At 36.9% G+C, this 64438-nt stretch overlaps 1 protein-coding gene across 2 annotated transcripts; it reads right to left on the bottom strand.

Annotated features, from left to right (window-relative positions):
* Nucleotides 1-4766: 4766 nt before the first annotated feature.
* On the bottom strand, nt 4767-36673 carry LOC107867868 (trihelix transcription factor GT-1). 2 transcript variants are annotated; one of them, XM_016714327.2, is made up of 5 exons: nt 35933-36673; nt 34853-34891; nt 11833-11964; nt 11172-11396; nt 4767-5245 (listed from the first exon to the last, which is right to left on the bottom strand). In XM_016714327.2, exons 1-5 carry the CDS (start codon nt 36477-36479, stop codon nt 5043-5045), a joined length of 1146 nt encoding a protein of 381 aa, XP_016569813.1. In that variant the 5' UTR covers nt 36480-36673; the 3' UTR covers nt 4767-5042. The 2 variants fall into 2 exon arrangements, with proteins under 2 accessions (XP_016569813.1, XP_016569815.1); XM_016714329.2 differs by lacking the exon at nt 11172-11396 and having other exon boundaries at nt 35933-36636.
* Between the last annotated feature and the right edge of the window lie 27765 nt (nt 36674-64438).

Genomic DNA, 64438 nt, shown 5'->3' with positions numbered 1-64438 from the left:
CAACAGATGGGTCATTTATTGGAAGATTTTTTATTTAAAAGCAATTTTCTGTCTAACATAAAAAAAATCATAGGGAACTCAAACGTTTTTAGGAGAACTCAAACGTTTGTCCCCTTATCTTGTCTTGTCTTGTCTTGTCTCCTTTTTCTTCTCAAAGGTCACCACTACCAATATTTAAAAGCAACTTGTTTGCTCAATTTTTCTTCAATTTTCTCCTCTCTCTTCTTTTGCCCTCTCTCTCTCTCTTTCCTTCAATTTTCGCTTTCGATTGAGTTAAGACACGTTCCCACAGTGGCTGAACCTTGAGACTATCCATACATCTTTTAGGTCATCTGACAATAATCTTCACTCAAGGGACTCTATGAAGATTTATGCTATCATCACACATCTTGATCTTTATAACTCCAATGACTCACAACGCCCTACCCCTCTTTTTTGGTAGCTAGAGCAAATAGGTATAGCTTTTATTTGCACAGATATAATGGCTCTATGCCTTTTTAAAAATTATTTTTATGTATATGAATGAATTATGAATGAATAAATAAAAACTTCTTGTTGCTATTTACATCTTATTTTCATTTTCTATGATTTCATTGAATGGTGGATGGTTTTCAAGAGGTTAATTTCTTTCAACAAGGAGTTATATAGTAATTAAGTTCATAGCTAAACCAACAAGAAGAAGATTTACTAATAATGATTTAAAATGAGTCATTTCACATCAAATTAGTCAAATAGATATATACAGATGTTGCAAGAAAATTATCGAATAGATTTAGACATTTGTTGCAACAGATGACTAATCATTTGGAAGAATCAAAAAAGTTCTTGCTACTGGATTGAGTTCTTCCAATGAATAGGTCATATGTTACAAAAGATGGGTCATCTGTTGGAATAGATTACCCATTTGTTGCAATAGAAATTATCCATCTGTTGGAAGAAACAAAATAGAGCATCAAGAGTTTAGATCTTTTCCAACAGATAACCCATTTGTGGAGGACACAATTCTGTGCAAAAAGTATTTTGATTTCTTCCAACAGATTATTCATTTAGTGCAATAGATGGATCATCTATTTCAAGAACCCAATCCAATAGCAAGAACTATTTTGATTTCTTCCAACAGATAGCATATCTGTTGCAACAGATGAGCCATCTGTTGGAAAAACACAAACCAATAGTAAGAAATGTTTTAATTTCTTCCAACAAATGATCTATTTCTTGCTACGGATGGGCCATTTGTTTGAAGAAATCAATCCAGTAGGAAGAAATATTTTAATTTCTTCCAGCAGGTGATCCATTTGTTGCAACAAATGGGTAATCTGTGAAAAATATTTTGTACTCTGTTGTATCTATTTAATTTTTTGTTATCTTTTTTTAATTGATGCACAAATTAATTGTTGGACCATAAATATAAATATATTTTATATAATAAATAACAAGCATTACCAAAAATGAGTTAAAATTATCAAGTTCATAACTAAACCAACAACAAGACAAGACTATTTACTATTACAACAACTAAACTATTTACTATTACAACGATCATGGTGCATTTCGATTCGGGCATATAGTTCTTTTGTGGCTAATGTTCTTACATATGAAGCACTTATTTTTCTTGTTGGAAATGATTCTCCAACTCCACGCCTCCTCTTATATCGCTTTTTTCCCTATTTTCTTGGGTCAACATATGAAGGAGATATTTCTCTCTCCAAAATCTCTACAGGAACCCAAGAATCTTCAGGAGACACCGAATTAATATCCTCGCCATTATGTATTTTTCCACCAAATAATGTGAAGGTGAGTACTCATAAAGTTGATTTTCAAATTGTGCACTATATTCGGCTCGAAGCGCTGTCATAGCATGTGGACAACGTATTTTGTCCTAGTCAAAAACTTTACATGTACAAGTTCTTCTTTGAAGATCAACCGTGGTAACATCACTATAACCGTTGACACTGACCTTGTAATTGGCTATTTTATGGGCCAATAACTTATTGCCCTAATTGACGTACTTTGATATTTGTTTTTCCATCGAAGGAACAAGTTTGTTTGGTAAGTTCACCAACTCCATACGCCTCTCGTGAAATAATTTGGCAAACCTCATATTTATTTCATCAAATAGCATGACAATGAAAAATGCTCTTTCAAAGTCAAACATTGCATTCACCGATTCAACTATGTTTAACGTCATAATATTATACCCATACAAAAAAATCACTTAGTACGACATAGTATTACAATAAACTCAAACAAGACATTAAATGTATAATAATATACCTATTTCCCAGATAAAATATTCAGATTTCTCTCTCTAAACCGACATGTTCGAGATGTTGTGCTATCTTGGGTACCATATCTATTGAAATGGTCAAAAAATTCAGCTCTATCATACATTTTAGCTACTTTATAAAAATGAACACGACCTTTGAGTTGTGATAGCTATTTCGAATATTTTTCCCAAGGTGCCTCATTCAACAATCAAAGTGAGTTGAAGGATAGAAAATTGAACTCATCTTTTGGATACTTGAATGCCTATCCAAAAATACACGTGTCGATATCATCTACACAGCTTTGCATTTGTTCAAAAAAAATATTGATACAAGACATCACATTCCTTGTTCACTATACAAAATGCCACAGAACATGTGATTCTTTGTATCCTGTGCCATCGTCTATAATAAAATTCCTTCATACTTGTTCCTCGAGAATGTCCTATCGACGGCAATGACTTTTCTCAATTGTTGAAAACCACGAATCCAAGCACCATAGGCTACAAAAAAGTACTTGAACCATTCATTTTCATCAACCTGCAATTTTGTCTTTCGAAATTTGTGGACTCAAGCATGTAACGTAGGCATCAAGCACTGCATAATTGTGCTCATGTGTTCTCCTAACCAAAGACTTTGCAATCTCCATGCCCTTAAAAATCTTCCAATAACTCACCTTACAACCTAATACTGTACAGAGTTGATTGGTCATATCTCTTGCAGAAGGGTCTTTGCAATTGGGAAACCTATATTCGAAGTATTTACTGATAACTTTTGTTGTGGCGTGCGGATTATGGCTCGTAATGTACTTCAATCCACATGTGTGATACTTTTCATAAGTTCTAATCACGAATCTGTCAGAACTTATGAATTTCACAACCCTCATAAGTTCTATAACTTTTGTATTGCTCGCAACGAACGTAGGTGTTTGATCCTCCTTCACCTTGACTTCATCATCTCCGCTCTCATCAACATCATCATGGGAATATTCATGTTCACATCATCCAATTTATCATCAAACATATCTTGTTGCTTTTATTGTTTTTGTTCTACATTTTGATTTTCATTCTCTATTGGTTTTTAAACCACATTCACCCTTAAAACCGTCCTAGCTGCATCACTCAGAAAAGCACGCAAACGAACTTGATCGCTTATTTAAAAGGTAGGACCCTCTAATTTTCAAAGGAGATGTGCATGTAACTAATGACAAGATCTTTCAATTGACAATTTAGTCCACAATAGTTGATGATTAAGTTCACAAAATCGTCATACGAAATGTCTCTTTGGACTGTCATCGCTAGCGTCTCTAACATTTCGTCATCCTTCCAATACCAAATATATCGATTATTTTTCTCAATCCATTCACCATGACAATCAGCCGCTATTGTTATTGATCCCTCCACTAATGGTACCTAAAGACATTTGTTAAAATAATTAATAATAATATTATAGTAAAATTAATAATGATAGTGTAGTATATACAATAAAAAAAAATAATATACAATGCATTATCATTATCAGTGTTGCAATAGATGAGTGATCTATTGGATTAAGCTTCAGGTTTTGTCCCAGTACTGTAACATGATTTCCAACAAATAACTCATCTATTGCAACAGATAAGTCATCTGTTCGAATTCATGTTACAATGGAAAAACCCTGAATTTGATTCCAACAGATGAGTCATATATTGCAACAGATTAGCTATTTATTGCAATAGATGACTCATCTGTTGGAATCAAATTCAGGTTTTGTCCATTGTAACATGAATCTCAACAGGTAAGTCATCTATTGCAGCAAATGACGCATCTATTAGATTCAACTTCAGATTCTATAGTGTTGTAACATGAATCCAACAGATAAATCATTTGTTGCAACAGATGACTCATCTATTGGATTCAGCTTCAGGTTCTGTTGCAACAAGTGAATCATCTATTGCAACAAATGACACCTTTGCAACCGATGACTCATCTGTTGGATTCAGCTTCAGGTTCTATCTGTTGTTGAAAAACAGCAATAACAAATATACCCAAATGAGAAGCTCAACTAAAAAATCATAATTTTACTTATAAAATCACCTATGAAGTAATGGTCAGTGGTATACAAATAAAATTTGACCTAAAAAATTTAATTCAATAGCAGTAGTAGCAATAACAACTATGGTACGACAAATGAAGAAGAAGAAAGATAAACAAGAAGAGATGAAGATAATGAAAAAGGAAAAATGTGACAGCAACAATGAACAATAAAAGCGAAGAGAGAAAAAAAACAATAAAAGCAAAAAGAGAGGAAACAAGAGCAACAACGAATCACGCATTTTTTTCTCCATTTTTAGTTATATAAGGATTTATATTGGGTCAAAGTGTAAAACAAAAATCTTGTGTGCAATTCTCAAACTTTCTTAACCCATCATTAATAATTGTCACCTCAATTCTTAAGACTTGTGTCACCTACACTTCGTTTTAAAACTTTTTTGTCACCTATAATCAATCACCCAACCCAAGATAGTATGTACTGATATATGAATTAAAGGGAACTACTAGGAAAGCTATAACCACGGGAGAGGTTTGGTTTCAGGATCTGGAAGTACATCAAATATGAAAAGATTTACACGCAATCAAAAGCTAAGATGCAACTAATTTGTACAACGATGTCCTTCCCTACTTTGGCGCACATTTGCTACTGTCACGTATAGCTGGAACCATCTATACAGTTTAGACTACTCAAATGAGCTTTCTGAGCAGAAGGTCACAATGATGGAGAAGGCCCTACTGGTCCTCCTTAGTTGGCACCACGATAGACGGCACCCGGGCAAAGCTCATCCATACTATCAACATTCCGATAGCCATTATACTCTCTTAAACATGTCCAGCCTCTGCGTGATAAGAAGTTCTGAAAATCATCCTCAGAGTAAAAGGTTTTATCCTCTGTATGAACAGGCAAGTGATCTGCTTCATCATACATGCATATCTTTATTGTCAGGCCTGCAAGATGGAATCAGGTTAGTTTCTCCATTTCTTCTTCTGAAGGGAATTGAGGGGGGAACAATAACAGAACCGAATCCATAATAGCAAGCTAGACAAATCTTTCTTCTGCGAAAGATTCGAAAGATTCAACTTCAGTGAAATCACTATCAATAGTGCCCATATATGGCCAATGCTTTATGATCAATTTGCCTTAATTTTCTATTCACAAGGGTGATGTGAACCGTCCTGCAAATTAATATGGAGTTGCAAAGCTGCAACAAAGGTGGTGTCTTTGACATGGTGCGCATTGCAGGATGCAATTTGACATCAGACAATTTAAGGGGAAGATGCAATATTGGCAGAAAACATGGAGCGGACACTTAACCACCTTTTGCTACATTTTAGCTTTCATTTAAGAACTATGGGCAGACAGCTGGTCTGAAGAAGTGACAGTTCTCGACTGTACTAACGTCTATAGCGTCGCCGTTGACGTGACGTTGGTACTCCGGCGCCGGCACAGGAACGTCGGCAGCAGGTAAGTGCGCACATCCCCTTTCTTCCCCGGTTGGTTCTCTCTCTCTCCACTCTTCTTGCATTTTCTACTACTATCGCCGGCGGGACGGGATAAGGTCGCCGCCGGCTTGACTGGTTTAGGATTCCGGCGTGCACAGATTACCGGATCTGATTCCGGCGCCACTCCGGCAAAGATCCGGCAAAATTTTCTGCATCAGTGAGCTAATCCGGTGACTTCTAACCTTTTCCATCTACTTTTTCTTGATTATTCCATCTCTTGACTTGTTTTTAATTTGTGGGATTGACTTTTTTTTAGATTATTCCATCTACTTTACACGTACCTTGTATTTTCTGTTGTTGCTTTGTTACTTTCGTTGTTGTTTTTTTCTTTCTTTCTTTCGTTGTTTTTTCTTGGAGTAGTGGTTGTGGGAGTTGATGGTAGGATAGGGTCATGTCTGAGGGGGTTGGGGCGGGGGGCTGTTTTGGGGGGGGGGGAGGAGGGAAAGGCTAGTGTGGGAGTAGGGGCAAGGTCTGGCGTTAGGGGCGGTAGAGGAAGACGTGTTGCTAGAGTTGACAGTTAGGGGCGGTAGAGGAAGACGTGTTGCTAGAGTTGACAGGCTGAGGGTTGGGTCTTGGAATATAGGGACTCTCCAGGGTAAGTCCATAGAGCTTGTGAAGATTCTTAGAAAGAGGAGGATTAATATTGCGTGTATCCAGGAGATTAAGTGGGTAGGGTCTAAGGCTAGAGATGTGGGTGGTTACAAGCTTTGGTACTCTGGAAGCGATAGGCGTAGAAATAGAGTTGGTATCTTAGTCAATGAAGAGCTTAGAGGGCAAGTAGTGGAGGTTAAGAGGATCAGCGATAGGTTGATGACTATTAAGTTAGTCATTGGGAGGTGTACCTTGAACCTGTGTAGTGTTTATGCTCCGCAGGTGGGCTTGGATGGGGAAGAGAAGATGCGGTTTTGGGAGGCTTTGGATGAGGTTGTGAGAGGCGTGCCTAGCTCGGAGAAGATTGTGGTAGCAAGGGATTTCAATGGGCACATCGGGGCGTTACCGGGAGGCTTTAACGATGTGCATGGTGGTTTTGGTTTTGGGGATAGAAATGAAGAGGGAGTCGCTCTGTTGGATTTTGCGAGGTCGTTTTGGCTGGTGGTGGTGAATTCAAGCTTTCCGAAGAAAGACGATCACCTGATCACCTTCTGAAGCGCGATAGCCAAGATCCAAATTGACTTTTTGCTACTTAGGAAAGGGGATAGGGTGTTGTGTAAGGACTGTAAGGTCATTCCGAGTGATAATCTTTCGACCCAGCATAGGCTCTTGGTGATGGACTTGGGTATGAAGAAGGATAAAAAGAGAAGAGGTCAGGAGGGTCGACCTAGAATTAAGTGGGGCGGCTTGACGCCGGTGAATGCGCAAGAGATAGGGGAGAAGGTGGCGGGTATGGGGGGTGGGAGTGTAGGGGAGACGTAGATGGTATGTGGGATAAGGTGGCCAGGTGCATCAAGGAGACTGCTAGGGAGGTGTTGGGGGTTTCTAGAGGCCGGGCCGGTCATCGTCGGGGGGATTGGTGGTGGAATGAAGAAGTCAAGAAGAAAGTGGAGACAAAGAAAAGGGCGTATACTAAGTTGGTTAAGAGTAAGGATGAAGAGGAAAAGCGGGTTAATAGGGAGGAGTACAAGTTAGCTAGGAAGGAGGCTAAGTTAGCTGTTACAGCGGCTAAGACGGCAGCGTTTGAGAGCTTGTATGCAAGGCTAGAGGAGAAAGGAGGAGAAAAGAGGTTGTTTAGGCTTGCTAAGGCTACGGAGAGAAAGGGTCGTGACCTCGATCAAGTGAAGTGCATTATGGGGGAGGATGGTAGAGTGTTGGTGGAGGATGGTCACATTATGAAAATATGGCAGTCGTATTTTCATAGGCTCTTGAACGATGAAGGGGATAGAGTTATGGAGTTAGGGGAGCTGGAGCACTCAGAGGAGTGTCGTGATTTTAGTTATTGTAGACGTTTTAAGGTGGAGGCCAGAGAGGTTGTTCCCAGGCAAGGGCGGAGCGAACAAAATGAAACCGAAAGAAAGAAAAAAAACCAGTGCCTTTCGTATAGATCGAGACTTGTAGCTTGATTCTTTACTCATTCCATACTGGGAAGAATTGCAGGAAATCGTTCGATAACACTTCTTCCTATTTCTTTCTCAATGATATCCGACGATCAAGACAATTCCCGTGAAACTCTTTCATAGAAGTTCATTCAACCTTCTGTTCGGGGGTTCGACCGAAACCCCTTCGATGGAAAAATATACTATTTATACATAGTAAAATTATTTTTTATGTGGTTATAATAGGTGTTGAACCCCCTTCGACTAAGTTTTCTTTGAATATGGAACCCCCTTATACCCTTAATTGAAATCCTAAGTTTTCTTTGAATATGAAACCTCCTTCGTTGAAATCCTGGCTCCGCCTCTGTTCTCAGGATGCGAAGGGGTAAGGCAATTGATGAGATTCCTGTGGATTTTTGGAAGCTTTCAGGCAAGGCTGGTCTACGGTGGTTGACTGAATTGTTTAACCACATTTTCAAGACGGCGAAAATGCCCGAGGCTTGGAGATAGAGTACTATGATCCCTCTTTATAAGAACAAAGGTGACATTCAGAGTTGCAACAACTATAGGGGTATTAAGTCATAAAATCACACTATGAAGACTTGGGGGAGAGTGGCTGAGTTGAGGTTGAGGAGGATAGTGTCTATTTCGAAGAACCAGCTTGGATTTATGCTCGAGCGCTCGACGATGGAGGCTATTCACCTGGTGCGGAGACTGGTGGAACAGTATAGGAAAAGGAAGAAGGATCTGCACATGGTGTTTATCGACTTGAAGAAGGCGTACGACAAAGTCCCTATGGAGGTTCTTTGGAGATGCTTGGAGGTGAGTGGGGTGCCAGTGGCGTATACTAGAGCAATCAAGGACATGTATGATGGAGCTAAGACCCAGGTGAGGACGGCGGGAGGAGATTCAGAGCATTTCCTTGTCTTGACAGGGTTGCATCAATGATCTACTCTTAGTCCGTTTTTGTTTGCTGTGGTGATGGACATGTTGACGCGACGTATTCAAGCAGAGGTGCCTTGGTGTATACTTTTCGCAGATGATATAGTTTTGATTGATGAGACACAAGGGGTGTGAATGATAAATTAGAGGTGTGGAGACAGACCCTTGAGTCTAAAGGGTTCAGGTTGAGTAAGAGTAAGACAGAATATTTGGAGTGCAAGTTTAATGACTCGAGCCAGGAGAACGAGGTGGTAGTAAGGTTGGACTCCAGGTGGTGTGTAAGAGGGATAGTTTCAAGTATCTCGGATCCATGATTCAGGGGAATGGTGAGATTGACGAGGATGTCTCCCACCATATTGGGGCGGGATGGATGAAGTAGAAGCTCACCTCGGGGGTATTGTGTGATAAGAAGGTGCCGCTTAAACTTAAAGTTAAATTCTACGGGGAGGGTGGCATTCCGTCCGGCCATGTTGTATGGAGCAGAGTGTTGACCAGTCAAGAACACCCACGTTCAAAAATTAAAGGTGGCAGAAATAGGGATGTTACATTGGATGTGTGGGCTTACTAGAGTGATAGAGTTCGGAATAAGTTAATTCGAAAGAAGGTTGGAGTGGCTTCGGTGGAGGACAAGATACAGGAAGTCCGACTGATATGGTTCGGACACGTGATGAGGAGGGGCATGGATGCCCTGGTTCGTAGGTGTGAGAGGCTGGCTTTGGATGGTTTTAGGCGGAGTAGGGGTAGGCCGAAGAAATACTGGAGAGAGGTAATTAGGCGGAACATGGAACAGTTACTGCTTACGAAGGACATGACCTAGATAGGAAGATCTGGAGGACGCGAATTAGGATAGAAGGCTAGTGCCAGTTTGGGTCGTCAAGGTAGGGTATTACTTGGTGGGTATACTTTTCTTTTTATGCTACCTTGCTTCATGCTTTATTACGGACTTGTTTACTAGTCTTTGTGTACTATTCCTTGTGGACGTCGTATTTATGTCATGTCAGCCTAGTACATGCTTTATTACAGATCTGATTATTATTCCTTGTCTTGAGTCGGGGGTCTATTGGAAACAGCCTTTCTACTTCTCCGAAGGTAGTGGTATGGACTGCGTACATCTTACCCTCTCCAGACCCCACTATGTGGGAATACACTGGGTTTGTTGTTGTTGTAGAATACTCTTTTTTCCTGTGTGTACATTTTGTATTAACAGGAAATACAGACTCGTATTAATTATTGATTTTGGGGCTTAAGGTATTGCTAGTATTGGAAGGCTGTAAGCCTGTAATACCTAACAATACGCCAACCTGGTTTAATATCAATAAATGTTTTGATTACAAGCCCCTTATCCCTTTTGTTTCTTTTCCATTTTGGCATAATTTTAGGAGACATTATAAGACGTACGACGGGAGCCCTCTGATCACATCTACCTCCCGCCTTGCAATATGGATCTGGTACAAGTCAATGTCAAGTCCATGGAGTGCTTCAAGAGGTCAAGTATCAAGTAGGATTTCAGTCACAAGTTCAGATTTCTGGGCATTCCAGATTAGAACCATGATCGCGAGCCTAGATGTGATCTCGAAGCCCGGAGGAGCAGCTAGAGGCGAAGGTCTGCAACAGCAGAGACATGAGCACAATTGCGGCAGACAGCAAGAAACGCTATTGCGGTACAAAGGATGCATTTCCAGTAGTCTCATCCAGCCAAAGACCGTGATGTGGACCATGGAGCGCCTTTGCCGAGAGGGATATTCAGCTCAGGAGAGCGATCGCGAGCCCCTAGACCACCAGATTTGCATTACAGACCTAAGGCCCATTTGGCAATTTTACGTAATTAGTTTAGTGTTGCTATAAATAGCAAAACTTAGGATATATTGGTGTTTAGGAATTTTCCTATGTGTATCTTTAGAAATCTTCCTTGAAATAATCTACGTAAAGATGCCTTGTATGAGTTCTTTCTCCTCTCCCTCGAATTAACACTATGATTGAAAGCTATTCTAATTGTTAGAATTATCCTCTTTTTTTGAAAAAACTTAAATTGTTAGAACTATCCATGTCTTCCTTTTAGGTTCTTGTTATCTCTTTCTCCGTATCTTGATCTTAATTTCTTATCACAATTTCTTTCTTCAGTGTATACCGATTGTCATCATGCAATTCGGCTGATTGCAGATGGGTTTGTCTTTTCCGGACAGGAGAAAGGGATGGGACAAATAGTGGATCGATATAAGAATCTGATAATGTCAAATTGCTGAACCAACTGGGAATAGAGATGGGAAAGGGCAGGCTTAGGGAAAGGTTCCTTGCCACTTTACCATCCCCGAGTACTTTCTAGTTTGTTGCGGATATCAATACATCCACCGAAACTTCGTCACAATACTAGTTATAATTTTATTATTGCATGACATTACCTTCATCGACATGCAAGGTGTAGTTTCCCAGTGGCATATCCCTGTCGAGTGTTCTGACAATATTATCTTCATCCTCCAACCAAAATGCACGCTTTGTCCTTAACCGAAAAGCAGATTTAATAGCTTCTGTGATGGCATCTGCAGTGCCGTCAATACCAATTCTTTTCGTGTAATCTCCCCATTTGACTGAGATAACTCGACCCTCATATGACTGACTCGGCTCACCTACAAATGCAGAGAACAGTTGGAAGAAACCAGAAATCTAAGCGAGTTGATACTGCAATTCTAGAAGCAATTTTTGTCAGAAACCTCAAAAGGTACTCTTTGTAACAATAAAAATTAATAGACAAAAGCCACAATGCATCTAAGCAGAAAGCAAAGATCACCATCCGAACGAAATCCAGATAATAATGGAATATAGACAGCATAAGGGTATTTAGGAGGATGTTCTTAGAATAGTCCTCACTTCTGAAATTGAAGAGGCAAGGCAGGAAGCACTAGTCTGAATGACCCGACAAAGAAAAATATGCAAAATTAGTTTATTTCAGCTCTAATCAATTGTGAAAATTCTTCAAATTCCATTTGTTTTCCTTCTTGCGGATATTTTTTCTAAAGCAAAACCACAGGGATGTTTCCACACTGAAATGTAACACAGACTAACCGGTTCCAGGTGTCTCTCTCCAATTCCAAGGGGAAACTCCACTCCCAGTGACTGCATCTGCCGCCGTTATGGCAAGAGGATGGCCATCATGATCCAGACGTCGTTCTAAATTAAGAGTTGGTCTCCCGTTCTCTGTACACCAAAAATTTAGAAAGTATATTCCGCCGCACATTGTAACTTTCAATTCAACAATAAAAATTAGCATGAAAATAGTAAGAGCAATAAATACTGCACATCGTTTAGAAACACTAGAGTACAAATTTCAGGAAAAATAAAGTTGCAATCATCTTAGCATAACTTAGAGGGTGTTTGAATTGGCTTAGGGTGTGTTTGGTATGAAGGAAAATATTTTCTAGAAAATGTTTTCCAATTTTCTCATGTTTGGTTGGCTTATAGATTTTGGAAAATATTTTCCAAATCAACTTATTTTCCTCAAAACTAAGGAAAATGACTTCCCTTCCAAAAGTAAGGAAAACATTTTTCAAAACTCTCTTTCAACCTTACTCTTAAGTTGAAATATTCACACAACTCTTAAAATCCCCCATCCCTACTCCAACCCTCAACCCCCCCCCCCCCTTTACCACCCCTATTAAAAAAAATATTTTAAATTTTTTTCTAACCTCACCCCTACCCAAAACCCTACTTCCTTCTCCTTTCCAAATTTTTTTTTTTATCTCTTTTAAAAAATTCAAACTTTTCTTACCTCCCCTACCCGACTACCCTACCAACTCCCCCCCCCCCCCCCAAAAAAAAAAATTTAATTTATTTTTTTAAAATTTTTAATTTTTTTCTTACCCCACCCTCACTCCCTTACCCCGACCACCAACCCCATTCAAAAAAAATATTTTAAATTTTTTTTTTTTTCCCCCCCCCTACCCCCCCCCCCCCCCCCCCTACTAGCCCCCGCCCCTAAAAAAAATTGTTTTCTAAAAAATCAAATTATTTTCTTAACTGCCCTTACTACCTATTTTGACAACCTCACCCCCACCTACCAACCCCCTCTTCAAAAAAAAAAGTAATGTTTTTAATTTGTTTCTTAAAAGAAATTCAAAACTTTTTTCTTATCCCACCCTTTTTATCATAATCGTTCTCATTGTTTCTGTAAAATATATAAAAATATTTTTAAAAAACATATACTTATCCAATTTGCATAACGAACACACGAATATAAGTAACAAACAACTTATTTTCTAGAAAATATTTTTCCTCCTTCATATCGAACACCCACTAAAAAAATATTTTTTTGAGATCAAAAATTATTTTTTTAAAATATATTTTACACTTTAGCTAAATACTAAAATGTATTTTTTGAAAAATATTTTTTCATTCACCAACCAAACACTAAAAAAAAATTTTCGAAACATATTTTCCATTCACCAACCAAACATAGGAAAACAAGAAATCAACTTATTTTCCAAGAAAACATTTTCTAGGAAAACATTTTCCTTCATACCAAACACACCCTTAAGTTGGCAAAAATAAATTTTACGCTCGTTTTAACTTTTTTTAGTGTTTGGCAATATTAAAGTTCTTAAAATAAGTTAAAAATTGTTTAAAATAAGCTAAAAGCTATAAGTGGGCAACCCCAACTTATTGATTTTTAGCTATTTTGAGTTGACCAATAATTTTATGTTTGTGTCCCTTAAAACTTTTCTACTTCCTACATTACCCTCTAATACAATAACTCTAGACCTTGCATTCTTTTTCTTTCCTTTCTTCTTTCTCCTACAGCCGTTTCTTCACCTCTCATCTCTTCATTCTTTTTCTCCATCTCTATCCACCATTTTTTTAGTGTCGTCTTTTTATCTACGGAAAAGGGACAAATATACCTCGAACTATGATAAATGATACGTATGTGCCCTCCATCATACTTTGGGTACACATATGCCCCTACCGTTAATAAAATAATATGTATATGCCGTTCTCACTAATGGAGGGACGCGTGTTGCAATCGTACGCATTTACCCATTTTTAAATTTTTTTAATCCCAAATAATTAATCCAAACCAACTATCTGACTCAATAAACCTAGTACCCGACCCGGTCCCAAACGTCTCTAACACAACACAAACACGTCTCTATCACTCTCAAAAAAAACTAACGAAATTAGCTTGAAACAATTTTGTGATTTCAGTTTCTCTGCTTTCGATTCATTCTCCTTATCAGAACCCCATGACAAAGAAGACGAAGAACCCAACCCTTCTCTCCCTGAATTAGACAACCTTCTCGCCGAATCCGCCAAAAAACACAACAAACCAAGAAAACAACAAAGTAAATCATGAAATCTTGAAACATTTCAAGAAACAGGAGTGAAGGAAGGGAAAAATTTAAAATTACCAGCAGAGCTATTAGCAGGAGTAACGGGGTTGATTCCACTGTGGATTGCAAGAACGGAAGGCCGCGGAAAAGGGTTGTCGTTGAAGCGCCTTCTAGGTGTAGAAGTGGCATTTCCATAGGTTCTTAGATGAGGAAGAATGGGTCTTGCAGAAAGTGGAGAAGCAAATTTGTTAGTAGAAGAAACCACCATTAATGATGATGCGACTGTGTTTTGAGTAATAAAGACGATCTCTTGGGTTTTAATTGAGACTGGGTCCGGTACTGGGTTTAATGGGACGGGTAGTGGATTTGGGTTAATTATTTAGAATAAAATAAATTAAAAATTGATAAATGCGTATGATTGCGACATGTATCCCTCCGTTAGTAAGAAGGGCATATACACACCATTTCATTAATGGTAGGAGCATATGTGTACGCAAAGCATGACGTAGGATACATACGTATCATTTATCATAGTTTGGGGTATATTTGTCCCTCTTTCGTTTTATCAATCTTCAATACATAACACAATTGAATAAAGTTTATTTTTAGGTCTAAAAGTGAAGTCCTATTGATAAATTGAATTACCAACAGATGACGAACTTTTTTTTGCTGGCCATTGACATGAGTTTAAATGTCAGGCAAAATTTTAATTTAGTAAAAGATGTAGTGCATTTTATTTCCATTAATTCTTTTAACAAGTGGAAATTTACGTTGTATATAAATATTTTTTCTTTGTCTTACATTTAAAAGTTAAAAGTGATATAGATTTATAAAAGTTATCTTTGGTAATCAATCAAAATTGAAAGTAGATTAAATATAAATTATTTTTAATGAATCAATTTACCATTAAAAGTCTTGTAATAATCAAATTTTTAGTGTTAAGGATATTTTAATCATTTTAACAAAAAATTGCTTAACGGTATTTTTTTACCAAACAAGTCAATAACTTATTTTCAGTTTCAGTACTGTACTTTTATCTGGTACCTCTTGTTGGTGGGAGGTGGCAGGTATCTCATAAAAGTAGTCGAGGTACACGCAAGCTGGCCCGGACACCACGGTTATCGAAAAAACTCAGAGTACTCCTATTCAAATATGCAACTGCTTATTTATAAGATAAGTTTCAGCCTTAAAACAATGCATTTAATCACTTATGCTTAGAAGCCACTTTTTCAGCTAATCCAAACAGTCTCTTGCTTAGCATTTCTTTAGAAACCAAACTGGAAACTTGCAGTTAAGGATTCTGAGCTCATGATTAAGTTGAAAAAAATCATTGTTCTACCCCTTCTTACATTAGATGGGTGATCGTTTTGAAGTTGGAATGGTTTTCTTTTAATTAGATTGCATTCTAATCGACATCGAAAGGTTTAATTAGGCTCTTTGCACATGGCTAAGAATCCGAAGGCAGTCTTCTTTGACTAGCTACTTTGTTCTAACTTGCATCTAAATCCACAGACTACAAATTGACCTAATGTAAGCTAAACCTTTGCGAGGGGAGTAATGGAGGATATATTAGATCATAATGGAAGAAAAAAATTCAATAATAGACGATGACAAGTGTTGTTGACTTTGATATATGGTTGCTCACACGATTTCATATGATACGTGTTTCAAGGAAACAAGGGATTATTCAAGGTGAAGTATGATTCAGTTTTTCAAGCATTATAGGAACAGGGATTATTCAAGGTGAAGTACGATGCAGTTTTTTAAGCATTATAGGAACAACTCCACGGAAACTTCTTGTATCTAAGATGATCATACGTGTCAAAAGGGAAACGAGTGATGCACATATGCAAAAGATTGGCACGTCACCTGGTGATCCACTTCAAAACATTCATGAAGTATGTTATTCTTTGCATGGTCGACCACCTAAAAATGCTCATGTTGCACAGACAAACACACTATAAGTAATCAACGAGTGTATTTATCTGAAGAAGAATATAATGAGTACCTTCAATATCAAGCAAGCAAACATCTCAACTAGTAATCTCGGTCGAGCAGTCTAACACCCTTAGATAGAGGCCCTACTCACTACAAACGAATACACCACAAGATTGAACTGCACTCATGCCTCTCCCGCATCAAGTTAACCGCCCCCCCACGTAGCGTTTCTATCAATCATGTACGTAGGTAGGACCCTCCATTCTGATTGGTATATCATGAAAAAAGAAAGTAATTTGCACCAGGCGCACTGCGCTTTCCCTCGCCCAAATGTTCGCCTTTCTAAGTCAAGTAATGGTGACCCACCGAAGACTGGAGCTTCATCACATGTTGACGAAGGCCCCTAAACTGAGGGTTCGATCAGTAGAAGGGACAACTTTGTCTCCCTGTAAGAAGAATAGCCTCGCTCTCTAGCCGACTGATCCCGTTGATCATATAACTGGGAGGGAACATGTCACATTAGAGGTGAATGATTAGAGGTGTCCTCTAATCACCACGACGAGGTTATTCCCTCTTTTAGTAGACTCAGCTATGAATATTCATTCAAAAATGAATGTCGGGCTTTTTCTTTCACGCTAACCCCATTTTCAACATGCTGAAACTTTCTGTTTTGTCGAGCCCCGAGCTTGTGGTCCTCCTTTGAGTATGGGTTCAATTGAATGAATCTGTCAAGTCAAGGAAAACATACGTAGCAGCAAGGATGGTGCATCACCTATTTATCGTTATCGCTCGGGATCCAAAACGAACACACCTGCTACCTACTGTACTGGACCTTCGACCAGGTATTCGACCTTTGTCGAATCAGAACCAACACCACTGCATTGCACTCTGAATTTTGGCACTTCAGATCATATCTGGAGATAAAATCACTTTTATCAAATATTCTTTATTCGCACTCTTTCCGTTGTTACTTAATCCAATAGGATCCAAACAAAAGCACAAGGAGTCGGACAAGCTAATCCCATATTCTTAGTCACTCTAAATTCTATTTTTTATGTCCCTAAATGTTGTTCTTTATGTCCTAGGTTGTCCTTTTAATCTTGCATCCGCCGGTCGTTTGTTCAAGCCCTAAATTGTGCCATATGATTTCTTGATGATTCTTTTATGATGCAGGACCAGCGTACGGGATAGACAATTGGTGTAGGATACGAAATATAAGGCTTCTACTACCTTACCTCTCTTAACTCCTTTATAGCATGTCTAGCTACAAATCATCCAATCTAAATTCACAAACGACTAAACATCCCAATTTGTTCAAGCTATAAAGGATAGTGCCTAATTTATCCAATTTGTCCACACTAGATTGTGAGTCTGGTCAACCTGGAAAACACACTCACACTACCTTTTGGCCACGTAGTGATGAGAGTGACGCAGAGTCTATTTTTCCCCAGTTCATTCAGATATTTAATGTTCTAGTAGAGTCAACTCACCTTAGGATTTTGTTATTTTGTTAGTTTCACTCATGATTATTCAAGATGTACTTAGATTTTCTTAATGGGAGATTGTTTTGAGTTGTTTTCTGTGTTTTAAGAGTTTCTATGCTAAAACACAAAACCAATTTGGTGTTTGTATTTCATAGTGATAATGTCTTAAAATATATGTCCTCCACACTTCAGCAATTTATGACTCACCATGGAATTATTCATCAAAAATCTCGTCTTTACATCCCTTATTAGAATGGCGCAGCAAAGAGGTAGAGTAGATATCTCATCAAGACTGCTCACACTCTTCTCATTTAATCCCATGTTTCGTGTGCTTTTGGGGCAATGTAATTCTCACATCTTTCTATTTAATTAATCGAATGCTCTCATCTTCTATTAGAATCAAATTCCTTATTTAATAATGCTTCCTTAGTCATCTCTATCTCTCCTCCCCTTGTGTCTTTAGGAGCACATATTTTGTTCATAACTTAACCAAGAGAAGCTAAGAAAGATAAATTAGCACCTCGTGCTCTCAAATGTGTGTTTCTTGGTTATTCTCGACTTAAAAAGGGGTACCATTGCTACTCACCTACTTTTTTATTGGTACCTTATGTCAGCTAATGTCACATTCTTTGAGTCTCGACCTTCTCATCTTTTGACCATGATCATCCAAAAACATATGAGGTCTTACCTATATTGACTTTTGAGGAATCTACAACAACAAAAAAAAAAAACCCAGTGTATTCCCACAAAGTGAGGTCTGGAGAGGGTAAAATGTACGCAGTCCATACCGCTACCTCCGAAGAAGTAGAGAGATTGTTTCTGATAGACCCCGACTTTTGAGGAATCTACGGTCACTTATTCATCTCCATCCACAATGCCACCACTCCTGACTTATCATTGTCGTCCACGTCCAGCATCAGGCTCAAGTGACTCATGTCATGCACCAGACCATGCACCTACTGCAAACTTGTCTCCTCCTAATCAACCAATTGCACTTCGAAAACGTATATGATCCACTCGTAATACTAACCCCCACGATACCATTTTAAGTTATCATCGTTTGTCATCATCCAATAACGTCTTTGTATCATCTTTGTCTTGTATTGCGGTTTGTTTAAAACCCAAACCAAATCGATTATAAGAACCAACATTTAGTTTGTTTTGGTTTACAACAACAACAACAAACCCAGTGTATTCCCACAAAGTGGGGTCTTGGGAGGGTAAGATGTACGTGGTTCATACTGCTACCTCCGAAGAATTAGAAAGGTTGTTTCCCATAGACAATATTTGATTTGGTTTTTGGTTTTATTAAAAAAATAGTAAAAATAATCAAATTGAACCGACTTTACATAAATTTAATAATTATTTGAATATATGATATTAATTTTTTCACAAATAATTATAAATATTTTATTCCTTTTTATCATTAAATTAATTTTAGTCTCCTTATTTTACATGTACTTCAACAATTTTAAATTTCATTTCTCAAAAAGTATGACCAAACCCAACACTCTAAGTCAAATTGTCAATATGAGATCGGTGTATTTCCAGTTTTAAATTGTTTTTGCTAGGAAATTTTTCTACTCTTCAGTGACTTGCTTCTTTGATTGTTGAAAAGGGCTAGACCATTCTATTTAAAGTTGTATATTGTTTTTGTGAATTTTAGACATGTTCGGTGAAGGAACCTCTACAATTATGCAACTTAAACATGCTAAAGCTTCGAAATAGTGTTGAAAACTACCCCCTCAGTTTCAAAAACAATGACCTGTTTTGACTTAGCACGGAGTTTAAGAAAATAAAACATTTTCTAATCTTATAGTCGTAAATTAAAGTTATGTCAAATGTATTAAAATGTCATTTAATCTTGTGGTCTTAAACATGCCACGTGGAAAGTTGGATTTGAAGTATTGCCAAAAAAAGGAAAGGGTCATTCTTTTTGAAATAGACTAAAAAAAATAGGTCATTCTTTTTTAAACGAAGGGAGTAACAGAAGATTCAGATGCATAGTCTGATTATAGAGAGAAATTTATTAATTCTTAATGTTCATTTAAAATATTTGTCTCATGTCTATCTTCGTCAAAAAAAATTGTTTCATGTCTATACTTTTTTACTATTATCAATTTATCATTAGCCAACTATAAATCGAATCGAACCAAATCAACAAGAACCTAACTAATGGTTTTTACTTTATTAGATTTGGCTTTAGAAATTTAAGAACTAACTGAATTGGTTTGGCCATAGTTTGATTCAAAAACCAATCCAAACCGAACTATGAACACCCCTACTAAGTCCACATGTGAAGTACTATCTCATCCAAGATGGTGACATGCTATGATTGACGAGATATCTGCTTTACATAAGCATGCAAGTTACACCTAGGAGCTTGTTTCTCTTCCTCCAGGTAAATCTATTGTTGGTTGCTGTTGGGTTTATGTAGTCAAAGTTTGCTCGAAGACCAAACTGATCAGCTTAAGGTTGCCTTAAAGGTTATACTCAGATGTGAGCTTGATACGTGACATTTTCTCCCATAGTTAAAATAGCATTTTGTCAGTCTTTATCTATCCATGGATATCAGTCATTGGCCTCTTTATGAGTTGGCCTATTAAGAATACTTTTCTCCTTTTAAGAATACTTTTCTCCTTGGTGATATTGAGGAGGAAGTTTATATGATGGAACAACAACCTGATTTGTTGCTCAAGGGAAGTCTAGCCTAGTGTGTCGATTGCCTGATCACTTTATGGTCTAAAACCGTCTCCTCGATCCTAGTTTGAAAGTTTAGCACAGTAATCAGGAGTTTGGCATGGCTCTTCTGCTCTAAATTGTGTACTTATTTGATGGTTTATGTTGACAATACCATTATTAACGGCAATGATCAAAATGGTATCAAAAACATCTCTTTCAGCATTTCCAAACTAGAGATATAGACAGACTAAAGTATTTTCTAGGTATTAAGGTTGCCTAATCCAGTTTGGGTATTGTGTGGTAGGAGGAGGTAATTTGGTGTCCGAATAAGCAACAGAGTATGGTTGATCGATTTAGTACAAAAGTAAAATATCAAGCGATGGTAGTAGCAACAGCTTGTGACCTACTTTGGATTAGACAGTTGCTTTAAAAACTAAAATTTGGAGAAATTCATCAAATGGAATTGTGTATGATAACCAAGTGACCCTCAATATCGCATCAAATCCAATATTTCATCTGAGGACTAAGAACATTGAGATTGACTGTCAGTTTGTTAGAGAAAAGATACTCTCCAAAGATATTATTACAAAATTTGTGAAGCTGAGTGATCAGTAGGCGGTTACAACGGCTAAAATGGCAACTTTCGAACGCTTATGAGGAGTTGGGGAATAAAGGCAGAGACAAGAAGTTCTACAGGCTAGCCAAGGTGAGAGAGAGAAAGGCCCGAGACCCAAACTGAGTGAAGTACATCAAAGACGGGGAAGGCAGAGCATTTGTCAAGGAGGCACTTATTAGACAGAGGTGACAAACATACTTTCATAAACTTATAAACTTTTAAATGAAGGGAGGAATAGGGACATTGTGCTAAGAAAGTTGAAGCATTCAGAGACAGTGTGATTCGAGTATTGCGGGTCCATAAAGGTTGACAAGCTTGCCTAGTGTCCGCTTGAGCGGCATCCGCATATTTGGGAAGGGCATAAAAACCCCACTTAGCCCGATTTTCACTATTCTTCTCCTATTCTCATGAGAGTAGCCAAGGAAGATCGAATTGTCCAATCGAGATTCCAATGGAGTTTTGGAAAAGCACAAACAACGTAGGCTTGGAGTGGCTAACTGGTTTGTCTAATGTCATTTTTAGGACAACAAAGTTGCTCGAAGAATGAAGGTGGAGTACAATGTTGAACAAGAACCATTAAAAATCTGCAGATACTATAGGGGTATCAAGATGTTGAGCCACACTATGAAAGAGTGGGAGAGGGAGTGGAGATGGGGTGAGAAGAGTGTGTCTATTTTCGAGAACTAGTTCGGATTCATGCCTGAGTGATATACCATAAAAGTTATCCACCTTGTACGGAAACTAGTAGAGTCGTATAAGGAGAGAAGAAAGATTTAAAGATGGTGTTGACTTAAAGAAGAATATGACAGTCCCAAAGAGGTCCTTTAAAGATGTCGGGAGGCTAAAGGCGAACTTGTGGCTTACACTAAGGTGAGTAAGGACATGGAAGATAAAGCCAAGACTAGGGTGAGGATGGTACGACAAACCACAATGGCTATTTTGCCTTGATAAACAATGTAGACGAGTTTTTCGTGCTAGGCATGTCAGGTAACTTTCAAGACTTCATTCATTATCAACCACCTTTCCATGTGTCAAGCATTACTCCCTAGTTATCCTCTCCTATTTTGGTAATAGTCTATATTTCTCTCCCCTAAACTCATCTTAACTTATGCCTTATCACTCCCATAATCACAGTCAGATTGTGGTTCCTTACTAGCCTACATCTCATACTATGATACATAACCCAATTCAAGTTCCAACTGATCCAAATCACTCTCTCTTATACACATCCCACACAATTCGATAAAATGCCTTATTCTACTTATCTTGCTTCACAATCCATTTCTGCAGAAGCTACTCCTACTTTTAACCCACATGTTTCTCCAAGACAAATATATACTTATTGTTACAACCCAACCTCTTTTTCAGCATACTTATGTGTAAATGAGTGATTCGAAGCTTCACATAGGTGTACATTATTTTTTGGACTTGTTGGCTACTCAAGATAGGCCCAAAGGGCTCAGGATGTTTCAACACCATTGAGCTGTATTTGAAATAGTAAATTTTCTAATATTGGTGCCTTTTTCAAGACTATGATGGCATTGATCGTGAATGCGAAGCACTAGGGAAGTGTATCCCTAACACGAGCTAGGGGGTCACAACTGCCAAGAGCAACTTGGTCGAACCCCAGTCAACTCTATTTTGGGACTGCGAGGCTAGGGGTCACGATCGTGTAGGCATATTGACAGAGCTTCGTGAACGCAAAAATAGGACCCATGACCGCAGACATATTGGCAGAGCTTCGTGAATGCAAAAACTGGACCCGCGACCGCATAGAAGGAATTGAAGCTTATAAAAGCTCAGTTTGATTAGGCTATGTCTAATCTAGTGAAAGCGATAAATGATTCCTATGACTAACCTTTGACATTTTTACTTATCAAATATCAACTAATCCTCCAACCCTTGTTTGTAACTTGTTATTGCTTCTAACAAGCGATTATGAACTGTTGATAAGGTCTTTTATTTACTCTTTTTGGTTATCTCGTAAAACAAATAGAAGTGTACACTCCTTTCCTCCAAAAGAATTTGTTAGTTAACTATTCGAAATCATAGATTTTAGAGAGAGAAACTCCTACTTTTATCTAGAATCTAGAAGGAAAGAGTTTATGTCCTTCACAGAGGCCTTAGATTGACCGGCGTTGGAGCTAGGTGGAAGATGTAAAAAGGTCCTCTTTGAGGAACGCTAGGAGTTTGTTGTTGTTAGATATTAGATAGACTATCATAATACTGTAACCTGTTCCACATCGGGCAAGTGTAAATATCCTCTTTGTAGAGTCTGTATGTAAATAGACAGAAGCATGAAACATTGATGTCACGCATTCCCATAAAACTTTTTCTCCCATGCTCTATTTTTCACGGTGGCTATGGTAGATCTTTCATTCTACCACTCCAAATTCACTATAAGACATGATATGATGCTAGAAATTTTAGTGGAATATGAAAAAGATTGGCCATGGATAATGATATGGAAGACTAAAGTCGGCCTGCCCCCAGGGCGTGTGACGTGTTATCTCTGGATAGGCTGCAGAAGAAAGGATTTATTATTTGTACCAAGTACTTTTTATGTGAGAATGCTAGGGAAGTAAGTGGATTACTAGCTACTTTACTGTAGCTTTTCCTGCTTTTCCTGGCAGATTTGATCTATATTTTTTTATGCATTTTTGGAGTTCACAAGGCAATGCTATCAAAATTCAGATAGCTACTCTATATTTAGCAAAGACAGAGAATCGACAGGAGACAAAAGAAGCTTTGGAGGACAGTCACCTTATGCATAGCATGGATTATATGGATAGAAAAGATCAAAAGATGCTTTGATGGGACGAAGGAATATGCAGTTGTTATAAAATTTAAATGTATGCAGAATTTGTTGTTTTGGAATAGTGAGTCTTTTACGGATGTCCCAGTGCGTAGGTGTGAGAGGTTGGCTAGGGATGGTTTCAAGCGAGGTAGAGGTAGACCAAAGAAATATTGGAGGGAGGAGATTAGACATGACATGGAGCAGCTCCAGACCCTAGATAGGAAGTTGTGGAGGAGGCGGATTAGGGTAGAAGGTTAATATGAGTTTAGGATTTGATATCTTGTGTTGTGTACTTGGTGTATCTTGTATATGGTATTAACGGATATGTTGATTTCTATTCTATCTTGTCCTTTTATTATTCCTTGTCTAGATTGTTTTATTTTGAGTCGAGGGGTCTATCGGAAACAGCCTCTCTATCTCACATCTGAGGTAGTGGTATGGACTGCATACACTTACCCTCCCTAGATCCCCACTTGGTGGGAATATACCGGGTATGTCGTTGTTGTTGTTGGAATAGTGAGTCTTTTGCTACTGATTTTTGGATTTTCTGGAATAGCTAGAGTTTTTTGTCCGTGTAATTTGGACAAGTCCAGTTTGTGTAACTCAGGGTGTGTTTACCACAGGGTGTGTTTATCTCAGGATAGGTTGCGGACGGAAGGATTTATTCATTGTAGCAAGTGCTTTTTATGTGAGAATCCTAGGGAAATAGTGGATCACTAGCTACTTCTCTGTAGCTTTCATGGCAGATTTGATCTATATTTTATGCATTTTTGGAGTTCACTGGGTAATGCCATTGAACTTCAGATAGCTACTCCATATTTGGCAAACACGGAGAATTGACAGGAGACAAAAGAAGCTATGGAGGATAGTCACCTTATGCATAGCATAATAGACTGTGGCTAGAAACGATCAAAAGATGGATTGGAAGAAGGAATATGCAGCTGTTACAAAATTTAAACATATCCAGACTTTGTTGTTTTGGAATAGTGAATCTTTTGCTACTGACTTTTGGATTTTCTGGACTTGCTAGTCTTTTGTCGTGTAATATGGACAAGTCCAGTTTATTTAACCTTTACAGACTTTATACCATTATCCAGGAAACAATTTATATTTCCTCTATCTCCATTTTTTCTAAAATTTGTGTTAAGAGTGAGTGAATGTCCCACATTGATTGGGGGAATGGAGTGGCATTCTGCTTGTATGGACTTGGGCAATTCTCCCCTTATGAGCTAACTTTTGGGATTGAGTTACGTCGAAGATACTTTTTTTTTTTAAATGAAGTTAGTTGTTGTATTGAAAAGCGTCAAGAAGATGCATAAAGCTTTACAAAGAAAGGTTAAAACTCCTTACACAACAAAAGAAACTAATAGAAGCTGGGAGTTTAAAACCATGAGCAGAAACTCAAGGTTACTAAGCCATTGAAAGGGAGCTAATAAAATCTAAAAGGGAGACAGCATCATTAACAGGGGATAATTTGCTCTAAATAAAAAGGTTAACTAAGCACTTAGATATTAGAGCACGTTAAGGTCCCATCAAAGCATCTGTTGCTCCTCCCTGTCCATAGACACCAAAAAATACATCTGGGATCATTTGCAAGATCTTCTTGATGGCGCTATTTACCTTCCATAAGGTCCAACTTTGACCTGCTCCTTTTAAGCTGTTCGTGGTTGTCCAACTAATTCCAAATATTGCTGTAAACATGTACCATAAGTCTCTGGCAACAGGGCAATGCAAAAAAAGGTAATTAACTGACTCTAAGTTTTTTTGGCACATATAACATCTGTTCACCAACCGCATCTTCTTCTTATTTAGATTATCCTGAGTTAGTAAGGCATCTTTGAGGGCTGTCCAAGTAAAACACTTAAGACTTTGATGGGTAGTTTTGTCTTCAATATCAATTTCCAAGGCCAAGGATCTGTCAAAATATTGACAGCATTCATACTATTATAACCTGCCTTCACTGAAAACACGCCTTCGCTTGAATCTCCCCATTTCAGGCTGTCTGATGTTAAAGAATTCACTAGAAAACCTTCTAAAGATTTATACAGATCAATCAGTTCTTCCAGTTCCCAATCCCAGAAGTTTCTTCTAAAGCAAATATCCAGATGTTTTCATCCCTGTTGCTTGCAATTGTGGAGTCTGGTTCCACTGCTATTAGGAAGAGTCTGGGATGGGAGTCTTTTAGAGGAGTATTAGACAACCATTTATCTTTCCAAAACTTAACTGAGGTGCCATTCCCAATCCTAAAGGACACTTCTTGAAAGAAATCATCCTTCAGATAATTGATGGGCTTCACAGGACCAACACCATGAGGGGCTCTATTCTTCTTGGTGCACCAGTTGTCAAGATTCCCATTTTGCATTAACCACTTCTTTCCATACCAGTTGTCAAGATTCCCATTTTGCATTAACCACTTTCTTTCCATAGACTTGGTTGTCACCTAGCCATACCTCCACCACCATTTCATCAGTAGACTCTTGTTGTGTTTGCTTAGATCTCTTATTCCCAGCCCACCTTGATCCATTGGCAAGATAACCTTATCCTATTGACAAGGTGAAACTTGTGACCTTCATTGTTGCCAAAGAAAGTTCCTTCTTAGTTTATCCAGCTTACTTTGCACCTCACAAGGCACTGGAATTAGGGACATCATATACGTTGGGATAATATCCAGGACACTATTGATTAGTGGTAGCCTTCCTTCCATGGAAAGATATTGTATGTTCCAATTTGCCAAATTTTTTTCCACCTTCTCTGTCACCCCATTCCATACTTCAGTAGCTTTGAGTTTTTTCCTCCAATGGAAGGCCAAGATACATGGACGGAAAAGAACCTGTGTCACATGCCATGACCTCTGCCAGTTCTGCCAAATTTTGCACTTCATTCACAGGTAGATCTTGCTTTTTCTCATCTTGGTGTGAAGCCCAGAGATGATTTCAAAGAGCATTAGGGTCAAATTTAGGAACTGCACGTGTAATTTCTCAGCTCCGCATAATTTTAGGGTGACAACTGCATAGAGCAAACGTGAGATTGTAATGGAATGAGATGACTACATTCCACTTTGAACCCTTCAATCTAGTGGCTTGATTTAGCTATGTCCAACATGTTGCTCAAACATTCCATAGCTAAGATGAATCAGAAAGGAGAAAGAGGATCTCCTTGTCTTATTCCTTTTTGAGGTGAGAAGAAGCCCACAGGAGCCCTATTCACCAGGACAGAATATTTGACAGTAGTTAGACTGAACTTTATCCATCTCATCGACCTATATCCAAACCCCATTTGTTTAGAAGGACAAATTAACTTTGTCAGAGGCTTCCTCCACATCCAATTGGCACGTAATCCCTGGTATTCCACTTTAAAGTCTACCGTCAAGCATCTCCTTGGCAATCAAAGAAGCATCTGTTATCTGTCTGTTCTTCAAGAAAGCATTTTGTTCACCTGACTTCAACCTCTCAGCTAACGTATTGGCCAAAATTTTGTAGCCACTCCCAATGAGACTTATAGATCTGAAGTCTCTAAGGTTTTGAGCCGTTTTCTTCTTAGGGATCAGTCTTATGAATGTTGTGTTGTTGGATTTGACCATGTGACACATCTAACGGAAGTAATTGAAAGCAGCCATAATGTCTTCTTTGATAAAGACCCAAGCACTTCACTAGAAAGCAATTGTGAAACCATCCGGGCCTGGGCTTTTGTCCGGTGCACATGAAAAGATGTTGTCCTGACCTCTTCCTCTTCAAAATTTCTTTCAAGCCAAATTCTTTCAGATTGTGAAATACTGGATGCCAAGATCCATTCTTTACATGATATTAGAGCCAGATTCATCCCCATTTGAGCTCCTGGTCCATGCTTCAGTTGGGCCCTGGGCGTGAATGTGGGGGTGGGGGTGTTAGAGCAATGCTCAAGGAAGCGTAATGCGGAAAACAGCGACAAGGCTCTGCATCATGCATTACGTGATGCGTGAAACAATGCGACCGAATCATTGAAGTGAAACGCAATTTAAAAAAAAAAGATCTAGTAGAGCATCTAAACTAATCACAACTGAAAGACCACATCAACTATATAATCAACAATAAAGACTATATTTATAATCAAAAGTTTAAATGAAACACCAAAATCACAGGTTTGATCACTGAAACACCTGTTGCGACACAAATAACGTAGTTCAACAAAATAGCAAAACAAACCAGAAAAAAAGAAGAAAAACAAATCTAAATTAATAATGTTTCAATCTAAAGCTCTTCTAGTTCATCAAGATTGTCCAACTCTTATATTCTTCATTATCATCATAATGCTCATCATCTTCAACTTCCTCATCTTGCTCATCTCCTCTTGAAGCAGCAACTTCCTTTCCCGTGTTATGTGAGCTTTGAAGTACTCCCCTTTAAACCATAACGGCGCTTATCAATTCCACTTGCCTCGGCAACAACACCCCAAGAGAAATCAGTATCTCCATCAAAAATTGATTCATCTTCAGCATTCTAAATTCCAATTAGTCATTCATTGGCATCATCAATATTGTCTAAGCAAACTAGATCAAATCCATTGTGAGAGTTGTAACGAAGCCTCAATGTTCTGTTGCATTTTATGAACATCAAGTCACTGAGGTGTTTTAGAGTTAGTTTATTCCTTTTTCTTGGTATGGATCTGCAAATAAATATTGACAAGTATCAAGTCAAGACAAAGTCACGACATTTGAGATATAATAAACTTATCTCAATATACTAAAGCTTTTCTTTAACTCTTACGTGTTCGAACACGCTCCAGTTTCTTTCACACCCAGATGAGCTACAAGTTAGACCCAAAATTCTAATGGCAAACTTTTGTAACTCTGGAGTTTCTAAACCATAAAGCCTCCCTTATTCAACTATTAAAGTAAGTAATTAATCAAAATTAGCAACTATAAAGAAATAACGGAAAGTGATAATTTAACGGAAACATAGAAAGAATCATTCACCTGGTGACTTCTTGTTTCTTTGTCTTATGGAGTTGGTATTCTAAAAAGTCCCTCCGCACTTTGGTAAGTACTAATATGATCGGTTATTTTATCTGGTATTTATTCATCAACTACCATCTTTGCAATGAACTTATAGAATCAAGCCATCAAACTCTTTATAATAGAGTGATGGGTTCAAGATACTACCAATTGCATGCAACGGTTTATGGAGTTAATCAATCCACGTTTTATCGATGATCTCAAAGACCTTTGCATAATTATGCTCCTCCGTAAGAAAATTTTTAATAGCCTCCTTAGTCTTACTCATCGCTTCATAAATGTAACCCATTGATGGTTTTGCCTCACCATCTACCAAACAAAGAACTGTAACCAAAGGACCACATACTTTAAGAGCATAAACAACATTGTTCCAAAAGTGGAAAGAAAGCATTATCCATGCAGCTTCTTTAGCAAATTTATAGTTATTCCATTCTTTTGAAATAAACATGGTTCTCAAATTTTTATTTTGTTTCAACATCCACTGCAAGGTCAAGAAAGCAGTAGCAAATCTAGTCTTGCCAGGTTTTCACCAAGTTTCTTTGATTAGTGAATCTTCTCATTCATATTCAACAACAAAAGGCCTTTGAACAATGTCAAAATGCACCTTAACTGTCTTAGTGAAAACACCTTGAAAGGGTCTTTCCTTCAAAATATCCTCAAATATGAAATTTACACAATGGGCTGCACATGGAGTCCAATCTATGTGCAGGAACACTCCCATCATCATAGCACCTACCTTAACATTTTCAACTGCATTATCACTAACCACTTGAACAATATTTGTGGTCCAATCTTCTCTATGGTGCTCTTAAACAAAGAGAATATTTTGATGGATTCAGTAGACGAGTCACTCGCATCAATGGACTCAAGAAATAAGCTTCCTTTTGAAGAATTCACCAACACTAATCATTTATTTTTTGTTCTTATTGTCCACTTATCCATCATAGTGAAATATCTGAACTTGTTCTATTCTACCCGATGATCCTCACAATTTTTCGTCTCTTTCACTTCTTTATTTAGATAAGTGACACTAACCTCATGAAAAGTGGGTGGCTTCATCCCCAGGCCACATTGGCCTACAGCCTCAATGAAGTCTCTAAAAGTGTCGTAATTAACACAATTGAAGGGCAACCCTACATCATACAACCACCACGAAAAGGCCGCAACTGCACGATCCCTCAATATTCCCTTGGACACGGTCTGCAAATTCTTACCACTTTTCCCTGCATCATTATATCATTCCTTTCGTATCGATTGATCCATAAATTGAAGAGACTAATGCATTTTGTGATTGTTTTTGTGATTTTGAAGCAAGTGACAAATCAGCAGCTTCTCTTTCTTCCATTTCATCATCATCAAGATAGTAACTCGTGTTGAGATAACATTTGACGTTTTAGGTCCTTTTTCCCCTCAACATACTTTTATTTCTTTTATCAAAGCATTTAGACACTATTTTATTGCTGCACATCACTAAAATTACCAACAAGATGTTCTTTATGGCGAAAAATTCCGCCATTAAACGTCAAACCACAAAATATACATGTAACTTTGTTCCTATCGGTCTCACTAGCCTTTTTATCATATTTTCAAGCTGGATCAGACATTTAAAATCCTTGTAAAGAAAGCATAAGAAACAAATCAAACAAAATTGCAACAAAAAGAGAAAAATAGAGCGGCAGAAAACAAAGGAAAACAAAGAAAAAGAAAAAGAAAACTGAGGGGGGGAAAACACAATAGCAGTAAGGGAAAAAATAGAGCAGAAGTTAAGAAGAAGGAAGACGCGCAAAAGTGGAAAAAAAGGTAAGAAACAGTGAAGTCGCAACAAAACATAGAAGGAAGAAGGAAGAAAAATTCCCTTAAAATAGCAGTGAAGTAGCAACAACAGTGGAGAAGAAGAGAAGAAATCACAACAACAGTGGAAAAAAAGATAAGAAGTCGCAGCAACAGTGGAGAAGAAGAGAAGAAGTCAAAGCAATCGTGGAGAAGAAAAGAAGAAAATGCAGCAATAGTGGAGAAGAAGTCGTGATAGCTAACCCTAAAGAATTGCACAAGTGAAGTCATTAGTGAAGTCGCGACTCGTTTTTACCCTTTAAAATTGGCCCCTCTTTTCTTAATTTAAAAATGGCCCTAGAAATAAAATCAACACGATGCGAGCACATCGGCACGCATCACATCACATCACACATTAAAGGGTTATGCGCTCACTTTCTGCAGATGGCCTCGCCTCCATTATTCACAGCGAGTCCCCTTCGCATCACATCAGTGCATAATGCAATGATGTGCTCACATCTGAGAAAATTGTGTTAGAGTGGGTGAATGCCTCGTATTGGTTAGGAAATGGAGTGGCAATCTACGAATATGGTCTTGGGCACTCCTTCCCTCATAAGCTAGCTTTTGGGTTGAGTTGGGCCCAGGTGTTATATCTTGACCTATGTTGCGCGGACTCATTGGTTTTGCCGCCAAACCCATCCCGACACGACTCTAGCAGGCGCGGGGTGCGTTTCCAATTAGGTCAAACGAATCCGAAAATGTTGAACCAACATCAAGAACAAAGTTGGTTGTCATCAACGGAAGGGAGAAAGACTGGCGACTGTAATTGTTATCATCGACGAAAGGGAGAAAATCGGCGACTGTTATCATCGTCGGAAGGGAGAAAACTAGGAGACTGTTGTCATTATCGGAAGTGAGAAATCCGACGACTGTTGTCATCGTCGGAACAGAGAAATCCAGCGATTGTAATTGTTGTCGTCGGAATTTGAATCATTGGGAAGAAAGAGAAAGACATGGTTGGGAACTGGGAAGAATGACTCGACATATCTGCTCAGCGGTTTTTAATAATTATATTTTTAAAAAATATAGAAAGAATTTTTAAATTAATATAGTAAAAACATATGTGCCTGCTGGTTTCCCAAAAGTACAAGTATATACTAAATACTACTCTAATTGGATGAGGGAGCTGTGTTTTTGGATTTTGCGAGGGCGTTTGGGTTGGTGGTAGTGAATTCTAGCTTTCCGAAGAAGGAAGAGCACTTAGTTACTTTCGGTAGTAGGATAGCCAAGACTCAGATTGACTTTTTGTTGCTTAGAAAGGGGGATAGAGCTTTGTGTAAGGATTGTAAGGTAATTCCGAGTGAGAATCTTGAGACTCAGCATAAACTCCTGGTGATGAATTAGTTATCAAGAAAGGTAAGCTACGTCGGGGTAGGAAGGATAGACCTAGTGTTAGGTGGGGTAGTCTGACTCCGGTTAGTGCTTTGGAGATAGGGGCTAAGTTGGAGGGGATGGGGGTGTGGGAGAGCAAAGAGGACGTGGATAGTATGTAGGATAGGGCCGCTGGTTGCATCAGGGAGTCGGCTAGAGAGGTGTTGGGTGTTTTGAGGGGCTGGTTTGGCCGGTATCGGGGGGATTGGTGGTGGAATGAAGATGTTACAAAAAAGGTGGAGACGAAGAAGGCGGTTTACGCTAAGTTGGTGGAGAGTAAGGATGAAGAAAAGAAGCGGGTGAGCAGGGAGGAGTACAAGGTAGCTAAAAAAGGAGGCTAAGTTTTTTGTTACGGCTGCTAAGACAGCAGCTTTTGAGAGTTTGTATAAAGGGTTAAAGGAGAAAGGCGGGGAGAAGAGGTTGTTTAGGCTTGCCAAGGTTAGGGAGCGGAAGGGTCATGATCTGTATCAGGTGAAGTGCATTAAGGGGAAGGATGGCAGAGTTTTGGTTGAAGACGCCCTCATTAAGAAAAGATGACACTCGTATTTTCATAGGCTCTTGAATGATGAGGGGGGCAGAGGAGTTGTGTTAGGAGAGTTCGAGTATTTCGGGGAGTGTCGCAATTTTGGCTTTTGTCAACGATTTAGGGTAGAGGAGGTCAGTGAGGCTATTCGCAAGATGCGAAGGGGCAAGGCGACGGGGCTCGACAAGATTCTGGTGGATTTTTGGAAGTTCTCTGGCGGGTCAGGGTTGAGGTGGCTGACCAACTTGTTTAACAATATTTTCAAGTCAGCAAAGATGCCCGAGGCGTGGAGATGGACCACGATGATTCCTCGATATAAGAACAAGGGTGACATTCAGAGTTGCAACAACTACCGGGGTATTAAGTTGTTGAGTCACACGATGAAGATTTTGGAGAAGGTGGTGGAGCGAAGGTTGAGGAAGATTGTGTCGATTTCGGAGAACCAATTTGGTTTTATGCCTGGTCGCTCCACGACTGAGGCAATTCACCTTTTGCAGAGACTGGTAGAGCAATATAGAGAGGGGAAGAGGGATCTTCACATGGTGTTTATAGACCTGGAAAAGGCGTATGACAAGGTCCCTAGGGAGGTTCTTTGGAGATGCCTGGAGGCAAGGAGGGTTCCGGTGGCGTACATCAGAGCGATTAAGGACATGTATGAGGGGGCGAAGACTAAGGTAAGGACAGTGGGAGGAGATTCTGAGCATTTCCCAGTCTTGCCAGGGTTGCACCAGGGATCAACTCTTAGTCCGTTTTTATTCGCTTTGGTGATGGATGTGCTGACACGGAATATACAAGGCGAGGTGCCTTGGTGTATGCTTTTCGCGAATGATATAGTTTTGATTGATGAATCGCGACAAGGGGTTAATGATAAGCTAGAGATTTGGAGAGAAACCCTGGAGTCTAAAGGTTTCCGGTTGAGTAGGACCAAGACGGAGTACTTGGAGTGCAAGTTTAATGACTCGAGACATCAGGAGGAGGTGGTAGTAAAGTTGGATTCTCAGGCGGTTTGCAAGAAGGATAGTTTTAAGTATTTTAGGTCTATGATTCAAGGGAATGGAGAGACAGATGAAGATGTCTCTCACCGTATTGGGGCAGGTTAGATGAAATGGAGGCTCGCTTCGGGAATTTTATGCGATAAGAAGGTGCCCCCCAAGCTTAAAGGCAAATTCTATAGATTAGCAGTCCGACCTGCTATGTTGTATGGAGCGGAGTGTTGGCCGATTAAGAATTCTCATATCGAAAAGTTGAAGGTGGCGGAAATGAGAATGTTGCGTTGGATGCGCGGATTCACAAGGGCGGACAAGGTTAGGAATGAAATTATTCGGGAGAAGGTAGGAGTGGTTTCAGCAGAGGATAAAATGCGGGAAGTGATGTTCAGATGGTTTGGTCATGTGATGAGGAGGGGCACGGATGCCCCAGTTCGTAGGTGTGAGAGGTTAGTCTTGGAAGGTTTCAAGCGGGGTAGGGGTAGACCGAAGAAATACTGAAGAGAAGTGATTAGACGTGACATGGAGCAGTTACAGTTGACTGAGGACATGACCCTGGATAGGAAGATATGGAGGAAAAATATTAGGATAGAAGGCTAAGGGTGTGGTTGAGTTGTAGTCAGTAGGTAGGGGAATTGTGGCGTCCTTTGTTTGGCAATGTACTTTTTTGTGGATGTCGTATCTATGTTATTTTATCATGTTCTATGCTTTTGATGTTTTTGTATACTGCCTTTTATCTTGAGCCGGGGGTCTATCGGAAACAGCCTCTCTACCTCGTTAGAGGTAGTGGTATGGACTGCGAATACTCTACCCTCCCCAGACCCCACTATGTGGGAATATACTGGGTTTGTTGTTGTTGTACTCCTAATTGAAAAAGTACCTACAAGTTATCTTAAAAGTTAAACGTGAATTTTTAGAATATCTTTATAACTCTATATTTATAATATTGATTTTTTAAGACAAATCCCCGCACCAGTATCCATACTCAGATTCCCACCCCTAATTTTAAAATTTAAATTTTGAAGAATCCGACTCTAGGAACCGCACCCGTCTCGGATACCCGCACTCGAATCCATGCAACTTAGATCTTGACAATTTACAGTACCCTTTACCTTGAACAACTAATCCCTCCTATTCTCACATCTTGCTAAGCCACTATGGAAAGTGCATCCAGGTTGTGGTTTTGGATATAGAAATCCTCCCCCCACCCCCACCCCCCACCACACACACACAAAAAAAAAAGCATTTAATATTGTATCCAACCAAAGAGAGCTTATCCATTTTTGTTTGGGTAGCCTGTTGCATGTAGCTCCCGCACTAGGGGTTCGGGAAAGGGCCGAACCACAAGGGTCCAACCACATTAAATATAATTAACTGATAGCTCTATCAAATTGAGTTATAATGAAGAAAACAGTAGCACAAGATGAACACAATCCAAAACACAATGCAGATATATGTCAAAAAATGTAATGATAAGTGAGCAGGCATGTCCGTTAAAACTAAAAACTCTAGGATATGCTGCAGTTATGATGTCATGAAACATACCTTCGACAGGTCCAAATGTGATACTTGTATCATCAAGACCTGCATAGTAGTATAACATCCAAGACATTACTTTACCATGTACCACTAAAGGTAATATAGGGATAAACCACTGTTAACAATGCACGGCACAAAAGTCCAGCCAGGAGAAAAAAATAAGGAAGTTGAGGGGAACAATAAGATCGTCAGTAGGAAATCAAAAATCCAAGATCCTGAATACGGATGAATCAAGAACAATAGCAGCACCTATGATATTGCAGTATGCGCAAATTAAAAAATTAGAGCATGATGCACACTGAACTGGAGAAAATTTTCAGATGTCAAACTACTAACTTCAAAATGGTTCTAAGTAACAAACCATTATCCTTTCGCCAAAAGAGAAGAAAAGCATGTCCCCAATTTCCAAAGCAGTAGCGACTAACGACCACAGAGAACTCCAACTACTCATCTTTTTGGTCCGCACAGTTTTCTGACTACAAGCTTTTTTACAATTGATATCAAAATAACTCGACCCTCAAAATGACGCAAAGGCTGAAAGATCCAAAATTTGTCATCTTCGACATATAACCAAAACGAAATGTGGACCATACCAACAAATCGTCAAACCAAATTAAATACACTTTCTAAATAAATCATAGTAGTAGTTTCTAAGCAGCTACGGCGGCACTGAAGTGACTTCTTGCAAGAAGTCCAACCCAGTTGTGTTTTCCTTCAATAAAGGAAAGGAAAGATTTTGACTTGCAATGCTCCTTTTTGACCTCCAATGTAATTTGGGTTTAAGAACAGCTGGTGCAGTGGCATTTTGGTCTTCAGCGGTCATTTTTGGACCTCTAACACTATTTCCAGATGAAAAAACAGTTCAAGTTGAAGAACAGCTTTGGGACTTATAACCATTTTATATCTTGAAAATACTTTTTGAAACAAACACAGTAGTGAAAAAATAAAAAGTATCCCTTTTTGGTAAAAGTAGTATCAAACAAAGGCACCTACAGCATATGAATCACATTCCAATACATTTAAAGGGAAAAATAGGATGCAAAAATCGTACTGAAAATTTCAAAAGTATCGAAAATGGAGGCATACCCTTTTCCGCGAAGTGCATAAAAGAATCAACCTTGGGAGCTGGAGGACTCTTATAACCACCGCCACTATTAATCCTCTCTCTCAAAATCTCCTCAATTTCTTTATAATAGGACATCTTAGCAGAACCATTTCTATCTTGATTTTGTTTAGCTTTCTTGAATTCCTTCAACAAATTTCTCCACTTATCAGTACACATAGTAGGTGACCTATCAAACCCTTTTTCTCTCATCTTCATAGAAATCTGGTCCCACAAATGCTTATTGGACTTTGAAGTATTGAAAAGTGAGTCGATTTCTCGGCGAAGACCAATAAGTACTCGAGTTTCTTCTTGTACCCATGTCTCTGCTCGTTTCTTAGGGGTTTTCAGATCAGAACAAGGGTTTGCACAATTCTCCTCCCCGCCACTGCTAGTCGTATCTCCGATTTGATGGCCAGGTGGAAGTTGGGTATTGCCAGTGACGACGTCAACGATCATTTTGTGGCTTTCTGGATCTTCTACTTCTTCCTTGTAAAAGTCGATAGCTTGAGGTTTATCGGACACGTACATGGTGCCTTGGAGATAGAGTGGCGAAATAGGACAAATCTTTGTGCACTCACTCTACATATCTATATCTAAATTGATAGATTAGTTCTTCCCCTTAATTTTCAGCGCTCTTCCCAGGTCATGGACTTTTTCCCGAGAAAATGATTAACAAAAAGGGTCTAAATCATTTTCCTGTTTCCGACTTTGTTTTAAAACTCAAATTACTCTCAACTTTGAACAATAATTATACTTCCCTTTTTCTTAATTAACTTTTTAAAATTTTTATTTTACCTTTTATCATTAATTTTTTTTATTTTTCTTTTAACTTCTTTAAAATCATCATATTTTCATTATTTTTTTAAAATCATATAACAAAATTTTCATAAAAATATAAACATTATCTTATAGGAAAAAAAGTAAAAAATACTAATTAAATATATAAGTTAATAATGATCTTATGAAGTAAATTAGCATGATAAGAAAATTAGTTTTATTAATAATAACCAAAACTATAATATTTATTTTACAAGTAAAAATAATAAGTAATACTAATTTTATAAACATATGTCAATGCAAAAAAATACAAACAATAAATGAAAGCGATAAGCCTCTAGTACCACCCCGAACTACGATCAAAACTGTTACGACACACTCCAACTTCACAGGAGTTCTACTATCTCCTGAACTCAAATTTAACGTATTACACTCCAACTTCACAGGAGTTCTACTATCTCCTGAACTCAAATTTAACGTATTTGTGTCATTTTTTGTGCTAATGTGACACATTTATTACATAAAGTGGAGTCCACATCAAAGGTGTCACGCCATCTAAAATGATTGACAAAAGGTATTACGTTAGCTAAAAAAATTAACAAAAATAGCTAAAATTTAGTTTAAGGGGTAATAGGACCCCCGTGAAATTAAGTGTATCGTAGTAAATTTGGTCATAGTTCGGGAGTACAAGATGTTTTTCTCGAATAAAAATAAGGTCAAATTTTAAAGATTATATTTATTTATATAAATTATAAAATATGTAATACTCTATTAATGACAATCACAGCTTATTTACTGATATAGACAATAGATAATATCGTTTCTTATCACTTGTTTCACATACTAAAAATAGATGTTTTAATTTATCTGTTCAATTTATGAAATCAAGAGAATTGTATTATTTTTTTCTACCCTTTAGTGTTAAATAACTATATAAAGTAACAGTATAGATAAATTTAAAGTTTCAAATTATCAATAATAATGTTAATTTAGCAAAATATACCTCTAAGTAAATTTTTCTTAAAGATTGTGTTATATCAACAAAAAGTTAAGTAATATGAAACGAATTTAGTAAGAGGGTGATAAAACACGAAAATATACTCACATGCATGTACATACACATGTATATATACACACTTAGGGGTGGGTTGTTTGGAAACAAGTTATTTCGGAATTAGTTATCACAAAATAAGTTGTACTAACATGTATGTGTGATAACTTATCGTATCACTGTGGTATAAATGGTGGGACAAATAATTTTGAGACTACCTAATACATCTAATTAAACGCAGGATAAATAATCATGAACTTTATCTCTGAATTATTATAATTATATCTCACATCAAATGACTTTTTAATACATATAATACTAAAATAATGATCTTAAAAAATAACATTAAATTTTGTGAAATTTATAAAAAGTATTAATTTGCTTATAAAGTTAACAAACTTAAATAAAATCCTACAAATATCCATGTTAAAAAAATATTCATTACATATAATATAAAAAGATATTACATAGATATAGGATTAAAATTATAAGGACAAAATGGACATTGCATGGGATAAAAGGGGAGTATTATTATTGTTCATTGTTGAGGGGGAAGTTTGATTTTTTAATTAAAGTTGGGAGGTGAAAATGATTTTCACCCTTAACAAAAATAATCCTAGCTAAATAGCCATAATTTTTTGGCCCAAATTTAACCATATTTGGGAAAAGATTTTCATATCCTTTCTTTTTCAAAATAAATTAATTTATTTTCAAAAAAAAAAATCAAAGAGTATTAAAGTTTCATTATTTCCTAAATTTAAAAGTCAAAAATTTATATTGGATGAATCATAATTATAACTATCATTAATTATTCAAGAAAGCATTTAATTAATTTTATAAAGTGAATTCCACTGCATCATTCCAGTTCAGCTTTTTTCTTTCTCCTCTACTAACTATTTTTGTTTCCCTTATTTTTAGCTCATTCGTTTTTATCTATTTTATCAAATTGTAAGGCTAACTTTATTTTATAAAAAATAATAATTCACTAAGATATTTTTTATTTAGTTATCTAATTTTAAATTTGTAATGTTATTTTTTAAATTATTATGCACACTTCATCCAATTATAAAATTTATAGTTTTATTATTATTATTATTTTAATTTGTTTTACACAAAAGTCATTCAAATTTAAAAATTTGTAACATAAAGGTAATTTTTTCTTAATTTTTTGTCACTTAAAAGTCATTCAACTTTGATCAAGTTAATTAAGAATTAAATTTTATCAAAATTTTGATATATCATATAGAAAATATGACAGGGGTCCAAAATAAATTAATTAATAATATTAGAAACATCTTTAATATTTTACTTTTTAACACATAACTTGTTGGGGGTATACTATATTATACTTGCTTTCCTTAGTTTGATTTCTTTATAATAATTTTAATCTAATATTAGTAATATTGAAGAAAATGTAATTTGACTATTTTCCGCACTAATATATGTATTTGTATAGTAAATTTTATAAACACCTTTTGAAAAATACATAAAATAATTTGTACTAAATTTTAAAGATATGATACTTTTATGTCACAAAATAGAAAAGTATTTTTTGTATATCAATTTTTAAAGTTAAATGACTTTTATGTTAAAAAAATTGAAATCAATATTTTTGTATGATAAACTAAATGTTAGGTGATCGGTGATAAATTTGACCTATCTTTGATTCTAGTTATTCAATTTTTCAGTTCTTCTAGTTTTCACCTACAACATGTCCAGTGTAGTTCCACAATTTTCACATACCTCAATTATTTTTTTAAAAATTATGAAAAGAAAGAATTAATTGCTCATCAAAAATATTGATTTAATTTCATAATAATTTTTTTTTTAAAAAAAAAGACATAGGGAGAGTAAAAATGGTAGAGAAAAATTATATAGGTGAATCATTAACTACTTGAAAAGTGGAATCAACTCTTATCTTTTTGTCAGTAAAAGGATGCTCTCGCATAAGTTTTACTTGACATGTCTTTAACATGATAAAATTACTGCAACAATACTAAATCTGTAGGTACAATAAATTACCTCAGGGAAAATATTGTAATTATATGAGTACTTTTTATTTCAAATTCTAGAAAATTATGGCAATTGTTAAGTTATTGCTTCAAGTTTTGTAACTATTTGTCATGGCGAAATGAATTTTGACAGAATTTTGTAGCTAATAATCATTTTTTATCATAAATGAGAATTTGTTATAGCAACACTAAACTAAAAAAGGTTACATCTGAGAGCTAGATATTATATCTTGACTATATAGTGATTGGGCAATCTTTATTATAAAATCAAGCACCATCAATCTAAGATAATTAGATGTGTTAATCACTTGATTTGATTCGATCTTACCGAATTTTGCTAGTACATTTGAAATATAAATTTAGATAAATAAGTGACTAAATATAATTTGACTTGATTCAAGCTTAAAAGGTCTTACTAGCAAATTTGAGATATAATTAAATAAATAAGTAATTATAATGTATTTACTTTCAATTTACTATTTATAACAGTATAAACAAAATTTATCATGTCTCACTCAAGTTTTACCTTGATCAAGTGTCATGACAGTTGTTATTTTATTCGAAGTCTCGAACCTCATCTTTCTATACAATGTTTTTATGGTCTACTATTAAATTATTAATTAATAATTATTATAAATATAGTTATAATTAGTTGAACAAATGATTAATAATTGGGCATAGTTAGCACAAAAGTGTATTTTTAGAATAATTTATATCTAATTAAATAAGTGATTAATTTAGTTATTTTTTATTAACTAATTATAACAAATTTAAACAAATTAACTTTACTAAATTTTACTTTAGACTTGTTTCATCGGAATAATATCTTTATCGGTCTAGTGTAATTAGTGTTGTCAATGATGCGATTCAATTTTATAACTTGTAAGTTTCAAATATAATTTTTTTTAAAATAATTAATTATATTAACTTCAATTAATTAATTATAAAGAATTTAAACAAAATTTTAATATGTTTCACTCAAGCTTCATCCTGATCAAGTGTTTTAAGAATTATCATTTGATTGGAGGTTTTTATTATTTGACTCAATTCAAATTTACAGGATCTTATTTATAAGTTTCAAATATAATTTGAATAAATAAATTATTATATCTAAATATTTTATTAATTAGTATACTTAATCTAAAGAAAATTTTACAAATTGTCGCTAATTATATGAAGACAGATATAAATTATTTGTCGTGGATAAAATTACTTACTATATTGTATATATCTTGTAAAATAAAATTTTCTTTATAACTACAGTCTACAACATAATAAAATTTTGTAGTAATAATGACAAATTCTTAGTCATGGAACATATAAAATATGTAAATAAATTTTAGCCACACTTATTGCTACAAATGTTACAAAAAAAATATTGTGGTTAGATTATTTAGCAAAACAATTTTTTACATTTAACCACGACGTATTTTGTTAATATATCTATCTATAGAAAAATGTAAATAACAAAATCTTCAGCATGTCAAAACATGTTATTATTAAAAATCTGAGTGAATTCCCTAAATTGTCACTTATGTTTTGAGAATTTCTTTCAAATATCACTTATATTTTAATATTACTCAAGTATCACTCTTTTCTTAAAAAAAATACTAAACACTTCAAAAGTATTATTCTCTCTTAGTTGGCATTTCCTGCCACTAAAATCACATTTTTTAAATAATAAATCATTTAATTCATCAAACTCATTTACCCAAAATTATAACTTTATTTTTTTTTAAAAGAAAAATGCATTAGTTTAATTTTCCCGTTTAGGAATTCTTTAACAAAACTTAATCTTTACCATATTATTTTACATGTAAATTAAAATCTCTAGATAACTTATTTATTTTAGTGATATTATTTTCTTTAGAAAACAACTGATTTTTGTAGAAAATTATATATAAAAACCTGAATGATCATCTAGGAAAATAGTCTGAAAATTTCCTCTTAATAAATTAATATATATTTTTAAAAGATAAAATTATTATTTTGGTTAAATGAGTTTGATGAGTTAATATGTTTATTATTTTTTAAAAAATGATGGTTTACTGGTATGACATGCTAATTATAAGAGGAGGGAATTTTGAGATATTTAGTGATTTTTTTGACAAAAATATTAATAACTAAGTGACATTATTGTCTTAGCAAAAACAAAAAGTGATTTTTATAAGCGACTCCAGAAGCATTGATAACAATCCAAGAAAATAACTTTAGATAAAACTGAAAGTGTAAGTAGTGATAAAAAATTTCTAAGCATGAAAAATTCTTCTTAATAAATTAATTAATAATAATATATTTCTTTTAAACAAAAGAATAAAAATATAATTTTGACTAAATAAGTTTGATGATTTAAATAGTTCTATTATTAAAAAAATAATTTAATAACATGGCTTGCCAATTAGAAGAGAAAGAGATGTATGAGATTTTTTTTTTAAGGATAATAACGATAGTTGAGTAATATTATTATCTCTAAAAAGATAAAAAAATAATTTTTGTAGCAAATTTAAAAAATATGAGTGATCATTCAGAAAAATAACCTTTGAAAAATATATATCAAGTTTTAGTACTGAAAAAGTTTTTCTAAGTATAAAAATTTCTTTTTAATAAACTAATGCATTTTTTAAAAAAAAGTAATAGAATTATAATTTGATTAAATGAGTTTGATAAGTTAAATAGGTTTAGTATTTAAAAAAAAGTTTTAATGACATGACATGTCAACTAAGAGAGAAGAAGACTTTTGATGTGTTTATTATTTTTTGAGGAAAAAAGTGATAGTTGAGTGATATTGTGATCCTAAATGAAACATAAATGATATTTGAAGGAAAATTTCAAAACTTGGGTGACTATTTAGGAAATTCATTTTTAAAACTCTATTTTCATACACTACTTTTCATATTCATTAAAAAAATTCATAAAATCGAACTAGATACAACAACAAACCCAGTATATTCCCACATAGTGGGGTCTAGGGAGGGTAGAATGTACGCAATTCATACCACTACCTCCGAAGAAGTAGAGAGACTATTTTCGATAGACCTCCTGTTCAAGACAAGGATAATAGACAAAAACATCAAAAGCATGAAACATGATAAAAGTAACAGATATAGGAACTTGGACTCACATTTTGAACTATGGACAAAAGAAATATAACTCGAACTTGCATTTGGAGATATAGAAACTTTCCGGGTGTGTTTATAGTTAAATATTTTTTCATATTATTGATCTTGGACGTATTTATACACCCAGGCATCATATTTTACCCATGATTTAGCTAAGTTTTGAGAATTAATTTTTATGTGCACTGTGGTATTTCTAATATGTGTGAAAATGTAGCTGAAAATTAACCAAAATGATGTGAGAAACATGAAATGAACTTGATATAAGATAGAAGGAGAATTCAGATGCATAAAAGGCCCTCACGCCGCGCTGCAGAGTTTCCATAGAGAGCAGACTATTGTTTAGTCAGCACATTGGGTTGCGGGTCGCATAGCAATACCTACACGTTGCATCCCGTGCAACACACCCCTATTTCAATGTAAGATTGTCTTTAAATGAATCATAATCCCAATGGGCTTGGGACGAACTTCACTTTTAGAGTTAAATTTCTGCTACGATTGTGCTATAGAATAAATATGCCCCAATTTCTCTTTCAAATTACCCCAAATCAAAAGTAGTCGATTAAGTTTCACCCAATAGGGGTTACTATATATATTGGGATAAGGCTCTTACGGTAAACTCTAATTTCTCTATCTCCCAAAAATAATTACAAGCAAATATATGTTCTAAATGACTGTAACACCCCCAAAAGTCCCTAAGATCATGTCTCAGACTAAGCAAAAAAATCAGTCAAAAACTAGAAATTTTTTCATAGGATGACTCCAATAACGAGTTATTATCAGCATTAATGACTTATTGGGTGAGCCATTTTGAAGGATTTGACAAAAGTCCTGAAGGGTAAAAATTATCTCAATTGCAACGACTATAAACGACGAGTTATTGTCAGTAGTTAGTCGTCATAAGCTTCTATCTTGAGAGATCCAGTGATAAGTTCTGAAAGTTGAAAATTCAACTCAGTGACTACTACTGCTGACAACGACGATTTGTTACCTAGAAGGACTCATCTTGTCAACCATCTTGAAGGAGACATGAGAGTTAATATTTGGGTCCAGAAGCAATGAGTCCACACAATGACACAATGTCAATGATGATGATTCATTGTATACCAGTCGTGCCCAGGCTTAAGAAATCTTACCCAATCATAACGAGTCCAACAACAACTTCTTTCCAGACATGATGAGTTGTTGTGTCAGTCGAGACGGCTGGGTGTAGCAGATTAACTATGATTTTTAAAGGATGTTTTCATTTTTCCTTATTTCCTACACCTAATCTACGTAGTATTTGGCAAGGGCAAACCTATGTAGGATTTTGGGGTGCTCCAGCACCCACTAAACTCGATGCAAAATAGGTATAATTACATAAAAATATAGAAAAATAGGTATAAAACATATAAAAGTACCCACTATAACAAAAATTTGGCTGGGTGCATTGAGATTTAGGTTGATCTTAAGGTCCTTCATTGGAAGGAGGCCCCGGGTTCAAACCTCATTGAGGTGAATTGTTACTTTTTCATTTTTTTTATTTTTTAAGCACCCATTATCCTTAAATCTTGGGTCCGCTACTGATTTTTGGAGCTACCTAAGGAAAATTAAAACATTTTTAAAGGATTCCTTCCCCTTACTTCTCCTAAACCATCTTAGACAAAAGAAAAAGACAATTGAGCCCTCTCAAAGACTAAAAACTAGGGCTCTTCACAAGGTCTGAATCTCTTAAGCTCTTAGCAAGAATTCACTTTCAGGTATGTGGAATTTCATTAATGGATATTCTTTCACCCACCAAGTCCTAAATAACTCAAAATTTCTCAAGTTCCCTCAAAACATAAAGTTAGGGTTTTCATTCATCATATGATCGCCCTATTATTTCAGTTCTCTTATAAGTTCCATAGCATAACTATGTAATTTTCCTATGATTTAGCACCTTCTAGTACTTATTTATTCATTATTCAAATATTCATGATACGACACGACCCGGGGCCTTATTGTAATGGGCATCCCAAGTTTAACCAGGACTAGGGACCACCCTCGATACCCAACCCAATTGTCCAATGCATACTCTGAGTCATATGAATTCTGACCACATAATAAGATATCTTGTATTTGTAAAATTCCAGACTCTGGGATAGGTCTATGACCGAGACCAACCCAAACGAGTCTAACTGTAACACCCCGTATTTCCCTAACATAATCTAAGTCCCAATGCATGAGTATTCATATATGCAATTTTTGAAAAACTCATTATTTTTCAGTTTAGAGCTTTCCATTACGTAGGAAATTTAATTGTCTTTCCAACGATATAAAATTCGTTCAAATCCGATAATTGGGTAAGAAGTTATGGCAATTTTAAGTTTCAGCACAAAACCCTGTCATTTTAACCTCTAGTGCGTCGCGGAGCAGGATAATCTCCCATTTGGTAAATCCAGTAAGGGTCCACGATCCTGGTGCGTCGCGCCATAGGTTAATTTGACATTTGTTGATTTCCAGTGTCACTCTGCGATAATGGTGCGTCGTGGAGTAGGATAATTTCCTGTTTATTAATTTCCAGTGGGCCTCTGCGATCATGGCGCATCGCGGAGATGGTCAAAATGACATCCACAGGATTACCGCGATGGTGGTGTATCATGGCATTTATCCAATCCTAGATGTCCCTTTTCCAGTGCTTGGCACGATAGTGGCGTGTTGCGCTAAGGCCAAAAATCGAGATTTTAGTTTCCAGCTTGTGTTTTTAAATTCGTTTAAGGGTATTTGGGTCTTTTTCCTAAGTTCTAAACTCTCCCTAAACACGAAATTTAACCCCTAATTGACCTAAATACTCATCATTATTCACTTTCTCTCAAATTAAAAATCCCCTCTTTCAAGAACAAGAAATCCTAGCTCTCAAGAATCAAGGTCAAATCTCAAGAACTCTCCATCAATCCTTCAAAATTCATCCTCCCAGGTATGTTATATGTTCATCCATGGATTCCTTTCATCCATGGAGTCCAAGTATCCGTTTTAATTACAAATCTATCATCTCTTCAAGATTTATGATATTAAATTGTGATTTAAAACTATGAATCTCCATGAACATTGATTTTATACCATACTTTAATGGAATTATCGTTGTTATCAAATCCCCCATGTTTTAATATTGTCATTCTTCAAATTAGATCATGATTTAGTGTTATAAATGTTGAAGTCAAGCTATTATTTCAAGTTTTATACTATTCCCATGAATTGACTAAACTATGAAGTACAAGTGTTTGATAAAATGCCTACAAGAGCGAATTATTTAATAAGAGCCTTCATGTTTTGGACTTCAAGCTTTAGTGTCTTTCCAGTATTGTTGTTTTGAGTCTTGGGGGTATTGAATACCCGAAAACTATAGCTATGTATTTAGTCTAGTCTCAGTATATTATAGAATAGTCTTCAGATTATATTATGAGCATTATTAGAATAGTCAGATATCAGTTATTCAACTCAGAACAGTCTAGTATCTCAGTGTATTTCAGTTGGGAGTAGGATTTAGCACTGAGCGAGTGTAGGGATGACGGCTACCCCATCAGTTAGGCAAATTCATTAGTAGCAGTCCCTATACTCCAGAACTATGTAGTCAGCATAGGATATGAGTAGTCACCTATCAGATTAGGCTTGACTATCTTATAGGGGTCACCCGTCAGTTCAGGCTTGACACCCTTAATCCTTTGGATATTATATTAGTTTAGTGGATCCATACAACCATTGTTAGTACCCGTGGCATGGTATTAACACCCTCCCAACTGGGGTTATAAGTTGGACCCTGATTAGCTCAAATTGGGAAATATTGGTTAAATGATACCTCCCACAGTCTGAGATATAGTCTCAGTTACAGTCCCAGCTCAATTATTCAGTCTTAGTATTGTTTGACCAAAGCATACAAGTTTTAGATCTCAGTATATCAGTTTACAGATTTTACTCAGTTCATATTATATGCTTGGTTATGCATCCACAGTATTTACCAATTTTTCTACATTTTTGGTATCCACAGATTTCATGCTCTTTATTCAGTACTTCATGCTTTATATGTATGTCCAGTTGATTTTTCTCATTCCTATTCATGAGACCATGCATATCATCCTACCTCATTTAACATACCAGTACATTCAAAGTACTGATCGTATACCTTTTCTTTTGCGCTATAATGTCTCATATCATAGGTGCTGGCGCTCAGTTCTCGGATCGCACCTAGATTCTTAGATTTTTCAATGGTATAGTAGCAGTGGTTAGTACTCATCATCCGAGGATAGATTATATTAATTCATGTCTTTATCTCAGTTGTTAGTAGAGTTAGTTGAGGGCTGTCCCATCAACTCATAGTATCCAGTTTAGAGACTTTTTAGACACTATAATTAGCTATTCAGATTTCAGTGTTTTTATCAGATTTATAACTTAGTAGTTATTTCATTATTAAAACCTTATGGCATTTAAGTTATTCTTCCGCATTCATGATTATATTATTCAGTGCTCACAGAAAGTACCATCTCATGGGTTAGCTTGTGGTTTCTCGGGAACATAAACATCGTGTAACGACTAGGGGGTAGTCTCAGGTTGTTACAAACTTGTATCAGAGCCTAAGGTTTTAAAGTGTCCTAGAAAGTCTGAAAGCCGCGTCGAGTAGAGTCTTGTGCATGGGTGTGTAGTGCGCCATAATTTTGAACTAGAGGCTACAAGGTATTTCGATAAAAGTTTTCTTTTTTTCAAGTATTCATGTCATGCGATTGAGCATGAGCTCAAGTTAAACTCTCAGTCTAATTTGTTTCCTCCTTCTGTTTACAGAACATGTCTCCCAAGAAGAACGAAAGAAGAAAAGGAACTCAGTCAGCCCCTCAGCCCGTCCAGGCAGATCCTCTGGACGAGCATGTCTCTCATGCAGAATTTAGGGCTGCGTTCACTACTCTAGAAAACTTCGTAGCAGCACAGAATGAACGACCAGCCGTTGTTCCTACCAACCCAGTGGCCAATACTGTTGCAACTAGAATTCAGGATTTCACTCGAATGAATCCTCTCTTTTTCATGATATTTAAGTCTTGAGAGGATCCACAGGAATTCTTAGATATGGTTTAGAAGGTCATGGATGCTATGGGGGTGACGTCTAGTCAGAGTGCCGAGTTGGCTGCATATCAATTATAGGATGTAGCCCATACTTGGTTTAAGTAGTGAAAAGTGGATAGAGGTATTGATGCAGGGCCTATAGAATGAGAAAAGTTTGCTATGGTTTTCTTGGACAGATTTATTCAATTAGAGTTGAGGGAGGCCAAAATATTAGAATTTATTAATTTGAGGTAAGGCAACATAAGTGTGAGGGAGTATTCTCTCAAGTTCACTCTATTTGCTAGATATGCTCCTCATGTGGTGGCTGACAGTAGGTCCAAGATGAGTAAGTTTGTGTTTGGCATATCTAATAGTGTGGTCAAGGAGTATAGGACCGCAATGCTGATTAGTGAGATGGATTTGTCTAGACTGATGGTCCAGGCTCAACAAATAGAGGAGGAAAAGATTAAGGAGAGAAAGAGAGGAAATAAAAGAGCTAGAACAGGTAGTTTTAATTTCAATCAACCAAATTCAGAAGGTGGTAACCGTCCTCAGTTTTATCAGAGGTCTTCAGCCCCAGTACCTTCTTCAGCTAGTGCCTCAGTACCCAAATTCAAAAACGACAATAGGGACAGGGCACCAGGCTCTAAGTCCCAGGTCAGTATTAGCAGTGCTTGTACCAATCCTGTATGTTAGAAGTGTGGCAGACACCATCAGGGTGAGTGTAGAGCGGGTAGTGATGTGTGTTTCGGGTGTGGTAAGCTAGGCCATCGAATTCGGGAGTGTCGGGTAGTTACTAAAAAAGGTAGGGATGCGTGCCAACAGGGCCAGTCCCATCAATCGTCAGTTCCATTCGGCCGCCCAACTCAGCAGGGTGCCACTTTCAGTGCTACCAGTGGCTAGTGTCCGAATAGATTATATGCTCTTCAGTCCCGTCAAGATCAGGAAAATTCTCCTGACGTAGTTATTGGTACTTTGCAGGTCTTTTACTTATATGTTTATGCTTTACTAGACCCTGGAGCTTCTCTTTCTTTTGTAACTCCATATATAGCTGTCAATTTCAGAGTCAGTCCCAAAACTCTAACAGAGCCCTTTTCATTATCTATCCCAGTAGGCATTTCCATTGTATCCAGATAGGTATACAGGAACTTTCTGGTCACAATATTTCAAAAAGTTAACTCAGTTGATCTCGTGGAGTTAGAAATGACGGATTTTGATGTCATTCTAGGCATGGATTGACTCCACTCATGCTATGCTTCAGTTGATTGTAGAAAGATAATAGTTTATTTTCACTTTCTAAATGAACCAGTCCTTGAATGGAGGGGTAGTACTGCAGCTCTTGGGGGTCATTTAATCTCATAACTTAGATCCATGAAGATGATATCCAAGGGGTGTGTCTACCATCTTGTATGAGTCAAAGACTCTAAATCAGAAACTCTAAATCAGAAACTCTAACTCTTGAGTTAGTTCCAGTAGTAAATAAATTCTTAGATATATTCCCTGAAGATCTTCTCGGAGTTCCTCCCGAAAGGAAAATCGACTTCGAAATAGACTTTCTCCCAAATACTCAGCATATATCTATTTCTCCATATAGAATGACTCCAGCTGAACTCAAAGAATTTAAAGAACAGTTAAAGGATCTCTTAGATAAGGGATTCATCAAACCCAATATCTTTTCGTGAGGCGCACCTATTCTATTCGTGCGTAAGAAAAATAGTTCTCTCAGAATGTGCATAGATTACCGTCAGTTGAACAAGGTCACAGTCAAGAATAAACATCCACTTCCTAGAATCGATGATTTGTTTGACCAACTTTAAGGTGCTAGTTACTTTTTCAAAATAGACCTCAGATCAAACTATCATCAGCTTAGAGTCAGAGAATGTGATATCCCAAAAATAGCTTTCCAAACTCGGTATGGTTACTTCAAATTTCTAGTCATATCCTTTGGTCTTACAAATGCCCCAGCAGCCTTCATGGACTTGAGGAATCGAGTTTTCAAGAAGTACTTGGACATCAATATTGTTACTTTTGTAAGTACTTTCTTGAAGCTATTTATGAACATTAATATATCTTTGATTTCTTATATGGAGATAAGCAACTAAACTGCCATAACTAGGGTTATGGGAGCCTTGATGTAGAAAACTGGTTGTGAATTGGTTTGACTTCTAACATCTATCGAAATTGCATGAATCTTTCTTCATTTTAATGACATCTCTTGGTTTCAAAATTGAGAAGTGATCCCATGAGCACCACTTGTCTGACAAAAAAGTGGATGTTGGGAAAAAAGTGATTCACATGAACTCCATAGGTTTACCCTTTAGGTTAATGGGTTGATGCCTTAATAGGATTAACCCTCATAAGAGTGTTATTGAATAATGCATAAATCCTTTAAGCTCGAGAGAAGTAAAGAGTGAAACACTCATTAGGTTGACAAACACATGGGTAATTCTTATAATTCAATTATTCTTGCAATTGAATACATAAGTTAGACTTCGTGCATAAACTTACAACCCTAACTGTTTGAACATCTTGGTAAGCATAACTCTAGTTAATTCATTCTCATTAAAATTACATCTACATTAACTCTCATTAGCTGGACCTTGTGTGATACAAACACGAAAGAATATTGTTAACACATCCAAACCCCTTTTTACTTAGGAACGTTAGATCAACAGTCTAATAACTGTCACAATACTTAGTGAACACAGTATTCCCTGTGAGATTCAACACCCAACCTAGTTGGGTTCTATATTTGACAGCGACCTCCTACTTTCTCATAAGAGAGGTGTAATTTGGGCGTATCAAATTTTGGTGCTATTGCCGGGGAATACGGTTGTCAATTAAGTTTGTGCTTGTTAATTGACCTTTGGTTAAGTTTCCCAAATTTTACTGTTGTTTATTATTTTTGTTCTGTGTAGGGAAGTTAGTGTGTATGCCAAGTACACGGAGATCAGGTGCACCATTATTACCAATATGTCTGGAATCACAACTAATTGGTAGAATGGCAGATCCCCAAGATGCTGAGAGACTAGCTGCTTTGGCTAGAGCTCAACTAAATTAACAAAATGATGGTCAGTAGGCACATCATCCTAATCTTAATGACGAAGATTTGGGGGATGATGACTTCTTAGATCCTGTTAATCGAAGGCGTGCAGAGAATGTAGCTGCACCAGTAAACAAAAATGTAAACAGGAATCGTCCTTTCAGGGCAAGACCTAATCACCAAGTTGTGCAATTTGATCTTAATGATGACGAGGATGGAATGGACGGAGTTGGTTCCACTAGAGCTATTATTCCTCTACCTCTAACGCCAGGAACAAAGTTCAATATTGCCAGTATAATGATTCAACTTCTTCATTCAAAGGGGTTATTCGGTGGACTCCCGGGAGATGATCTCAATATGCATTTAGTGAACTTTGTCACTATTTTCAGGTCCTTTAATAACCTGGGAGTGGGATAAAATGCCATCCTCCTACATTTATTTCCATTGTCTCTGTCTGGGGATGCAACATTGTGGCTTAATGAGCTGATACCCGATTCTATAACTGATAACGCTCAAATTACACCTCTCTTATGAGAGAGTAAGCGGTCGTTGTCAAATATATAACCCAACTAGGTTGGGGTCAAATCCCACAGGGAATATGGTGTTAATTAAGTTGTATGCAGATTAGTTGACTTTTAATCATTTATTTCCATAAAATAAATAGGAGGATTTGATTCAGTTCACAAATTAATGGTTTCAGTTTAACAAGATAAAATATGTGCAGTAGTATTCAAATTCAGAGAAATAGCAATCTAGGGTTATGTCCACCTTGTAGTTTTTAATACTTTCTAACTATGGGCTTTACGAATTCATACTTGCATCGTGCTTACAGAGAAACGTATTGTATTTAACAACATAATCTTAGTGTTTCTCAACCATCAAGGACTAATTCACTTTAGTTCTCTCGAATTAAAAGCGTTTACCAAAAACAATATGAAATCTCCAAGTAGTTACTCCTGCTAAGGCATTAACTTATAAAATAGGGGTTGGTAATCCTATTTTATTGTCACTACTCTCTTTTTTGAACATCAACCTTTCTTTTGAACAAGTTGCATTTTAAGGCATATCCTCTATGTTTGCAACCACGAGAATTCAAGATAAGCAAAGAGAGTATGATGTAAACAAATTAATGCATAATAAATTCAAAACTCAAAGTGATAGATTGTATGCTACAAGGCTTCCATAACCCTAACTAATAAACTTAGCTACTTATGAATAAAATGAAAAGCATCATAAATATATTCATCATATCAAAAACTAGAAGATGATCTTGGTGTGCGAATAGAGAAACAAGAGAGAAAATATTTTTCTCTCTCCCAGGCTAAGCCGCAACTCTTCTCTTCAAAAGCTAATACAGAATATTGAATAATCAATAAAAATTCAGCATTAAACCTTTTAATAATCACTTCTCTCATAATTGCCTTCAAAGTCCCTGAACTAATTATAAATGACAAACTAGTCTTGGACATAGTTTCTAGGCACCACATTTGGTCCAAATTGGTACTCTCTCTTGTGTCATATGCCATCCGCATTCCATAGTCCCATAATGTCATCATCTACCTCATTAATACCTGAAATTATGCTAATCATATCAGTTAGCTCAATTACATAGAAGTAGAGTAAAAACATAAGAAACTAGGCACCTTGTTCTCTAAACATAGCTAAAATATGGATAAATTATGATGCTTAGGCGTATAAATATACCCAAGATCAATAACCAACCGGAGGCAGTTGAAAGAGGCTTTCCTAGAAAGGTTCTTTCTGCTTTCCAGAAGGGTAAAGTTGAGGGATGAGATCAGTAACTTTAGGCAGCTCTCAATCGAAACCCTTCACGAGATATGAGAGAGGTTAAAAAAGAAGTTGACACATTGCTCGAACCTTAATATGATAGATATTCATCTGATAGAAACTCTTTATCGGGCTTTGAACTCTATTATGAAGCCAGTTGTTGATAATATTGCAGGGGGATCATTTGTGGATCTCACTTTTCAAAAGGCCTCGAAAATGCTTGATAGGATAACCAAATAAAGTAGAGCTTGGCATAGCAGGGATTTTGTGGTAGCAATCCTTACCGTGTATGGTAGTATAATTGCAGAGCAACACAAAAAGGAGGAAGAACATACTAGGATATGGAACATTTAAAGACGCATATGGATTTATTGACTAAGCATCCATTGTCTAGAAATATAGAGAAGGTGAAAGCTGTTGTATCCCAGGGAAGGGCTGATTTCGATTCGAAAGAAGAGATAAAATATCTAAATAATCAGGGGGTTTCCAAGGTAGTAACCAAGAAAATTAAGGTCGGAACTATTAGGATAAAGCTGGTTACAAGGATATAGATCAAGGAAACTGGAAGAGAAAAAATGATAAGAGTGGACTATATGTACCTCCTAGAAGCAGAGATAATGCTGTAACTATCTCTGGCAAGATGTCCATGGAGGACCTGATGGAGAAATTATCGAAGGGATTTGAGACTACCAACTCTGGGGTGACCACTATGAAGAGTGACTTGTTTTCCATGAGTCAGTTGGTAAACTCACACTCTACCTCTATCAAGAAGTTGAAGCAACAAATGAGCCAACTCTCAGCAGCATTGAATTAGACAAAGAGCGAAACTCTGCCAAGTGATACAGTTTAGAATCCTTACAATGATCGCTCCTGCATGGCAATTACCACACAAAGTGGTAAGGTATTAACAGGCCCGTCTGTAGGCAAAGCTATAATTGCAGAAAATATTGAGAATGAAGAAACTTATCCAGCAGAGTTTGAAAAATTGGATGAAGTTATTGTTGATACACCAGCCAACCATCAACAGATTGATGAGTTGGAGAAAAGCAAGGGAAAGAAGACTAGAGTAATGGTTATTGCACTCCCAGAACCACCTCATCTATTTCCCTATCGATTGAAAAAGAAGGTCGATGACACTAAGTTTGGCAAGTTTATGGCCATGCTTAAGCAATTGACAATCAACTTGCCATTGGTGGAATCATTAGATCAAATGCATGGGTATGCAAAGTTCATGAAAAATCTTGTTACAAAGAAGCGGACAGTTAGCTATGAGACGGTGGACAATCTCCATCATTGTGGTGCTATTTTTATAAGGTTGTTGGTGTAGAAGAAGGCAGACTCGGGAGCATTTACTATCCCATGCACTATCGGGCCTCTTAATTTTGCAAAAGCTTTATGTGATTTGGGGGCCAGTATCAACTTGATGTCGCTTGCTATGTATAAGAAACTGGGTTTGGGGGATCCTACTCCCACAAATATGAGATTAGTTATGGCAGACAGATTTGTAAAATGACCCGTGGGGATTTTATATAACGTACTAGTGAAAGTGGCCAGTTTCATATTTCCAGCTGATTTTGTCATTCTGGATTGTGAGGTAGATTTCGAGGTGCCCAAAATCTTGGGTCGACCATTTCTCGCAATCAAAAGTGTACTGATTAATTTATAAGCTAATGAGCTCTTATTTAGGTTAAATAATAAAGTGGTGCAATTTGATGTATGCCAATCGATGAAGCAACATAAAGAAATAAGTGTGTTCTCAATTATTGATATATATTATGAAGATGAGCAGGAGGTGTCGATTGAGGAGAAATTTGTCGTTGATCCTCTAGCTGCACTGCTAATGAATTTTGATCGTGAAGGCATTGAGGAGTACAGAGAGACTATTTGTGCCTTGACAGGAATAAAATCATATTTTTATGCTCCTAAGAAGCTAGATCTTGATCTAAAAAATCGACCAACACCACCAGCTAAGCCATCCATTGAAGAGCCACCGGTGTTAGAATTGAAAGAGCTGCCAGGACACTTAAGATATGTATTTTTGGGCAATGGAAATACGTTACCCATTATTATTGCAGCTGATTTGGGCTAGCTAAAGGTGGAAGTACTTATTTCAGTGCTTCAGAGGTACAAAAGAGCAATAGGCTGGACTATTGCGGATATTATTGGCATACCCCCTGGTATCTACATTCATAAGATACAACTTGAGGAAGATTGTACTCCAACCATTGAGCATCAATGCCATCTTAACCCACCGATGCAAGAGGTGGTTAAGAAGAAAATTATTAAGTGGCTGGATGCAGGAGTGGTTTATCATATTTTCGATAGTAAATGGGTAAGCCTAGTTCAATGTGTGCCTAAGAAAGAGGGCATGACTGTTGTTGCAAATGAAAAGAATGAGTTGATTCCCCTTAGTCCTGTGACTGGGTAGAGAGTTTGCATAAACTATCGCAAACTAAACTCATGGACTTTGAAAGACCACTTCCCAATGCCCTTTATGGATTAAATGCTTGATCGATCGGTGGAAAGAGGGTGGTATTGTTTCTTGTATGGATATTATGGCTATAACCAGATCTGTATTGCTCCTAAAGATCAATAAAGGCAACATTCATGTGCCCATATGACATATTTGCTTTCAAGAGGATGCCTTTTGGGTTGTGTAATGTACTTGTCACTTTTCAGTGGTTCACGATGTCAATATTCTATGATATGGTTGAAGACACCTTAGAGGTGTTGATGGATGATTTCTCGAGTGTCGGTGATTCTTTTGAGCTTTACTTACTGAATTTGAGTAGGGCCTTACAGTGGTGTGAGAAGTACAATCTTGTGCTTAATTGAGAGAAATGCCACTTCATGGTAAAGGAGAGCATTGTTCTCAGTCACAAAATTTCAGCAAAGGGGATTGAAGTTGATCGACCCAAAGTAGAGGTTATAGAGAAGCTTCTATCTCCTATTTCAATGAAGGGGGTGAAAAGTTTCCTTGGTTATGCTGGCTTCTATAGGAGGTTCATAAAGGACTTCTCAAAGATTTCAAATCCCCTTTACAAACTTTTGGAGAAGGAAGTCAAATTCTCTTTTAATGATGATTGCTTGAAGGCATTTGAATGCCTTAAAGAGAAGCTAGTTGATGCTCCTATTATTTTTGCACCGGATTAGTCAAAACCGTTTGAGATCATGTGTGATGCAAGCGGTGTTGCCGTTGGAGCTATGCTAGGACAAAAGAAAGACAAATTATTTCATCCAATTTGTTATGCCAGCAAAGCGCTGAATGGAGCTCAAAAGAACTACACTTTCACAGAATAGGAACTTTTTGTAGTAGTCTATGCTTTTGAGAAGTTTCGGGCTTATTTGCTAGAAACCAAGGTGGTGGTCCATACTGACCATGCAGCCTTGAGATATTTGATGGCGAAAAAGGATGCAAAACTTAGGTTAATCAGATGGGTGCTTCTACTTCAAGAATTTGACTTTGAAGTCAAAGATAGAAAGGGTTGCGAAAACCAAGTTGTGGATTATCTGTCCAGGCTGGAAGGTGAACAAGCAGTTAGAGATGAATTTGAGATCAACAATGCATTTCTAGATGAGGAAATCTTGGCTGCTGTTATAGAGAAAATACCTTGGTATGCTGATTTTGCAAATTATGTGGTGAGCGAGGTAATACCAGAGAATCTTTCTTTTCATCAATGAAAAAAGTTTCTCCATGATGTGACCCAGTACTTCTGGGATGAGCCGAATCTTTTTTGGTGATATATGGATGGTATTATTAGACAGTGTATCCCAGAAGTAGATATGTTGAGTATATTGGAAGCAAGCCATGCTTCTCCACTTGGGGCCTCCTGCAGGTGATCGGACTGCAAAAAAAGTGCTTCAGTGTGGCTACTATTGGCCCTCTTTGTTCAAGGATGCTTATGAGTTTATGAAGAGATGTGACCAATGTCAAAGGCAAGGGTATATCTTAAAGCACCATGAGATGCCAATATCTAAAACGTTGGAGATAGAATTATTTGATGTGTGGGGCATTGATTTCACGGGGCCTTTCGTGAGCTCATTTGGGATGAAGTACATACTAGTTGCTGTTGATTATGTGTTAAAATGGGTCGAGGCTGTGGCTCTGGCAGATGATGAAGGAAAGCAGGTTATTGCATTTTTAAATAGAAATATCTTCTCTTGCTTTTGGGTACCACATACCATTATAAGAGATGGAGGATCACACTTTTGCAACAAGATATTCAGAGCCACTTTGGCAAAATATGGAGTCAAACAACATAAGGTGGCTACCACATACCACCCACAGACCAGTGGACAGGTGAAAATTTATAATCGGGAAATCAAAGCTATCCTTGCCAAGACTGTAAATGCTAGTCAGAAGGATTGGTCTAGGAAGCGGACGATGCCTTATGGGCATATCGAACGACTTTCAAGATACCCATTGGCATGTAGCCATACCAATTGGTTTATGGGATGACGTGCTATTTGCGGATTGATCTAGAGCATAAAATGTTGTGGGCACTAAAACGTCTTAATCTAAACTGAAATGAGGCAGCAAATATGAGACTGAGGTAGCTAAATGAAATGGATGAGTTCCGTCTTAGAGCTTATGATCGGGGGGCTGATCTATACAAGGAATAAATAAAGAAGTACCACGAGAGCAGGATTGAAAAGTGAGATTTCTATAAAGGTGACTTGGTGTTTCTATTCAAATCTATACTCAAACTATTTCAAGGTAAGCTCAAATCCAAATGGTCCAGTCCATTTAAAGTGAGTCAAGTCTACTCATCTGGAGTAGTGGAACTTGAAGATGAAGACAGAAGTGTCTTCAAGGTAAACGGGCAACATGTGAAACTGTATATCGGTCCAATAGGCTCGATAAAGAGTACTGGTACTGTCTATCTCGATGAAGTCTGAGAATCAAGGTAACTGAGTCGTGCCACGATAATAAATCAGGCTCTAGTGGGAGGCAACCCACGGTGTGGTTGTAAATCATTAGTTTTAGTTATTTTATATTTTTTTGTGCAAGCTGAAGGGTTTATTTAAGTGTACAGGTCTGACAGCACAGGAAAACAAAAGCTAAGAAAGTTTAAGGGTGATGGACGGGTTACCCGATGGATCATCGGTGACTCGATGGACTGTTGCGGTAGCTATCGCAGCAAAGTCTAGAAATAAGGTTACTGGAAGAGTAGCGATGGTTTGATCGACGGACCATCGAATACTCGATGGATAGTCGACTTAAGCATCGCTAGCATATCTCCAGGTATATTCATTGGAAAGGGATGGCGGTTTGATTTATGGACCATCAAACATGCGATAAACCATCGCATGAACCCTATTGCAGCGGGTCGATCGCATTAGTTTAAATAGTCGGATCTTTCATTCTTATCTGATCCAAACACTTTTAATTTGATAAGTTAAGGCAGTTGAATAATGCCCCAACTGTTCAAATACCTGAGGCTATTTAGTATCCCTACATTCAAAGAATCTGAGACTTTTCATTACCTCCTTAAACTTCTTATGTTCCCTTCCCCTATCTATTTAAGCTCCATCTCTTTTTTCGTATTTCAAACATAAGCAACAAGAAATTTTCTCAAAAAGCAAAAAGGGTGAACTTGTGTCCAGTATTTAGAGTGCAAAGGAGGATATTGTTCAAGTATTGTAGTATTCAGGTATGATCATTTTTTTGTCTACATTTTATTCATCTTCTAGAACAAAGAAATAATGTGAAGTTTGTGACTATTAAAATGCTTCTTTTGATTTTGATTTGATTTTGTGAGTGGCTTGAACTAAACTAACACATAGCAAACATTATCCTAGGTGAAGTCTAAGTAACCCATGGACCAAAAATGGAAAAATATGGTGATATACTATTGATAAAAATGCCATAAAAAATGTCCTTAATGGAAGTGTATGTAAGGTGTTTGATAAAATGGAAAAGTGAGGCCTGAAAGTGAAAATGCCAGGCGACGGTCAGAGCGACGGACCTTCAGATACCTAATGACCCGTCACCTAAAACTGTCACCACTTTTCAGAGTCAATGTTACTAGAATGACCCCGATGGGTTGGGTCGACGAATCATCGCGCTAACCATCGTTGATCCATAACTTTTCATGTCTGTTGGTTTTAGTCTGTGAACTGATAAATGTTTTGCTTGTAGGTATCATGGCTAACAAATTACCAACCACCAGGGGTAGAGGTAGAGGCCAAGGAACCAGGCAAGGGCTATCACAAGATGCAAATTCCCCGACAAACAACATCTGGCAAAATCGTCAAGTCATCTCTTCATCCTTCCATTCTGAAGAGGAGGGTGAAAGCAGTAACAGCAACAGCTCAAGTTCAATTTCGGTTGAAGAAAGGATTAAAGTATCTAAACTCGATCAAGAGAAGAGTCCAGAATAAGGGGACCCAAATTTAGTTCAACGCAAGGATCCACAGGTGCGGGAAGCTATAAGATAGCAGGTTGAGGGTGCTTGAGGGCATTTCTACAAAGGGTTGGCACCAACAGATAGGGTAGCCATAAAGAGTTCTATATTTGAAGAATATCAGATTGTCACAACAAACTTTCCCGAGTACCAAAAACTTAAACGCCAATTCAATGAATATGAGTTGGCATGGATGAGCAGATCACTTGGTTCCTATCAACGAAACTTGGTACGTGAGTTCTTCGCCAATTACTTGGCATTGCTGGAGAAAAATTGTCCCCCAGGAAAATCAGTTGCTGACATGAACAAGCTGGACATAATTCCTGTTCATGGTTAGCATAGACATCTCAGAGCGTTCGTTGAACAGATTCTTTGTTCGGGGTGTAATATCAAATACTAGGTGCAATATCAAACTTGAAGCATCAGTTGTTGACGCAGACTCAATAAAAGCTGTAGTTAGCTAGAATATTGATAGATGGAGGAGAGCCTGCATGGCTACACAATCCCGGCGAAAAGATATCCAAGTAGTCCCTAAGCTTTAGGGTAAAGTTTTAGTGGGCAATTGTGAGGCTGAGGTTGATGCCAACAGGCGGGGATGACTATCTAGAACTCATTAGAGCTGTGATTATTACTGCTTTGATTGAGGGGTTGATAGTGAATTTTGGCCACATCATTTCTGACGAGTTGTTTTACCGCGATTATAAGACTCAGACTGCACTGCCATTTCCATGCCTTATCACAGAATTGTGCAAGCAAGCAAAGGTACCTTTGATCAGCGAAATAGATAATGTGGTCTAGGCAATACACAAGTAGAATATTGAAAAGAGTAGGGTTGAATCAAAGTTTGACATATGATTTAACAGACCCCAAGCTCAACAAACTCAGTCAGTGCCAAATCCTTAGTCATTAAAATTCCCTTTAAGTATGCCACTACCCCTTGCTACGTACGTGCCTCTAACCACATCTGTAGGTTCATATTTGATGCTTATGGGTGGGACCACTAATTCCACATAAGTTCTACCTTAATATTCTGAGTATAGGTTGAACCAAGAGAACTTTGCAAAGACAGTCCGAACACAAAAGAGATTTAAAAAACAGTTCGCTATATGGGAGGCAGATTTCAAATCCTTCATTAAAAGAATTGTGGAGGAAGCAGTGATGTCTTTCAGGAACATACAGCTAAGAATAGACAATATGGAGGAGCAAATCAATAAGAAGTTGGATGCCATGTCCATTTCGAATTTTGCAAAATTGATAGAGGAAGTTAGACAAATCCGGGATGATGTTGACAAGATGATTCAGCAGCGACAACAACCCATATTTGATCTAGTATAGATAGAAAGTGATGAATATGAAGGTCTTGTTGACTTAATGGGGCGATTGATCAAAGATAAGGGTAAGAAAGAAGTAGAGACTGATGGAAAAGTTGTATGGAAAGCTGCTAAAAGAAAGAGACTTGAAGCCATTTTGCCAGAGAAGTGAGAGCATCATGACACAATGAAAATAAGAATAAAATCAAGGAAAGATGAAGAGAGAAGAAGGAAGAGAGCAGAGGACGAAGCTGCTGGAGTGTCTACTAGTCCTACCCCAGCTAAGAGGCAAACTGTAAATCCTGCTGGAGATGTGGTAACTCCAATTTTAGAGGGAAAAATTATGAGCACTCTCACCACCATGGGGGTCAACATAGCATTGGGTGAGGACACAACAGCCTCACCGCACTTCACAGATGCCTTAAATGAATAGGAGGCACCATAAGTATTTCCCCCCCTTTGTACTTAAAATTATATGCATTGAGGATAAATCATTATTTTTCTTTGGGATAGGATGTGGTTGTACCATGGGGGGTTGTGTTGATGATATTGTTAACCCTACCATGTGCTATCTAGGAGAGAATCGACATATCTTAGTTTAATTTTCATTTTAATTATTTTCAAGTCTTATTGTGTCACTGATGTTGGTCCATGAAATAAAAGTATTGTTTGTGTTAATACCTTGTTGTAAATATGAATGATGAAACTATTTCCATTTGGTTGTTTGCTTTTGTCTCCTAAGATATGTGATTAACTGTTAGTGGTTCTGTAGTTGGCATTAATTGGTAAATTCACATGACATGTGAGGCATATCTTAAGAATAGTAGAATGAGTTTGACTCTATTGCCACTGTGCGTATGAGTACTTTGTATTATTTCTGACATAGTATAGTACCTAGAACTTGCCTGGTTTATTTGATGTTGTTCCGTGGTTGATGGGATGAGAAATAATAGTAAACCACCTTGTGTTGTTAGTTCGTCTAGTCAAAATGACCCCCCTAATAAAAAACTTTTTTTCCATGTTTGAACCCTACTTTGAGCCTTTGTAGATTTTTTTTCTTCATCACCCTGTATTCTAGTTAACTCTGTTTCAGCTGTTAACTCCTGGATATGGCCCTGACCTAGAAATGGGTAATGTGTATCGAAACTTAGGTAAAGCACCTAAGTTGAGGGTGGCTATTGTAGGGTTTTTAACTGCCTAATGGATGGTTGGTCTAGAATTTAAATTAGAGCATTTGGCCCTAGTCTAGTTAATACAATGTGCACCTTGACTCATTGCATCAAACTAAGTTGTGGGTGGCTGATGCTTGTTGTAAATATATATAAAAAAAATAGAAAAAAGGTATGTTTATTGTGGTGAAGCATAAATGAATGGGAAAAGGGCAAGTAACTTAGCAAAGTAATGGCTTTGGTGAGAAGAAGTTAAAGGCAAAGAGAGTTAAAGTTTAGTTCATATTCACTTTTGCCTAAAATTCCTTCTTGACCTAGCCAGATACCTCATTACTAGCCTAGAAAAGACCTGTTTGATCTTGGAATGCAGCCACAAGGAGGGTGTTAGATGATAAAGGCAAGCCTATGGGTACCTGTGCTATGTTAGTAACTTCTTTGATGAGTGAGAGGGTTTTGAGTTGTATCCATAAAATATTTTGAGTGGTGGATCTCCTTGACTATGAGGGCAAAATTTGGCTGATTTCTGTAGAAACTTGTATCCATATGTGTGTATATTAATTAAATTAAAACAATGCCGGATATGGACTCTAACATGTTAAACTATATAATTTGGATGACAAGTGAATGGTTGTGTGAAAACTTGTTCAGAAGCAAATGCCTGCCATCATGTTGTTCATATTTGTGGTTTGGTGCTGAGTTGTTTAAGGACAAGCAATTTCCTTAAGTTGAGGGTGTTGACGTTACAGTTTTTGACGTAACATTTTGGACATTTTTCTTAGGATAATTATGTGTTTTCAAGCAATTACTATTGTATTTAACAAGATGTTCTAGTATTTTCAGGATATGAACTGAGTATGAGAAACAACTTGGAAAAACTGGACAAAACAAAGGAGATCAGCGACAGCTTAGGCGATGGAACGTCGGCCTTACGATGAACAATCGGCTGGAACCGTCACCTAATGACAGAAGATAGATACACTGGACATCTTGCGACGGTCCAAGTGATGGGACATCGACTATGCGACGAACCATTGGTTCAGACTGTTGCCAGGAAATAGAATACATACCCGCTGGAAGTTGCACGATAGACCAGGAAATGTACCATCGTCCTACCCATCATCCAGAAGCAGAACATAGACTAACTGAAGCCCCAGCATAGGCCTAGGTGATGGAACATCGCCTCAGCGATGAATCGTCACTCAACCCGTAGAGCATGAAGTGGCAACTCCAAGTTCAAAATTTAAAGTTCCAATTCAAGAAACATATAAATACCAAGTATTAGGGTTTATTTCGTATTTTTGAACATTAGTTTCATACCTTCTCCTCTATTGAGAGTTGTGTAACACTTTTCATTGAGATTTGAATCTAGAGGTTGAGATTTGATTATAGTCTTTATATTTTCCTTTAAAGATTAAGAAGAACAATATTATGACTTTTGTAAGTACTCTCTTGAAGTTATTTATGAACATCAATATATCTTTGATTTCTTATATAGAGATGAGCAACTAAACTTCCATAACTAGGGTTAGGGAGCTTTTATGTAGAAAACTATTTTGGGGTTGTGAATTGGTTTGACTTCTAACATTTATCAAATTTGCATGAATCTTTCTTCATTTTAATGACATCTCTTGGTTGCAAACTTGATAAGTGATCCCATGAACACCAGTTGTCTGACAAGAAAGTGTATGTTGGGAAAAGAAGTGATTCACATGAACTCCATAGGTTTAGCCTTTGGGTTAATGGGTTGATGCCTTAACAGAATTAACCCTCATGAAAGTGTTATTGAATAATGCACAAATCCTTTAAGTTTGAGAGAAGTAAAGGGTGAAACACTCATTAGGTTGAGAAACACGTGGATAATTCTTAGAATTCAATAATTCTTGCAATTGAATACATAAGCTAGACTTCGAGCACAAACTCACAATCCTAACTATTTGAACATCTTGGTGAGCATAACTCTAGTTAATTCATTCTTATTAAAATTACATCTACATTAATTCTCATTAGCTGGACCTTGTGTGATACAAACACGAAAAAATATTGTTAACATATCTAAACCCCCTTTTTACTCAAGAACCTTAGATCAACAGTCTAATAACAGTCACAATATTTAGTGAACACAATATTTCCTGTGGGATTTGACACCCAACTCAGTTGGGTACTATATTTGACCGCGACTACTTATTCTCTCATAAGAGAGATGTAATTTGGACGTATCAATGGCATTAGAGTCGATCCTTAAAAGACGAAGGTAGTGAGAAACTGGTCTAGACCCATCTCTCCATCAAATATCAGGAGTTTCTTGGGTTTGGCTGGCTATTACCGTTAGTTAGTTGAAGGGTTTTATTCTATTACATCCCCCATGTCCTGATTGACTTAGAAGAAAAATAAGTTTCAGTGATTTGATTCATGCTAGAAGAGTTTTCAGGAGTTAAAGACTCGAATCACCTCAGCCCCAGTTCTTGCTCTACCAGATAGTTCAAATAGTTTTGTCATGTACTGTGATGCATCCATATTAGGTTTGGGTTGTGTCCTCATGCAGAGAGGTAAGGTCATAGCCTATACCCCCAGACAGCTTAAGCCTCTTGAGAAGAATTATCCAACTCATTCTCTTGAGCTTGCAGCAGTAGTGTTTGCCTTAAATATTTAGAGGCATTACTTGTATGGGGTGCATGTAGATATGTTTATAGATCACAAAAGCCTTCAATATGTGTTCTCTCAGAAAAATTTAAATTTGCATCAGAGAAGGTGGTTAGAGTTATTGAAAG

This window comes from Capsicum annuum, chromosome 4 (assembly GCF_002878395.1).
Source record: "Capsicum annuum cultivar UCD-10X-F1 chromosome 4, UCD10Xv1.1, whole genome shotgun sequence".
Lineage (NCBI taxonomy): Eukaryota > Viridiplantae > Streptophyta > Magnoliopsida > Solanales > Solanaceae > Capsicum > Capsicum annuum.
Note: the sequence above shows the minus strand (reverse complement) of the source record. Positions and strands in the feature narration are given on the sequence as shown.

Excerpts from the sequence above, each read along its gene's own strand:
- LOC107867868 (XM_016714327.2), bottom strand. The coding sequence starts at position 36,479 with ATGTACGTGTCCGATAAACCTCAAGCTATCGACTTTTACAAGGAAGAA. Across the intron at positions 34,892-35,932 it reads TATGCACTTCGCGGAAAAGG|GTCTTGATGATACAAGTATC; the intron begins GTATGCCTCCAT and ends ACTACTATGCAG. Across the intron at positions 11,965-34,852 it reads CACATTTGGACCTGTCGAAG|AGAACGGGAGACCAACTCTT; the intron begins GTATGTTTCATG and ends TTTGGTGTACAG.